Raw genomic sequence first — 72,089 nt, forward strand, 5'->3', positions numbered from 1 at the left:
CTGTGAGTGATTCGTGAATCAAAGTGTCACAGTTAATAACAGCATTAGACTTGGCTCTAAATCATATATCAAAACTTTTTACGAGTAAAGAATCTCGAGAATAGGCCACGTATTTTACATGAAATATTTTTGATGGGTGTGGAATCTGCTTCTCAGAATTTGTAGTACACGCCTCAGCAGAAAATCACTGAAGCTTAGCATGACCTTATGACCCTCACTTACTTTACATGTTATCATTTTACGTATAAACGGGAATTCAAATAACTTCAATTATAGAAATTTCGAAATTTGGCTTTTTTAATGCAACCGTATTAATGTCGAGTCAAATGAGTTAATATGGTTAGAAAAATATATATTTATAAATTTTTCAAATATTATGGAAAAATTGAATCGATCCAAGTCAAAATGGAAAAATGATTTCACATATTTTAAATTTTCACATTTCTAAGATTCATGAAGAATTTGAGTTTTTTTTCTTCAACATTGGATACATGATGTAATGTAAAATATACTAATGAGTAAAAATGACTTACATTCATGGCTTGAGATACGCATACAAGGCACGTGAAGACTCCAAACACAGCTACTACCAAGCAACTTACAGGCATTGAAAACATTTTCGTTGTTCTTGGTACGAAATTAAGTATATCTGAAAGGTTTTAACGATGGAAGAGCAAACACGGCCAGTGCCTGAAACATTAATAATACGATTCTATCCTCCCGGCGTTTTATACCCGAATTTATGCGTCATTTCAAGAGGTGTGAAAGTAATTTCTTCATTGTGGTTGATTTTTCCTGAGAGATACGTTTCTTCATCTATTCGAGACAATGAGCAAAATTCTTAGGAAAATATCGCGAAATTACCTATTGATTAAATTGAATCGATGCGAAAACACGTGGAGATCAAGGTTAGGACAGCTGGCAAAGATTAATTACAGAAACAATTTGCAAAACGAATTAAAAGTTGTTTATTGCTGTATGAGAGGAAACATAATAGCGTTGCAAGATGCAGCTAAAGAAAGCAATGGAACCAAATCAGGGGAATTCAGGATTGTATACAATGATACAATGCATTCAAAGTTCATAATTCGGTTTCATAATGTAAGCAGATGACGTGTAATGAAATACACCGAAGGAAAATGTAAATGTATGCATTCCTGTCACAATCGAAATGTAGCAGTGTAGGCAGGAGAAAAGAAAAACTGACGCAAGTGTTTATTGAAACATTTCTGAAATTATTACGAGATAAGTTATGTACAACGGGGGGGGGGGGGGGGGGCACAAACTCAGGCTTGCCAAGGGGTGTTCAATCGGAACCACGAAAGATGTTCCGGTAGACAAGTGTCAATACGTAAAACACGACAAATACCTAGCATGACCATATTTTCTTCATAAAAATATGGGAAATTGGGATCCGTACGGGACACATATTTCGCAAATGCACCGCTATTCCGCGATTACACGATTTTTTTCGTAATTTTTTTCCACACAGCCAATCACGTTGCTTCAGCGCCTACGATAATTTGCGTAACTCTACGATATCTTCATTTTCGTATCTGATCGCGGAACAGTGGTGCAAACGAGGTAGACATTTCCACCGATGTTCCGCGAGGCATTTCAAATGTGCAGTCGCGCTATTTTCAATGTTATTTTAAAAACGATTCTATTTTTTAAACCAACAAATTTATGCATTGAAAGCGAATTTAAATATTCAAACAGTTAAAAATAGAAAATCCTTGTAAATTTTAGTAAAAAATTTCTCCAATTTATCAATGCATTTTTCGATAGAAAATCGACCAAAAATAAACGGAAAAATTATAGTATAAAAAATATTAAAATTTGAAGGCTCGTCATTTATTGATCATAACCATCCTGATGCTGATTGAAATCATAATTAATTAACTAATTACTCATTCAAACTCGTGAAAATTAGTGATGCGATTTATCCAACTTTCATAAATTCGAAAGATTGTCACTTTATTATTCACATCGTTACTGATGCTAATTACGATTGTGGACACCATATGTAGTTGCCGGAGGTGATAATGACATTTAAATTGAAGTAGCTATTTATCCATAGTTAAATTTTATTTGACTCCACTAAGACTGTTCAATTCTAGATACGGTTAAATATACGGTTTATTAATTAGAAGAAACACACGGCACGTTAACACATATATACGAAATAATAATACACGGACACACAGTCAAAAGACATCTCTACTCTGCAAGAAACCAAAGCCTTCTCTTCCAAAAAGCGGAAGGGAGGCTAAGAAAAGGCGCGCGCACATAACGAGGTGTTGGCAGATTTATGCTATTCGAAACCAACACCTACACACTCTTGCCGACAGCATCGCCACAGTACTCCCCCACGAGTCCGAAGGACGTTAAGCTTGATAAGGTGTTACAAAACGGACTTTCCGTCCGGACCTCGTGACGAAGCCCTGTGGCGAGGCTGGGGCATTACATATAGATGATTTGCGAACATTAGATTCTTTGCATTCGAGAGAATTAAACAAAAATGCAGGTTTTAAACGATCAATAGAAATACACTTAGATTCATTATTGATACGCAAAGTAAAAAATTTATCAGTCCTATTCAAAACTTCATAAGGTCCTTGGTAAGGCTGCTGTAGCGAACGCCTTACAGTGTCAACCCTCACAAAAACGTGTGTGGATCTGGCCAAGTCCTTGTGCACAAAAATGTTTTTTGAGGAATGATTGGACAAAGGCGAAGGACGAAGCTTTGACATAGTCATACGCAAGTTCGTGACATAATCAGATTTTGAGGTGTGCTTACCGGAATCTTTGAAGAAGTCTCCTGGTAACCTCAGAGATGTTCCGTAGACCATGTCCGCCGGCGTAGCACCAAAATCAGGTTTGAAACTTGAGCGTATCCCGAGTAGAATGGTAGGAAGAACGTCAACCCATCTTTCAGTGGCGTGACACATGATGGCAGCTTTCAAGTCCCTGTGGAATCTCTCGATGGCTCCATTGCTTTGTGGGTGGTAAGCGGTAGTACGCACCCTGTCCACGCCCAGCAACTTCGCAAGAGATCGGAAGAGTTCAGATTCAAACTGAGAACCCCTGTCCGTAGTAATGCGTTCTGGAACGCCAAAACGGGAGATCCAATTCGACAGGAAAGCGAATGCCACAGTTTCAGCAGTCTGATCGGGTACAGGAATAGCTTCCGGCCATCTGGTGAATCGGTCACTGCAAGTCACAACGTAGCGATTTCCTTTACTTGGTGGAAGTGGACCCACGATGTCAATATGGACATGCGAGAACCTTGCGGAAGGTAATCCGAATGCACCAATAGGAGAATGTGTGTGACGACCAACTTTGGATCGCTGGCAATGGATGCAAGTTTTGCACCACTCTTTGCAGTCCCTTTCTAAAAATTTCCAGATGAATCGTCTGCGAACCATTTCAGTAGTAGCTTTGGCACCAGGGTGGGAGAGGTTGTGCACTGCATCAAAAATAGCGCGGCGAAACGTTGACGGTACGTAAGGTCTAATTGAACCAGTGGAAACATCACACTGTAGAGTGACTTCAGGAGAACCGAAAGTCATTGGTTTTAACTCGAGACCTGAGTCCATTTCACGAAGTAATCGCAATTCTTCCTCATCCTGAGCGCGAGCCATCTCGGCGAAATCGATACTAGGAGGTATTTCAATTTCCGATATTCTTGAAAATGCATCGGCTACTGCATTTCGATCGCCTGAAATGTGCTTGATACGGGTTGAAAATTGACTAATGAATTCTAGATGACGAATCTGCCTAGGTGAACATTTTTCACTTTTTTGGGAAAATGCATAGACCAATGGTTTGTGGTCTGTGAGAATTTCGAAGTCAGATCCCTCCAGCATATGTCGAAAATATTTAATTGCTGAATATATCGCTAGCAATTCTCGATCGTACGCACTGTATCTGCGTTCAGCTGAAGTTAGCTTACGCGAGAAGAATCCTAATGGCTGAGTTTGATCATTAACTGCTTGATTCAAAACTCCGCCAATCGCGAAATCAGACGCGTCGACAGCTAGAAGGAGATGCGCACTTGAAATAGGATGAGCCAATAGAGCAGCATTGGAAATCATTTCCTTGCATGACTCGAATGCAGATTTTGCTTCCTCAGACCAGACTATTTTTGTTTTATCCCGTTTTTGTTTGCCTTTAACTAGATCATGTAAACATGCTTGCGTAGAGGCAGCGTTTTTCATGAAACGATGATAAAAATTTATTAGTGCCAGAAAACGTCGCAGCTCATCGATTGTGTTGGGCAATGGATAGTCCAAAAGTGCGGTAACACGATCCGGCAACGGGGAAATGCCCTTTTCTGACACAAGATGACCTAAAAACTGAATTTCTTTGAGTCCAAATTGGCATTTGTCAGGATTGAGAACTAAACCGTATTCGCTTAGTCTCTTGAACAACACATCGAGATCTTGTTCATGCGACTTCTCATCAGCTGACGCAACAAGAATGTCGTCTAAGTAAACATAGCAGAAGTCGAGATCCGAGAGGATGCTGTCAACGAATCGTTGAAATGTTTGTGCGGCGTTCCTGAGCCCAAAGGTCATGAAAACATACTCAAAGAGACCGTGCGGTGTAATCACAGCCGTCTTGGGAATATCACTTTCTTTCACAGGAATCTGGTGGTATGCCTTTACAAGATCGAGTTTAGAAAATATTCTTTTTCCAGCCAGACCGAAAGAAAAGTCTTGAATATTGGGAATAGGATAACGATCAGGAGTAGTTACGGCATTCAACCGACGAAAATCACCACATATGCGCCAACCACCTGTCTTTTTTGGGACTAGGTGGATAGGACTAGCCCAAGGGCTTTTGCTAGGACGAATGATGCCTTGCTTCAAAAGCAAGTTAAATTCTTTCTTGACGGCAAAAAGTTTTTCAGGAGAAAGACGTTTAGCCTTTGCGAAGACGGGAGGCCCTGATGTTTCGATGAAGTGGATAATGGCATGTGGTTTGGGTTGAGAATTTAAGACCGAACCAGTGAGATTTGGGAACTTGGTCAAAATTTTATGGTATGTAGTGGCACCAGAAACTGTAGTTAGACCGAGAGAAGGACCAGTGGTAACGACACCAAGAGAGTATAGAGTTGTCAAATTATCAACCAACCGGCGATTCTTGACATCAACAAGTAAACCGAATCTCTCCAAGAAATCGGCACCCAAAATAGGACTTGTGACGTCGGCCACTAAGAAATTGAATGAGAATATTCTCCTCAGTCCGAGATCAAGTTCAAAATGCTTAGTTCCATATGTGTGAATTTTAGTGCCATTAGCCGCATATAACGAAAGGTCGTCAGGCTTGGAAACTTTGGCAAGTGATTTAGGAAAACAGCTCACAGCTGCACCACTGTCAACAAGAAAACGAATTTTCGATTTTCTATCACAAATGAATAAGCGACTTTGAAAGTGGCAATCTCCGGCCGCCGCTGTAACAGGATTGCCCACTAGTTTTCCGAGTGTTGGCAAGGTGAAATGCAACGATGTGCTTTTTCACCATATCGAGCATGATACCAGCACAATTTGCGTCGATCGGAGCGATCTGAAGATTTTTTCCGCTCACGAGTTTTCGAATTGTTTCGCGACCGACCTCTGTATTGGTTTCGAGAACGAGAGAGCTCTTCGACTCGTGTAGCGAGCGATGCAATTTCTTTTTTAAGCTCATGCAACTCTGAAGAAGGCAGAGGAGGTTGAGACACCTGAGAAACGACAGCGTTGAAACTCGAAGCTTCTAATATGCGATCAGCTATCTGAGCTAAAGAGTCAAGAGGATCCCGACAAATCGACAAAATTTGTTGAACACTGACGGGTAATCTTTGCTGCCATAATGTGCTCAAAACATCATCACTGATTGTGTTATTCGACAAGTTTCGCATCTCACAAAGTAGCTGGGACGGTTTTTTGTCGCCTAGCTCGCACTCATGAAAAAGAGATTTCAAGCGAGCAGTTTCAGATTGAGCAAATCGGGAAAGAATACGTTTCTTTAGAGTCTCATATAAATCGTGTGAGGGAGGATTACGTACTAAATCACTCACGTAAGACAAGATTTTTGTGTCGAGAACGGAAATCACCGAATGAAACTTCGTCTTATCCGCGGTAATGCCTGCCGTGATAAACTGGGATTCCACTTGAAGGAACCATAAATCAACGTCGGCTTCCCAAAATGGAGGCGCACGGAATGAAACACGTGAGACTTCGGTTCCCGAAAGGGAAAGTTCAGTCTGACTAGCAGTTGCTTGCGGATTTGCCATAGCGAAAGAATGAAGACGGCAATAGTCCTACGAAAGAGAGAAATATTCACTCACCACGAAACTGAAATTAAAATCCACATTGCAGAGAGGTATTCATGATTCGTTGTAACGAATCCGATAGTCTTGAGTCACCAGTTTGTGGACACCATATGTAGTTGCCGGAGGTGATAATGACATTTAAATTGAAGTAGCTATTTATCCATAGTTAAATTTTATTTGACTCCACTAAGACTGTTCAATTCTAGATACGGTTAAATATACGGTTTATTAATTAGAAGAAACACACGGCACGTTAACACATATATACGAAATAATAATACACGGACACACAGTCAAAAGACATCTCTACTCTGCAAGAAACCAAAGCCTTCTCTTCCAAAAAGCGGAAGGGAGGCTAAGAAAAGGCGCGCGCACATAACGAGGTGTTGGCAGATTTATGCTATTCGAAACCAACACCTACACACTCTTGCCGACAGCATCGCCACACGATCCTAATTGGTTAACTAATTAGTCATTCAAATTCGTTAAAATTAGTAAAATTGTGATTTTTCTCATTTTCATAAATTTGAGAGATTGCCATTTATCAATCACAATGATCCTGATGCTAATTGAAATCATAATCGATTAACTAATTAGTCATTCAAATTCGTGAAAATGATTAGAATTGCGAATTTAGTGGCATGTGTATCACGGGCCATATGTGAGATGAATATTCCTATTTGATAGTCGTAATTATCGCATTATGGTTTATGAGTTGGGAAGAGATAGTTTTAATACTTGATTTCAAAATGAACAATAAAAGTTGATTGAGATTTCGTAGAAAAAAAAAGGGACATCTTCCAAAAAGTCACAGGATGGCCAAAATGACGTGAAAATACGGGATGTTCCGAGAAATACAAGACGTATGGTCATACGTAATATAACAGCATAGTAGCATTAATTGAAAAATAATTTTAAAAGTGCAATAAATTTGTTGAAGGCCACTTTTGTGACAACCGTGGAAATGCTATCGAAAATATAAATCAGCGTTTCTTTCATCTTTTCAGGGCAAGTAAAATGTTTGAAACAATTCAACGGACCACCATTTCACGGCATATTATCAGTAGGGTAACCACGTGTCCCGTATCTTACGGGACATTCTCGTGCTTTCACGTAAATTTGACTGTCCCGACTTCATTTATGCAATTTTAATTTACACGGAAGCAAAAACCGTCGCATAAATGTGAAAGTCGTACAAACGAGGTTCTACTGCATATCGTACCTCCCGAATAGCGGACACTACCCGTTGTTAATTGGACGGACGGAACAGGAAGAAGAAAGCAGAGCACATAAGAGAAAAACTCAACTACTACTCGATGTGAAAATAGATGCGTAAAATTATTATAGTCTTCCGTCAACAAAATACAGGGTGTGCTGTAAGTCCTAATTCGGCCTTCATCTCATCAAATGTTCGTCGTTTGTATGCCGCGCAACTTTGTTTCAACAATATCTTAAAATCGAATAACCGCTGGGGGGCAGTTACGGCAAAACAGCTAAACACTATCAGTCTTTGAAATAAATAAGACAACATGGTCAAAATTGTATGCTCTATCTTTAAATATTTTAAGCACGTTATCTTTGTCAATGACATTAAAACAAAACAAAAACCACTTACCCGCTCGCCGGGAATTTCTGGGTCTAATAAACTCACTCAGGTCTTCTGGAACCTGCACGTTCACCCTTGGCGAAAGTTCAAAGAAGGCATCATCGAACGGTGTTTGATTATATGACTCATCGGATGGCCCGGCACAAGCACCTAGATCGTCCTCCCCACAACTGTCGCAAAACACCTTACAGGCTACTCCCAAATCGGTTAATTTATCCTTGGCTGTGATGGATCATCCACCCATTCACCACATCGCCTGCGAATATATATATTCGGCTAAATCCCCTACGGATTTCCCTATCGTCGAAATACATAAGAATTCGCAAAGAATCTCTCCCCCTGGTCTCATGGTGGAGGTTCCGTGCACGACCGTTCTGTATTCCCGGCGAGAGAGTAATGAAAAATTGCCCGTGCATTTCTTATCACTCATAACCGCGACCTTCGTGACGTCAAAGCCGTCCTAATCGCTTATCGTGTTTCACCACTACGAGAGCTATAGCTGTCACACTGCAACATGTTGCAGTTGCAGTGTCTCAACGTTGTAGTTTCTTTAATCTTATGTATATACCTTTCTTTAAAATAATAATAATAATAATAAAACAGAAGACTAAACACCTAACCGTCGACAGTTACACGGAAAAGGGAAGAGGAATCCATATGACGACGTATTTACGAATTGCTGTGGATGGGAAAAAAGAGAAACTGAACCAACCTTCAATAGACGTGTGTATGTGTGTGTCTTCATCTACCTCACCCCCATCTATTAAATGATAAGTATTAGGAGAAGGGAAGACTATCTCTCACGGGTCAAGGCTAAATTCTGCTGAAACCATGCACCAAGTGAATTTCGCAAGGCCGACATAAACGCAAAGATCCATAAAAATTGTTAAATTATGCATTTAAAAATATCGAAATGTGGAGGGAATAAAAAGAGATATGTTCTAAAAATGTTTTCAATATGTTCCATGAAAATATTCAAAAATATAAGGAAATAAATATATATATCTATATATACAGGCTGATTCAGAAAAGATGGGAAAATCTTTAAGAGGTGATAGTACACACCGATACAAACAATTGTGATCAACCTAACATGAAACGCAAAAGCGGTAGCTCGTTTCGAAACGGCCGCTCCGCAAACGTTAAAGTGGCATTCCTGTTGAAATTTATCGGGAGAAAAGAAATTCAAGCTTGCAACCGTTCTAACAGGTGTAACGTACGGGATAATGGCGCCCTTCAGTAATACTGAAACAAAGAAACACGCATTTTATTTACAGAGATGAAAACGGAAGTACCACAGAGGCGGCATGAATGTACGGTGAGCGTTTTCCTCATAGGTGGTTGCTCAATCCGCAAACATTTGCGCGCTTATTATTACTATGTTGCGCCCTGTAGCACGTTTGCATTTCTTTTAGACCACGCAGTGTTTGATGAAAATCGTTTGTTTTTGTGCGAACTACGACCTCTTGAAGTTTTTCCCCTACTTTTCGTAATGTCCCTGCAGATATGCATTCAGAAATGCCGAAGTTCTTCAAAATATAGAAAAATATGATCAAAAAATGGAAAAAAAAGTCATGCATTAAAAAATGCAAAAACATGACCTAAAAATGAAAAACGAGCACAAAAATATGCACTAAAATTTAAAAAAATTATTTGCTCATAAATGGAAAACAATAATGTGCGTATCGAAAGCACTGAAGTATGCGCTAAGAGAAAACAATAATATGTGCAAGAGAAATGAAGAAAACATGCATTTAAAAGTGCATAAACATGCACTTGGAAATACTTAAAAATATGACCTAAAAAAACAATATTAATCAATAGTTGAAATATTTTCTAGAAGGAAATTTAAGAAACTTGATTAAATTCGAAGAATAAAAAGATGAAAGTGTCATGTTATGAAAAACGTTGGTACAACGCAATTAATAGAAAAAATGCTGATAATATGCTCTCATTCTAAAATTTCAGCGATTTTATCAATTACTTGGTCTCACTCATACAGTCAAAGCAGGTGAAATGTCGGGGGTAAATTTCCGACTAATTTGATCACTTATAAGGTCGCACATACAGTCAGGGCAGGCGAAATATCAGGGGGAAATTTTCCGGGGGGGGGGGGTAAAGTTTCCGTTAACCAGCCAGATGTCGCGTTCCGAGCATTTTGCTGTGACCCGCCGACGATGTTTAGAAAATATCAACAATACATACAATAAACTTATACAATTACATAGAAAAAACTTAGATTCCAAAAAAAGAAATAAATAAATAAACGTTAAAAGTGTAAAAAGTGGTCTGCCCACTGAAATCTGTGCTGTCGTATTCAGAACTGTGAGATACCTTCCAGATTTAATAATAGTGCTGCTTATTTTGATGCATTATACAGTATACAAAAAGTCCGTCGTAACGAATTGGTGGCCGAATTCAGCATACAAAAGTTGAACATAATTACAGAATTTATAGAAATGCTGAAAAAAAAAACCGTTTATGACGGAAATAATTTGTGGAAAAAAAACGATTTCCCAAATTGACGAAAATTTATAATTAATAAAAAATAGTTACGGAATCAGTGGTAACTGCAGAACTACTGATGGAAATAATTTCAGAATTATTGAGAATTGTTAATTGTGTAATTTCTTTTTTGCAGAAAATAATTTCATAATCGATGAAAATTTAAAATTATGGAAAAAGTAATTTCTCAATGTTATCGGGACTAATTTGAGATTTAATAAAAGAAATAAGTGATTGACAAATTAATTAATTAACGAATGGAAGGAAAAAAGAAAACAAGTTCAAATTTAACGGAAGAAATAAATTCACAGTATATAAAAGTCGTAATATTGCGTGATATATTGTAAAAACTGCAATTATTTATTAGAGCAATTTTTGTTCATCGATAACACCATGTATTGATTCTAAACGCATAGATAAATATATATGATATATGATAAAGAAAAGATGTTTTTTTTTGGATTCCAACTGCCAAAATGCGGATTGTGGCGATAGCAGCGATTCGTAAGACGAAAGCTTGGCCGTCTTTTCTCTGATGCCAGAGATGTTTTGAAAAACAAGGCATGTTATGGCGCGACGACTTTTCTTCATGATTATGCTGCTTTCACATATTGGAGTCGACGTTGTTGATGAATCCGAGCAAGTTATATCTAATATAAATGAAATGAATGCGCCGTGATCCTAGGCGTGGGAAAGAATTCAGGAGAGAAGATGTTATAACGAACATGTTATCTTCAAATTAATACTTTGAGGGGACTGCTATCATGACACAGACGATGTTTGAAATGTAGCTTTTTCTCCTTCCCGTGGGAGTGGTACGGGATTATGACTAGAGTGAAAATGAAAAAAGAAGACGACATTCACGTCGGAGTTGGGGAAAGGAAAGCCCTATCATATGCAAAAAACTTACACAAAGTAATTTTGAAGAAATGAGAGAGAGTTTCCAGTTCCCACGGTGCCAGTTTTGATGCCGATCAGTGAAATTTATAAAAATAGCGGAAAGGGTAAAATCGTGTCTCAGAGCAAGGTTGAAAATAAAAACTGAGATGAAAAAAAACAAAAAATTCCTAGGAGCAGGTTTTGTGCCGTTCGCAACGTGAAGCGCGATACGCCGTCCACTCACCAATAAGAAAAGCAGTGTGACTGTTTTCTTACAGAGCGCAATACGGCTCACGACAGCGCTTTGCGTTGGGCGTGACAGGCGGACTGCTCCTGGAGGAGTGAAATGCGTTACGAGGGGCGCGTTTCACCGATCTTCTCTTCATTTTTGTTGTGTTTTTTCCCCTCCCCCTTCAAATCGGAAATGCAGACGACAGAGTAGCTGGTAGATCTATATAGCCACCCTGATCTGATACGCCACGCTAGGAAAACACAAACTAGTAGCGTGATTATGTAACACGTTTCTGCCGACGCGAAATTATATATTCCGGTTCACGCTGCGTAAAATATATTTCTAGGAAAACCCGGCTTTAAAGATGAAATGTCGATTCGGATTTTTATGACCCACATATGAAATGTCGATTCGGATTTTTATGGCACTAAACGTGAAACGTCGATTCGGATTTTTATGACCCAAAGACTAAACGTGAATTCGGATTTTTATGACCGAAAGACTAAACGTCAATTCGAATTTTTATGACATTGAATGGGAAATGTCGATTCGGATTTTTATGACATTGAATGGGAAATGTCGATTCGGATTTTAATGACATTGAATGGGAAATGTCGATTCGGATTTTTTTGACCCAAAGACTAAATGTCGATTCGGATTTTTATGACATTAAACGTGAGACGTCGATTTGGATTTTTATGACATTAATTTATAAATTCTGTAAATATGTTCAACTTTTGGATGCTGAATTTGGTCACACATTTCGTTACGACGGCCCTTTTAATACATCAAAATGCGCAGCATTATTATTAAATCTGGAAGTTATCTCACAGTTCTCTAAATACGGCAGCACAGATTTCGGTGGACAGACCACTTTTTTAACTTTTGTTTTTTGTGAATCTAATAGTATTTTTATGTAAAGTTGCTATTTTCTAAAACTTGTTGGCGGGCCGCAGCAAAAAGCCGGGTTTTCCTAGGAGCAGGTTTCCTGTGCCGCGCGCAACGTGATTCACCCAGCGCGACACGCCGTCCACTCACCAGTAAGAAAAGTAGCATGACTGTTTTCCTACAGAGCGCAATACGGCTCACGACAGCGCTTTACGTCGGCCGTCATTGGCCGACTGCTTCCGGAGAAGTCAAATGCGTCGCGCGCCGCGCGTTTTGCCGATGTATAAAGTTTTATTAATCATCATCAACGCCTTTTTTTTAAAACTAAATTCTGCTTTCAAAAGGCAAAACTTTTATACTTAAATTTCTCGAAAAAAAAAGCAGAAAAGGAATCTGTTTCAAGCTTGAAAGTAGGAAAATAAAAACACCAAAATTGTTTCTGATATTAAGCAGAGATAACGAGGACGTAGAATTTAAATGTAAAAAGAATAAAATTAATGAGCCAAGTTATTAATCGCCTGCAATTTGAAAGAACTTGTCTGAGGCTTGATTTAAATACTGTTGGTGCTGCCATCTAATCTCGAAATTTCAGGCAACTGATGCGATGATGAAAAGAGCGAGAGAGAGAGTTATTTGTTACTTTTTAGCATCAAATTTTTTTATTAGACGAAAATTTCGGTAACAAAATTCGTAGATTTCAGTGGTTGCGGCTCATATGTTGCTCCGGATAATGTCTCTCACAATCACTCGAGATGGTAAAGCATGAATCGTTTAAAGAACAACACAGATTTATTTCACAGAAATGCTGTGGAAATTGGCGAAGAATTTCGAGAAGTTATATCTACAGTGTGATAAACATTGTGTAAAATATAATAGTTATGCAATATAATTTTTATAAACACGAGGGTCCCTAAATTGCTTCTCACGAGATGTTGATTGTACTCCCTGGGGTAGAATGTAAAGTTTATTTTTTGTAGAGGAAATAAATGCTCCCACCACGGAACCCCCGAATGGCAAACTACGTTATATTTGCCACGCCTGGGTTAATAACTCTCAAAGAACAACTATTTACACGAATTCATAAGCAGCGAATTGGCGAAACACGCTAAACAGGGAGTGGCTTTTCTCACATACAAGAGATGTCTTATTGTAAAAACTGGTTATAGTTATGTTTTTGGCATCGCGGATCAAGGGCGTAGCGGGGTGGGGGGGGGTCTGGTCCCTCCCGAAATGTGAGAAAATAACCGAAAAAAGGGAAAAAGATGGCCAAATCTATTGTTCTATCACTTTGGTTCCCCCAGAACAAAATTTCTGGCTACACCATAATCTGCCTACGATATTATATAGCAAAAAGAAAGGTTCTGGGAAATCCTCTCATATTCTTGCGAGACACGCTCCTTTCCATTGTCGTCATGACTTCGCAAATTTATCAGCAAATTTGGCGAGATTCACCGAGAAATGCGTAAATGGCTATTTACAGGCTAAAAATGACATAATAAACGATAGATAATAACTATTTACATACTTTTTGGAACGTTATTTGACTAAAATCCTGCATATGTAATGTACATATAATTGTTTGATAAAATTTTGTCCGATACGGTCTGACTCCTTGACAGGAGCAATGGCTGAAATTGGCTAAATTTGATTTAGCCTGGGCCAGTTTCGTTCGATAGAAAACGACAGGTTTTGCTCGGGATTTTCGTCGTTTTATTTATTTTTGTAGGCCGTTTTTTCGAAAGTATTAATTGCTTAAAACGAACAATGTGTGCACCCGAAGAAATCCTTTCTTGACTGCCATTTGCATCCGCAGCTGCGAAAACGATTTATTCATTGTACGAAAAATTTTTCAAAGACAAACACATTTCTTTATTGATTTGAAATGCCATAAACCGTTCTTGAACAAAAATCTCAAATATGTATTCATAATTGTGAGGAAATGATGATGAAATCTGTTTATGTGAAGACTCGACAGAAAAAGAACAGGTGATGTTCATAGAAAATAAGAAGAGGTAATAGGTATTATTCACCAACATTATAAAATCTGATTAAGCAATTTGCATCATTTGGCAAATAACACACGTAATTCTTTTAAAACTTCTCGATGGCTCCATTGCTTTGTGGGTGGTAAGCGGTAGTACGCACCCTGTCCACGCCCAGCAACTTCGCAAGAGATCGGAAGAGTTCAGATTCAAACTGAGAACCCCTGTCCGTAGTAATGCGTTCTGGAACGCCAAAACGGGAGATCCAATTCGACAGGAAAGCGAATGCCACAGTTTCAGCAGTCTGATCGGGTACAGGAATAGCTTCCGGCCATCTGGTGAATCGGTCACTGCAAGTCACAACGTAGCGATTTCCTTTACTTGGTGGAAGTGGACCCACGATGTCAATATGGACATGCGAGAACCTTGCGGAAGGTAATCCGAATGCACCAATAGGAGAATGTGTGTGACGACCAACTTTGGATCGCTGGCAATGGATGCAAGTTTTGCACCACTCTTTGCAGTCCCTTTCTAAAAATTTCCAGATGAATCGTCTGCGAACCATTTCAGTAGTAGCTTTGGCACCAGGGTGGGAGAGGTTGTGCACTGCATCAAAAATAGCGCGGCGAAACGTTGACGGTACGTAAGGTCTAATTGAACCAGTGGAAACATCACACTGTAGAGTGACTTCAGGAGAACCGAAAGTCATTGGTTTTAACTCGAGACCTGAGTCCATTTCACGAAGTAATCGCAATTCTTCCTCATCCTGAGCGCGAGCCATCTCGGCGAAATCGATACTAGGAGGTATTTCAATTTCCGATATTCTTGAAAATGCATCGGCTACTGCATTTCGATCGCCTGAAATGTGCTTGATACGGGTTGAAAATTGACTAATGAATTCTAGATGACGAATCTGCCTAGGTGAACATTTTTCACTTTTTTGGGAAAATGCATAGACCAATGGTTTGTGGTCTGTGAGAATTTCGAAGTCAGATCCCTCCAGCATATGTCGAAAATATTTAATTGCTGAATATATCGCTAGCAATTCTCGATCGTACGCACTGTATCTGCGTTCAGCTGAAGTTAGCTTACGCGAGAAGAATCCTAATGGCTGAGTTTGATCATTAACTGCTTGATTCAAAACTCCGCCAATCGCGAAATCAGACGCGTCGACAGCTAGAAGGAGATGCGCACTTGAAATAGGATGAGCCAATAGAGCAGCATTGGAAATCATTTCCTTGCATGACTCGAATGCAGATTTTGCTTCCTCAGACCAGACGATTTTTGTTTTATCCCGTTTTTGTTTGCCTTTAACTAGATCATGTAAACATGCTTGCGTAGAGGCAGCGTTTTTCATGAAACGATGATAAAAATTTATTAGTGCCAGAAAACGTCGCAGCTCATCGATTGTGTTGGGCAATGGATAGTCCAAAAGTGCGGTAACACGATCCGGCAACGGGGAAATGCCCTTTTCTGACACAAGATGACCTAAAAACTGAATTTCTTTGAGTCCAAATTGGCATTTGTCAGGATTGAGAACTAAACCGTATTCGCTTAGTCTCTTGAACAACACATCGAGATCTTGTTCATGCGACTTCTCATCAGCTGACGCAACAAGAATGTCGTCTAAGTAAACATAGCAGAAGTCGAGATCCGAGAGGATGCTGTCAACGAATCGTTGAAATGTTTGTGCGGCGTTCCTGAGCCCAAAGGTCATGAAAACATACTCAAAGAGACCGTGCGGTGTAATCACAGCCGTCTTGGGAATATCACTTTCTTTCACAGGAATCTGGTGGTATGCCTTTACAAGATCGAGTTTAGAAAATATTCTTTTTCCAGCCAGACCGAAAGAAAAGTCTTGAATATTGGGAATAGGATAACGATCAGGAGTAGTTACGGCATTCAACCGACGAAAATCACCACATATGCGCCAACCACCTGTCTTTTTTGGGACTAGGTGGATAGGACTAGCCCAAGGGCTTTTGCTAGGACGAATGATGCCTTGCTTCAAAAGCAAGTTAAATTCTTTCTTGACGGCAAAAAGTTTTTCAGGAGAAAGACGTCTAGCCTTTGCGAAGACGGGAGGCCCTGATGTTTCGATGAAGTGGATAATGGCATGTGGTTTGGGTTGAGAATTTAAGACCGAACCAGTGAGATTTGGGAACTTGGTCAAAATTTTATGGTATGTAGTGGCACCAGAAACTGTAGTTAGACCGAGAGAAGGACCAGTGGTAACGACACCAAGAGAGTATAGAGTTGTCAAATTATCAACCAACCGGCGATTCTTGACATCAACAAGTAAACCGAATCTCTCCAAGAAATCGGCACCCAAAATAGGACTTGTGACGTCGGCCACTAAGAAATTGAATGAGAATATTCTCCTCAGTCCGAGATCAAGTTCAAAATGCTTAGTTCCATATGTGTGAATTTTAGTGCCATTAGCCGCATATAACGAAAGGTCGTCAGGCTTGGAAACTTTGGCAAGTGATTTAGGAAAACAGCTCACAGCTGCACCACTGTCAACAAGAAAACGAATTTTCGATTTTCTATCACAAATGAATAAGCGACTTTGAAAGTGGCAATCTCCGGCCGCCGCTGTAACAGGATTGCCCACTAGTTTTCCGAGTGTTGGCAAGGTGAAATGCAACGATGTGCTTTTTCACCATATCGAGCATGATACCAGCACAATTTGCGTCGATCGGAGCGATCTGAAGATTTTTTCCGCTCACGAGTTTTCGAATTGTTTCGCGACCGACCTCTGTATTGGTTTCGAGAACGAGAGAGCTCTTCGACTCGTGTAGCGAGCGATGCAATTTCTTTTTTAAGCTCATGCAACTCTGAAGAAGGCAGAGGAGGTTGAGACACCTGAGAAACGACAGCGTTGAAACTCGAAGCTTCTAATATGCGATCAGCTATCTGAGCTAAAGAGTCAAGAGGATCCCGACAAATCGACAAAATTTGTTGAACACTGACGGGTAATCTTTGCTGCCATAATGTGCTCAAAACATCATCACTGATTGTGTTATTCGACAAGTTTCGCATCTCACAAAGTAGCTGGGACGGTTTTTTGTCGCCTAGCTCGCACTCATGAAAAAGAGATTTCAAGCGAGCAGTTTCAGATTGAGCAAATCGGGAAAGAATACGTTTCTTTAGAGTCTCATATAAATCGTGTGAGGGAGGATTACGTACTAAATCACTCACGTAAGACAAGATTTTTGTGTCGAGAACGGAAATCACCGAATGAAACTTCGTCTTATCCGCGGTAATGCCTGCCGTGATAAACTGGGATTCCACTTGAAGGAACCATAAATCAACGTCGGCTTCCCAAAATGGAGGCGCACGGAATGAAACACGTGAGACTTCGGTTCCCGAAAGGGAAAGTTCAGTCTGACTAGCAGTTGCTTGCGGATTTGCCATAGCGAAAGAATGAAGACGGCAATAGTCCTACGAAAGAGAGAAATATTCACTCACCACGAAACTGAAATTAAAATCCACATTGCAGAGAGGTATTCATGATTCGTTGTAACGAATCCGATAGTCTTGAGTCACCAGTTTGTGGACACCATATGTAGTTGCCGGAGGTGATAATGACATTTAAATTGAAGTAGCTATTTATCCATAGTTAAATTTTATTTGACTCCACTAAGACTGTTCAATTCTAGATACGGTTAAATATACGGTTTATTAATTAGAAGAAACACACGGCACGTTAACACATATATACGAAATAATAATACACGGACACACAGTCAAAAGACATCTCTACTCTGCAAGAAACCAAAGCCTTCTCTTCCAAAAAGCGGAAGGGAGGCTAAGAAAAGGCGCGCGCACATAACGAGGTGTTGGCAGATTTATGCTATTCGAAACCAACACCTACACACTCTTGCCGACAGCATCGCCACACGATCCTAATTGGTTAACTAATTAGTCATTCAAATTCGTTAAAATTAGTAAAATTGTGATTTTTCTCATTTTCATAAATTTGAGAGATTGCCATTTATCAATCACAATGATCCTGATGCTAATTGAAATCATAATCGATTAACTAATTAGTCATTCAAATTCGTGAAAATGATTAGAATTGCGAATTTAGTGGCATGTGTATCACGGGCCATATGTGAGATGAATATTCCTATTTGATAGTCGTAATTATCGCATTATGGTTTATGAGTTGGGAAGAGATAGTTTTAATACTTGATTTCAAAATGAACAATAAAAGTTGATTGAGATTTCGTAGAAAAAAAAAGGGACATCTTCCAAAAAGTCACAGGATGGCCAAAATGACGTGAAAATACGGGATGTTCCGAGAAATACAAGACGTATGGTCATACGTAATATAACAGCATAGTAGCATTAATTGAAAAATAATTTTAAAAGTGCAATAAATTTGTTGAAGGCCACTTTTGTGACAACCGTGGAAATGCTATCGAAAATATAAATCAGCGTTTCTTTCATCTTTTCAGGGCAAGTAAAATGTTTGAAACAATTCAACGGACCACCATTTCACGGCATATTATCAGTAGGGTAACCACGTGTCCCGTATCTTACGGGACATTCTCGTGCTTTCACGTAAATTTGACTGTCCCGACTTCATTTATGCAATTTTAATTTACACGGAAGCAAAAACCGTCGCATAAATGTGAAAGTCGTACAAACGAGGTTCTACTGCATATCGTACCTCCCGAATAGCGGACACTACCCGTTGTTAATTGGACGGACGGAACAGGAAGAAGAAAGCAGAGCACATAAGAGAAAAACTCAACTACTACTCGATGTGAAAATAGATGCGTAAAATTATTATAGTCTTCCGTCAACAAAATACAGGGTGTGCTGTAAGTCCTAATTCGGCCTTCATCTCATCAAATGTTCGTCGTTTGTATGCCGCGCAACTTTGTTTCAACAATATCTTAAAATCGAATAACCGCTGGGGGGCAGTTACGGCAAAACAGCTAAACACTATCAGTCTTTGAAATAAATAAGACAACATGGTCAAAATTGTATGCTCTATCTTTAAATATTTTAAGCACGTTATCTTTGTCAATGACATTAAAACAAAACAAAAACCACTTACCCGCTCGCCGGGAATTTCTGGGTCTAATAAACTCACTCAGGTCTTCTGGAACCTGCACGTTCACCCTTGGCGAAAGTTCAAAGAAGGCATCATCGAACGGTGTTTGATTATATGACTCATCGGATGGCCCGGCACAAGCACCTAGATCGTCCTCCCCACAACTGTCGCAAAACACCTTACAGGCTACTCCCAAATCGGTTAATTTATCCTTGGCTGTGATGGATCATCCACCCATTCACCACATCGCCTGCGAATATATATATTCGGCTAAATCCCCTACGGATTTCCCTATCGTCGAAATACATAAGAATTCGCAAAGAATCTCTCCCCCTGGTCTCATGGTGGAGGTTCCGTGCACGACCGTTCTGTATTCCCGGCGAGAGAGTAATGAAAAATTGCCCGTGCATTTCTTATCACTCATAACCGCGACCTTCGTGACGTCAAAGCCGTCCTAATCGCTTATCGTGTTTCACCACTACGAGAGCTATAGCTGTCACACTGCAACATGTTGCAGTTGCAGTGTCTCAACGTTGTAGTTTCTTTAATCTTATGTATATACCTTTCTTTAAAATAATAATAATAATAATAAAACAGAAGACTAAACACCTAACCGTCGACAGTTACACGGAAAAGGGAAGAGGAATCCATATGACGACGTATTTACGAATTGCTGTGGATGGGAAAAAAGAGAAACTGAACCAACCTTCAATAGACGTGTGTATGTGTGTGTCTTCATCTACCTCACCCCCATCTATTAAATGATAAGTATTAGGAGAAGGGAAGACTATCTCTCACGGGTCAAGGCTAAATTCTGCTGAAACCATGCACCAAGTGAATTTCGCAAGGCCGACATAAACGCAAAGATCCATAAAAATTGTTAAATTATGCATTTAAAAATATCGAAATGTGGAGGGAATAAAAAGAGATATGTTCTAAAAATGTTTTCAATATGTTCCATGAAAATATTCAAAAATATAAGGAAATAAATATATATATCTATATATACAGGCTGATTCAGAAAAGATGGGAAAATCTTTAAGAGGTGATAGTACACACCGATACAAACAATTGTGATCAACCTAACATGAAACGCAAAAGCGGTAGCTCGTTTCGAAACGGCCGCTCCGCAAACGTTAAAGTGGCATTCCTGTTGAAATTTATCGGGAGAAAAGAAATTCAAGCTTGCAACCGTTCTAACAGGTGTAACGTACGGGATAATGGCGCCCTTCAGTAATACTGAAACAAAGAAACACGCATTTTATTTACAGAGATGAAAACGGAAGTACCACAGAGGCGGCATGAATGTACGGTGAGCGTTTTCCTCATAGGTGGTTGCTCAATCCGCAAACATTTGCGCGCTTATTATTACTATGTTGCGCCCTGTAGCACGTTTGCATTTCTTTTAGACCACGCAGTGTTTGATGAAAATCGTTTGTTTTTGTGCGAACTACGACCTCTTGAAGTTTTTCCCCTACTTTTCGTAATGTCCCTGCAGATATGCATTCAGAAATGCCGAAGTTCTTCAAAATATAGAAAAATATGATCAAAAAATGGAAAAAAAAGTCATGCATTAAAAAATGCAAAAACATGACCTAAAAATGAAAAACGAGCACAAAAATATGCACTAAAATTTAAAAAAATTATTTGCTCATAAATGGAAAACAATAATGTGCGTATCGAAAGCACTGAAGTATGCGCTAAGAGAAAACAATAATATGTGCAAGAGAAATGAAGAAAACATGCATTTAAAAGTGCATAAACATGCACTTGGAAATACTTAAAAATATGACCTAAAAAAACAATATTAATCAATAGTTGAAATATTTTCTAGAAGGAAATTTAAGAAACTTGATTAAATTCGAAGAATAAAAAGATGAAAGTGTCATGTTATGAAAAACGTTGGTACAACGCAATTAATAGAAAAAATGCTGATAATATGCTCTCATTCTAAAATTTCAGCGATTTTATCAATTACTTGGTCTCACTCATACAGTCAAAGCAGGTGAAATGTCGGGGGTAAATTTCCGACTAATTTGATCACTTATAAGGTCGCACATACAGTCAGGGCAGGCGAAATATCAGGGGGAAATTTTCCGGGGGGGGGGGGTAAAGTTTCCGTTAACCAGCCAGATGTCGCGTTCCGAGCATTTTGCTGTGACCCGCCGACGATGTTTAGAAAATATCAACAATACATACAATAAACTTATACAATTACATAGAAAAAACTTAGATTCCAAAAAAAGAAATAAATAAATAAACGTTAAAAGTGTAAAAAGTGGTCTGCCCACTGAAATCTGTGCTGTCGTATTCAGAACTGTGAGATACCTTCCAGATTTAATAATAGTGCTGCTTATTTTGATGCATTATACAGTATACAAAAAGTCCGTCGTAACGAATTGGTGGCCGAATTCAGCATACAAAAGTTGAACATAATTACAGAATTTATAGAAATGCTGAAAAAAAAAACCGTTTATGACGGAAATAATTTGTGGAAAAAAAACGATTTCCCAAATTGACGAAAATTTATAATTAATAAAAAATAGTTACGGAATCAGTGGTAACTGCAGAACTACTGATGGAAATAATTTCAGAATTATTGAGAATTGTTAATTGTGTAATTTCTTTTTTGCAGAAAATAATTTCATAATCGATGAAAATTTAAAATTATGGAAAAAGTAATTTCTCAATGTTATCGGGACTAATTTGAGATTTAATAAAAGAAATAAGTGATTGACAAATTAATTAATTAACGAATGGAAGGAAAAAAGAAAACAAGTTCAAATTTAACGGAAGAAATAAATTCACAGTATATAAAAGTCGTAATATTGCGTGATATATTGTAAAAACTGCAATTATTTATTAGAGCAATTTTTGTTCATCGATAACACCATGTATTGATTCTAAACGCATAGATAAATATATATGATATATGATAAAGAAAAGATGTTTTTTTTTGGATTCCAACTGCCAAAATGCGGATTGTGGCGATAGCAGCGATTCGTAAGACGAAAGCTTGGCCGTCTTTTCTCTGATGCCAGAGATGTTTTGAAAAACAAGGCATGTTATGGCGCGACGACTTTTCTTCATGATTATGCTGCTTTCACATATTGGAGTCGACGTTGTTGATGAATCCGAGCAAGTTATATCTAATATAAATGAAATGAATGCGCCGTGATCCTAGGCGTGGGAAAGAATTCAGGAGAGAAGATGTTATAACGAACATGTTATCTTCAAATTAATACTTTGAGGGGACTGCTATCATGACACAGACGATGTTTGAAATGTAGCTTTTTCTCCTTCCCGTGGGAGTGGTACGGGATTATGACTAGAGTGAAAATGAAAAAAGAAGACGACATTCACGTCGGAGTTGGGGAAAGGAAAGCCCTATCATATGCAAAAAACTTACACAAAGTAATTTTGAAGAAATGAGAGAGAGTTTCCAGTTCCCACGGTGCCAGTTTTGATGCCGATCAGTGAAATTTATAAAAATAGCGGAAAGGGTAAAATCGTGTCTCAGAGCAAGGTTGAAAATAAAAACTGAGATGAAAAAAAACAAAAAATTCCTAGGAGCAGGTTTTGTGCCGTTCGCAACGTGAAGCGCGATACGCCGTCCACTCACCAATAAGAAAAGCAGTGTGACTGTTTTCTTACAGAGCGCAATACGGCTCACGACAGCGCTTTGCGTTGGGCGTGACAGGCGGACTGCTCCTGGAGGAGTGAAATGCGTTACGAGGGGCGCGTTTCACCGATCTTCTCTTTATTTTTGTTGTGTTTTTTCCCCTCCCCCTTCAAATCGGAAATGCAGACGACAGAGTAGCTGGTAGATCTATATAGCCACCCTGATCTGATACGCCACGCTAGGAAAACACAAACGAGTATCGTGATTATGTAACACGTTTCTGCCGACGCGAAATTATATATTCCGGTTCACGCTGCGTAAAATATATTTCTAGGAAAACCCGGCTTTAAAGATGAAATGTCGATTCGGATTTTTATGACCCACATATGAAATGTCGATTCGGATTTTTATGGCACTAAACGTGAAACGTCGATTCGGATTTTTATGGCACTAAACGTGAAACGCCGATTCGGATTTTTATGACCCAAAGACTAAACGTGAATTCGGATTTTTATGACCGAAAGACTAAACGTCAATTCGAATTTTTATGACATTGAATGGGAAATGTCGATTCGGATTTTTATGACATTGAATGGGAAATGTCGATTCGGATTTTAATGACATTGAATGGGAAATGTCGATTCGGATTTTTATGACATTGAATATGAAATGTCGATTCGGATTTTTATGACATTGAATGGGAAATGTCGATTCGGATTTTAATGACATTGAATGGGAAATGTCGATTCGGATTTTTATGACATTGAATATGAAATGTCGATTCGGATTTTTATGACATTGAATGGGAAATGTCGATTCGGATTTTTATGACCCAAAGACTAAATGTCGATTCGGATTTTTATGACATTAAACGTGAGACGTCGATTTGGATTTTTATGACATTAATTTATAAATTCTGTAAATATGTTCAACTTTTGGATGCTGAATTTGGTCACACATTTCGTTACGACGGCCCTTTTAATACATCAAAATGCGCAGCATTATTATTAAATCTGGAAGTTATCTCACAGTTCTCTAAATACGGCAGCACAGATTTCGGTGGACAGACCACTTTTTTAACTTTTGTTTTTTGTGAATCTAATAGTATTTTTATGTAAAGTAGCTATTTTCTAAAACTTGTTGGCGGGCCGCAGCAAAAAGCCGGGTTTTCCTAGGAGCAGGTTTCCTGTGCCGCGCGCAACGTGATTCACCCAGCGCGACACGCCGTCCACTCACCAGTAAGAAAAGTAGCATGACTGTTTTCCTACAGAGCGCAATACGGCTCACGACAGCGCTTTACGTCGGCCGTCATTGGCCGACTGCTTCCGGAGAAGTCAAATGCGTCGCGCGCCGCGCGTTTTGCCGATGTATAAAGTTTTATTAATCATCATCAACGCCTTTTTTTTAAAACTAAATTCTGCTTTCAAAAGGCAAAACTTTTATACTTAAATTTCTCGAAAAAAAAAGCAGAAAAGGAATCTGTTTCAAGCTTGAAAGTAGGAAAATAAAAACACCAAAATTGTTTCTGATATTAAGCAGAGATAACGAGGACGTAGAATTTAAATGTAAAAAGAATAAAATTAATGAGCCAAGTTATTAATCGCCTGCAATTTGAAAGAACTTGTCCGAGGCTTGATTTAAATACTGTTGGTGCTGCCATCTAATCTCGAAATTTCAGGCAACTGATGCGATGATGAAAAGAGCGAGAGAGAGAGTTATTTGTTACTTTTTAGCATCAAATTTTTTTATTAGACGAAAATTTCGGTAACAAAATTCGTAGATTTCAGTGGTTGCGGCTCATATGTTGCTCCGGATAATGTCTCTCACAATCACTCGAGATGGTAAAGCATGAATCGTTTAAAGAACAACACAGATTTATTTCACAGAAATGCTGTGGAAATTGGCGAAGAATTTCGAGAAGTTATATCTACAGTGTGATAAACATTGTGTAAAATATAATAGTTATGCAATATAATTTTTATAAACACGAGGTGCCCTAAATTGCTTCTCATGAGATGTTGATTGTACTCCCTGGGGTAGAATGTAAAGTTTATTTCTTTGTAGAGAAAATAAATGCTCCCACCACGGAACCCCGAATGGCAAACTACGTTATATTTGCCACGCCGGGGTTAATAACTCTCAAAGAACAACTATTTACACGAATTCATAAGCAGCGAATTGGCGAAACACGCTAAACAGGGAGTGGCTTTTCTCAGATACAAGAGATGTCTCATTGTGAAAACTCAACGAAACTGCTTATAGTTATGTTTTTGGCATCGCGGATCAAGGGCGTAGCGGGGTGGGAGGGTCTGGTCTTTCCCGAAATGTGAGAAAATAACCGAAAAAAGGGAAAAAGATGGACAAATCTATTGTTCTATCACTTTGGTTCCCCCAGAACAAAATTTCTGGCTACACCATAATCTGCCTACGATATTATATAGCAAAAAGAAAGGTTCTGGGAAATCCTCTCATATTCTTGCGAGAGACACTCCTTTCCATTGTCGTCATGACTTCGCAAATTTATCAGCAAATTTGGCGAGATTCACCGAGAAATGCGTAAATGGCTATTTACAGGCTAAAAATGACATAATAAACGATAGATAATAACTATTTACATACTTTTTGGAACGTTATTTGACTAAAATACTGCATATGTAATGTACATATAATTGTTTGATAAAATTTCGTCCGATACGGTCTGACTCCTTGACAGGAGCAATGGCTGAAATTGGCTAAATTTGATTTAGCCTGGGCCAGTTTCGTTCGATAGAAAACGACAGGTTTTGCTCGGGATTTTCGTCGTTTTATTTATTTTTGTAGGCCGTTTTTTCGAAAGTATTAATTGCTTAAAACGAACAATGTGTGCACCCGAAGAAATCCTTTCTTGACAGCCATTTGCATCCGCAGCTGCAAAAACGATTTATTCATTGTACGAAAAATTTTTCAAAGACAAACACATTTCTTTATTGATTTGAAATGCCATAAACCGTTCTTGAACAAAAATCTCAAATATGTATTGATAATTGTGAGGAAATGATGATGAAATCTGTTTATGTGAAGACTCGATAGAAAAAGAACAGGTGATGTTCATAGAAAATAAGAAGAGGCACTTGATATTATTTACCACCATTATAAAATCTGATTTAGCAATTTGCACTATTTGGCAAATAACACACGTAATTCATTTAAAACTTCTTACGTGGGCGAAATTCACGAAACCGTCTCGTGGAACAACCAAGTATGTACAAATTTCAAACCATAAAAAGAGTGTATGAACGGAGGGCGAATGTAACATTTTTTAGCTCTGGTCAAAAATGCCGATGTCTGATGAAATCGTGAGAAATGAAGAAACTCTACGTCGTGCGATTTTGTTTTCAGTGAATACCGGTTCCGATTTTGTACGTTTTCCGAGAAAAGTGAAACTCTACGGTAAAATCTTCAAGATCCATAGAAACGCAGCACGACTGTAAAAGATTATGCCCCACGAAGATGGGTTGGAAGAGACCTCGACAACGGGATAATTCGGGCGGTTCATTCAGTATGACTCCAACCTTCCCCCCATTGCTGAAGAATTATCATCAAACTCACTCCGATAACAATGAATATTTTTATAAAGTCGATTGCGAGAATTATTACGACAAACACCAATGCTATTCAGAAGAATAGGCTGTTTAATCGTTTAATTGGTAAGTATTGGAAAAGAGCAGAGGAGAAAATTTTTGAGAAGATTATATTCTTGTATTAAGCAAATGAGATACCCTTAATGGTATCACATGACAAAAAATATATATTGCCAATATTTGAAGAAAATGTGGGATGTTGCACTTCAGAGAAAACACTACATTTATGATTTACGTAGATTTTGATAGTATGAAAAAGCCAAGTATGCTCTCTTACTTACTTTTCTATCATTGTTGAAGAATGCACAGAGGGTTTCCTTGGAAGAGGGCCCAGAAGGGGCTTAAATTCAAATTCTTGCACAAGGCACAAGAATGGCTAGCTACGGCCCTGTATGCACATCAATATGTCCCTTACACCCATGCTATATCCCTCCAAAATGCTAGGTCAAATATCGTTCTTGCTTGGCTTGTCAAGCAATAAAGAGATACGTGTACATTTGAGCTATTGGTACACAAAATTAATTAAGGAAATGTAATGAAAGGCCCACAAGAGTAACATCGAATGTTTAAGACTTATTTAGAAATATCATTACGGAAACGAGCTCAAAATATACGCTTTTCCTTGAAAAAATATAAGAAACCTCATGTGTTGCTTTTACTCGTAAAAACAAAACCGCCAGATAAAGGTTTAATTAACACAGAAAACATCAATGCAATACGAAAGTTAATTAACATGGTTTATTAAGAAGATTCTGTTGCTTATTGAATTCGTACAATCGCGTTTCTTATATAATAATGCAACCTGCAGAGATGGTTTCCGACATTCGATAGTCAGTCCATTAAGCGCCCTCAATAGGGCTATTCATGATGCAAGGTTCGCAGGAGGCACTCATGGTGTTTCTGTTGATCCAATCCACATATTCTGCCACATTGGTATACGGTGACTGTGCATGTGCTCCACAACTGTCAGAATCAACGTATGAAGCGATACCTACGAGAAGGTATACCATACCATTGGGGTGTAAATGTATTCCACTTCCTAAATCCCCCTGAAAATAAATGGATTATTATTTTTTCATGTTCTTAATTCATGAGTTACGCGCAAATTCAAAAATTGTACATCAGGAACTGATTTAGATAGACTTAACTGCATAAATAATTACTCAAAATAATTGATTGAATATTCTTTATATTTGCTCGGAACGAAAAGGAAATATTAGGAATGAGAAAAATGTGTCGTTTAAATACTGTTTTCATTGAATGAACGGCCATTTTAGAAACTTTATATAAGAGATCGACGCGATACGAATTACGGTAAAAGCCCGAATACTGGTATAGCCTAGGATTTACCGTTAAGACCTCGGTTTTACCAAGGCGAGTCGGTAAAAGCCCGAAATAAGCTTGTAAAAGTTTTCATTTCAAACTTTTACCAATCCAAGCTCATTTTATATGAATCAATCAACTATCGCGGATTTACTAGCTCCTGCCATTTATTTTTTTAATTCATAATTATGATTACCCGATAATTACTAATTAATAAACAACAGATGAATTAATTATTTACCATTAACTTATTAGTCCCTGAAGCGAATTAATAAATTATTATTCCATTGTTTAATTAATTACGTTACTAATTAATTTACTCCAACATTAAAAGCCTGTTTTTAATGAACCAATGGCGCTTAGTTATCAATGCAATAATCATAATTGTTTAATAAACCTTCAATGAAAACGGGCTTTTACTGTTCGGAGTAAATTAATTTACTTTTGAAAAGTATGAACTTTTATTGAAGAGTTTAATTGAGTTTTTATCAATTTTTATCAATTAATTAATGAAAATTACCAGCATATCTAGCGTCGGGAACTAACATAATGGTTAATTAATATATTAGCTAGTTATCGATTAATTGTAATTGTTACATAATTATCATCATCAACCAATTCTTAACCGTAAGGTACGAAGAAGTTCATCATGATGATCAATTGATTAATCGAAAAAATTATTTTGACTTGACGTTGTAAAAATCCGAAATGAAAACATTTACAAGCGTATTTTGGGCTTTTACCAAGTCTTTGAACTTTTACCGTAACACTTATACAGGGTGCATAGCAGCACGCATCCCAAATTACTAGAGAACTGTTCATCCTGGAGGCATACTTCCAATTAGAAAAAGTATCCAAACAACATGAAGATTCCTGGAATGTATTCCAGTATCTCCCCGAATATCTTAGAATCGCGTGGAGGTGTTTTTCTTAGCCACCAGGGGATACGGGGCGACAACTTTCTGATTGGGTTTTTGAGAACAAGATATGCCCGTGAAAAAAAAAGTTTTTCTTTCCCTAACTGGAAGTATGTATGCCTCGAGGTTCAACGGTTTGCGGAAGGGGAGGGGGGATGTATAGAAAATGCCGGTCCATAATGGTCACATTATATATTACCGAATGAGTTGTGCCAGAAGAATGTGAATATGTGAACTTGGAAAGAATTGTCTACTCGTCTTCTCCGGGAATCGAACTCAGTCCTTTTTCAAATTTACCAAGTTCGCTATCCGTAATCTGTATACATAGCAGGAGACACGACATTTCCTACCTTATTTACGCACCATGGTGTGACGCGCTGAGAGAGTCCCAGTATCCACCCCCCCCCCCCAAACATCAGCAAAAGGGCCTGAAGTGGTTGCAGTCGCGAGAAGAGTAATTTCGATTTTTTTTTCTGAGAAAAATCAAAGCCATCTCATTTCAATGACTGCCTCCACCTGGGGACCATTTGCTGAATTCAAGGGAGGCTACTGCACCTCTTCTTCAGCGCGTCACACCAGAGCACGGAATTAGGGGATGAAATGTCGTGTCTCCTGAGTTGTATACTGATAGCGCACTTGCCTCTGGGCTGGGTTCGATTCTCGACAGAAACCAGTAGACATTTCTTTCCGAGTTTACCTCGGCATAATATCCAAAAAAAATAATAATTTCTTTGAAAGCTGTTTGACATCTATAGTTATATATTCGTCGATAATTATTCAACACTGCTCCGATACTGCAAGCGATGCCGCCTGAAACTGGACATGGATTGGTTAAAAACTTGAAATTCCGGTATGTTGATCGATTCGCGTTGATTGGCATGCTGCATCTCTCGCGGTATCGCACCAATGTGAAGTACCCTGCTTCAACAGTCAAATGATTTAAGTCTTGTGTTGACATACTTACAAAGCAAACACCCTCGCTCGGAACAGCTCCGGCGCAAAATTCTTTCTCTCTGTGGATCGGGTTAAAATTGCCACAAATATCATGTTCAACTAATGGAAGATAAATGCGCTGCAAGTGTCTTGCTATTGACGGATCTGGAAAAAGAATTTGTTGAGCAAACAAATGTCAGAAATAAGTCAAAAATGTCTTGAAAGGAGAAACGATGAATTGATAGAAAATCGATACGAATGATTGTCCAATCGTCTCTCGATATTCACGGGGGTCAAGTTATTAGTCGATAGTCACGGTTTATTTGTCATGGGCATCTTTCTCTCAGCCACCTCGTCGGGCATTTTGCCTGTTGTGGCGTTGTATTTGCATTTGTATAAGTTACGGGAATGACTCCGCGAATTACCCAAACTATGAAATTTAATTTTTGTGGCATCTCGTTTGTATCTGCTGCGTGTGGCAGAAGTAGAAGTGGGGCGTCCAATGATTCTCGGGGATGGTGTCTGAAAGAAAATTTCTCTGTTGGCCTTTTCTTTTTCTATTGATTAGGCTGACCATATTTTCTGGGGAGAAATACGGGAAATTGGGAGGGGCCACGAAAATGTTTCATTTTTATCAATTTTACAACGAATAAAACCCAGGGCCCTACATCCAGTAGCGGGGACACAATACGCAGATTTTTAGAGGGGGGGGGGCCCAGACTGGCTTTATCTCGGGCTTCACTGTTGCAAATTCTCCAACAGAAAAGAATGAGATTCATCCAAGGCCCCCAAAATGAAACCTGTAAACATGGAGCCCCCGACTTGGAAGCTTGTCGGTCATCCCCCGGTGCGAGTGCCATGAAAAATTTTCATTTGTATTCGTTCTACAAACGAATAAAATCCAGGGCCCCCAACCAATTACCAGGGACTCCAATTCGCATGCTTTTAGTGGGGCCCCAGACTGGCTTTATCTCGCTGTTGCAAATTCTACAACAGAAAAGAATGAGATTCATCCAGGGCCCCCAAAGTGAATGGGGCCCACATATGGCCCATTATACACATGCTACTAAATTCACAGTTCTACTAATTTTCCCGAATTTGAATGGCTAATTAGTTAATTAAGATTTTAATTAGCACCAGGATCACTGATCTTGATTAATAAATGATAATTAATAATAATTAATCAATGATTAATAAATGTTAAGATTTAAAAATTTACAGAAATCGGCAAAATTCGCAATTTTGCTAATTTTAATGAATTTGAATGACTAATTAGTTAACTAATTAGGATCGTAATTAGCATCAGAATCGATGTGATTAATAAAGTGACAAACTTTCAAATTTATGAAAATGAGAAAATTCACAATTTTACAAATTTTCATGAAAGTTGCTAAATTTCAGTATTTCTATCATAGTGCTTGGTGAAAGTCCGAAAAGTATTCGTTTACACAAGCGTTGTTCGGGCTTTTACCGTAACAGTATATTATACCTATATAAATTATTAAATTACCGTAAGATATATATATATATATAATAAATAAATAAATATGTAAAACTATCGAAAAACAAACTACATTAGACATGGTTATTCCGATATTGACGTGATGCAGCGCCATCTGTGATTCATTACATTTAAAAAAAGTGTGAATATAATATATATATATATATATATATATATATATATATATATATATATATATATATATATATATATATATATATATATATATATATATATATATATATATATATATATATATATATAAAATATAAATATATATAAATAAACTTTAACGTTGAGACACTGCAACTTGTTGCAGTGTGACAGCTGCGGCCCTCTTTGTGGTGTTGACTTGACTTTATTATTCAGGGTTTTCAGCATCTAAGGTTTTTCCTTGTAGTGAAGATGACTGTTTATGGTGAAACGCGATATGCAATTAGGACGGCTCTGGCGGTGAAGGTTATAAGTGATAAGAAATACGCATGCCATTTTACAATATAATTTTGCCGGAAATACGGGCACAAAATCTCCAATTCTCGCAAATAGCGCAAATTTTTGCCAAAAAATTGCAAATTGTGCGCCAAAAGCTTTGACGGACTCCCGCCAAATACTCCTGTGACCAAAAAGTTGTCAACTGTCACAAAGGAGGAAATAATTGGATGGAACCCCTAGGAGACGTTGGGATATACATATTTTGTACTTAGGAGAAAGCCGCACACAATTCTCTACCAAGAAAATGTTCTCGACCATACGTCCCGCTTTTGAAGAGAGAATTATTTCCTTTGTGTTATTTGACTTCCGGAAAATTTACTGTTTGCCTCTTGTGACTCGAATGACCCGTGGCATATTTGCAAATCACTTGAGTGACCTACCTCTATTGCGTTGATAGCTACTGCAATCGTTCTATGTGTGAGGTCCATTTTCTTAATTATTTTTCCTGGTAATACTTGAATGGTCCCTAATTACAATTACTAAGTCCCTCAAACAGGAAAGACGTGGAATTCGCTCACAACAAGAAATTTTTCCCGTGATTGTGAGCTCTCTTCAAAACGGACTTTCACTGTATGTGTATACTCACCTTACTTAGACTGTTTTTTTTTCAATTAACACTACATATTCACATTAAAAACTTATGGTCTCGGCACAACTTACCCCACACAGCCAAAAAATATTTTTTATAGCATGTAGTGTTTGTTGATAAGGGGATTATTTCAAATTCGAACCATAAAAAAGTTGCCTTGATCACATTCTCGAAGTGATGAAATGAAAATTGTGATGAAGTCAATTGCGAGACATATTACGACATTTTACGTTTTTTACTGCATTACGTAATTTTATTGCTTTGGAAATTTAGACAAACGTGTTTCATACATTATTATGCAGTCCACGGAATGTCTTCCGGCTGTTGTAGATGAACCTCTCCTTTAATAATAGCGGATTTCTGTTGCATCCACTATGCAAGGTGCGCAAGACGCACTCATGGTGTTAGCGTAAATCCAATACGCATATGCGGTCACATTGACATAAATGGATGGTGTATGTGTTCCACACGCTGCATCTCCCCCACGCGAATCGATACCGACCAGAATTAGATTATTGACAGAAGGTACAAATAGGCCACTCCCCGAATCACCCTGAAAATAAATAGAAATTTTTCGTTTCTTTAAACACAGTAAATTGTCTGCGAATTCAAATTTCCGAGCAAAACATTCAGGAACAATTACAAATCGTAATTAATAGACCATGAAGTATTGATGCATTTTGTCGTGTATTTTTTTTTCTATTATGAAAAGTATTTAGGGTTTTTTTTTTGTCATTGCCAGTAACTGATGAATTGCTGATGCATATTCATTACTTATTACTTTCTACTAGAAATGTAGAAATACATAATGAGAATTATAAACGTTCATTGGAAAATGTGGAGCATATTGGCATTGCGGAAGACATTTTTGTATTCGAGATACAATTTTTATCGTTCATTTTTCGGACACAAATCGAGCTAGAACAAAGTTTTAGATTAGCATATCATTGATGCTGATCTATCTATACATGTTACAGTATACGTGCAAAATTTCGCCGAGATCGGTGGAAAATTGTAGATTTGGTTTGAAAATAGCCTCGCGCAAGGCGACTGGGAAATCAATAACATGTAAATTGATAGGCAATTTTATTTTTCTCCACTAACATATCCTCTTTCTTTTCCAGCCAATTTATTAGGCAATGCCGATGTTCCGCAATTTGCAGAATTTGTTTGTTTGTGTAAAAAGATTATTCTTAGTTTTTTTCTGAACGGTTTTTGTGTGACACCTGTTATTTTGATGGTCAGGAGATTTGTGGGTCTAGTTGTTATACTCACTTGGCAATTGCCGTATCCCTCGATCCCTGAGGCGCAAAACTGTGTCCTCCTATCAACCGGTGGATTAAGGGTAGGGGTTACGATCCGTCGCTCGCAATCGTCGTATTCAATCACTGGAATTTGAACGTATTCCAAGTTGTGCAAAACATCTGGAAAGAGAGATTTTTTTTTAAGATAAGAGGAATTTCCACTAATTCTGAACAAAAAGGGAAAAGAAATTATAAATAAATGGTCGAAAAATTACTTGAAATAGAGATTGAGAGAAAAGGAAACCGAACAAAACGCTACATCGGCGTTTCTCAACCTCTCTGAACCCAAAGACGAGTAAAAGGTATGGAACAATTTGACGGACCTGCTGCCTCCCGTATTACGGGACATTCCTGTATATTTTGTTGTTCCGAATTTTTTTTTAGAAATTTTTCCCGTTTTTTCAACGATGCTTTTTGAAATTTTTAATGTTTTCTAACATCGTGAGTAAATAGCGTTTTGACATTTCTTATGATAAATTGAAGGGCTTAGAAACCAAGTAGTGAGTCCAGATTTTGTTGATGTGTACTTGGTCGCATAAAATAACTAAGAATTTTGATACTCACTTAGAAACGAAGTGGTGCAAGTTGAAGAAATACAAGATTCACCGAAAGACTGGTTATTTGTAGAGACGAAGACTACAAGGAAGAAAATTCCCCCACGGGGGTTCGAACCCCGGTCTCTCGCTTGCCGGACGAGTGCTCTACCATCTAAGCTATGGAAGCAGATATATATATACGCTCCAAGGTTGAAGTATTCCATGTTGAAAGGCACCGTACATGGACGGCGTGAACAATCAACTAATAGCTCGTGAATGACAAAGTCCAACCAGATGGACGTATCATTCACGAGCTATTAGTTTATTGTTGACGCCGTCCATGTACGGTGCCTTTCAACATATATATCTATATATATATATATATATGTTGAAAGGCATATATATATATATGCCATACATATATATATATATCCAAGGTTGAAACGTTCTATCTGCTTCCATAGCTTAGACGGTAGAGCACTCGTCCGTCCGGCAAGCGAGAGACCGGGGTTCGATCCCCTGTGGGGGCAGTGATGAATTATCTTCCTTGTAATCTTCATCTCCACAAATAACCAGGCTTTCGATGAATCTTGTATTGACAAGTGGAGAGGACGTTTCTATATGCTGAAGAAATAGCTTACAGATGGCAACGATATAATTTTCCTGACACGGTATGTAATTGCTAGTAATTTCAAATGCAAATTTCTTCGCCTTGAAAAATATTTTCAAATGGACTTCGGGTTTTAGGTAAAGAGTCTCCATATATCAATAGGTTTTTATTTTATTTTAACTATAAAACCCCGTTTCAACATGGATGACGTAGCTGAAATCCCTGACTGCGCACGTTTATGTTCCGCAACAGCGGCTTTAACATTTGCCACATCATTTTCTTGCAATTCCATTTTTAAAACCGTCAGTCGATCTCGCGGGACATTCTGTATTGATGGCTGTCTTATCTAAATGGGGGATATCTTCTCGATTTACCCCCAACATGTTTATCGTATTTCTGTTTAAACGTGTCAGTTGTGTAAAAACAAATACGATAAACATGGTACGATAGATCGAGAAGCTATCCTTACTTAGAACATATTTATGGTTGTCTCATCTATGTGTGGGCAGTGTATTATGTGGGCAGCGGGTAATTCACAAGCTGATATTATTGAAAAATTAATAGAAATCATGAATAAATGTCATACTAATTCCATCCTTATGTACACCGTAACCAATAGCAGTGACCCAAGTTCCGGGCGTCATCGCAAAATTTCCGGATGGTATCATGGCTGTTTTGGCGTAGCTGTTGTAAATAGGGTTCCATCCAAAGTCGACTGGTGGCCAAAACTCGATCAGGGCGATGTCGTTGTATTTCCACCATCTACTATTATATTCCGGATGCATGAAGCAGTTGTTGGATATCCTCGATATCCTCCCTTTTTCGTCCAATACATTTACTTTGTTGATGGTCAAAATGGCGTAGATCCCGGTGTCGAATCTGGTGTTTTGTTTGAAAGAAATTTTCCAATTAGATAACACATTTCTGCTTGGATGAATACATCTGTTATGTATCAGATTTAAAATTTAGTACACGTAATAATACACATAATACACAGCGATCTCTGGGATCGTTTTGCAAAAAGGAAAAAGAGAAGCAAAAAGAAAAATTAAAAAAAAATTAAAGCTTTTAGAAGGAATGGAAACTTTTTCACACGAGGGGGGAAAAATTACTTCTACGAGCCTTGTGGTCTTCAGGTTAACAGTCCGATACAGTACCACCTACACCAATTCAGCTGTCGGATAAGGGCCTAAAGTCTGTTTGATACCCCCAAAAGCATATCATTTCAGTAAAACGTAAAATTTTGATTTTTTTCGGAATGTGTTACTACTTTCATCACTCGCTAACATTAACCACGGAATTTGCATTTTTGCCTTACGCGAATTGAAGTAAACATTGCTTGGATGGCATACAGCTTGTTAATCGAAGTTATAATGTTAATAACGAAGGGCCTGAAAGCACAACACATCGTACCATATAACGATGATGAGAGTTATCGTGAACCAAGAACCGACGTGTGGCTTGTATAGGCCTTTACGCTGAAAAAAAAAAAAAATCGTGCAGTCGTAGAATAGCGTTGCACTTGCAAAAGATTCCACTGGGTCATGAGTTTAGACGGCACTGCTGACCCATTACATCCATGTAAAGCGCTGAATTCATTTCTTTTTCCTGCAGGAATGAATTCCATGTGCATAATGTTACCCCGACAACGCAGCTTCAACAACTTCGATGTTCAACCAGACTGGCTAGGCGGGAATGTCCATTTCTGCGGACAATTCTTAACAATTCTTACCATCCCGAAATTTCTCAAACCCCAATAAAGCACATCCGATCAAGACACACTCATCAATGCATCATGCACATTTTGCATCCTTTGATAAGTTTTCTAGCTCTTTTTTTTTAAACAAATCATTATCACACGTCTTTTTCATGTATGGAATAAACAGTAACTGACATAGTTTTTGTACCATCAAAAGGAAGGATGTGTATGATAAGTTTGTCACACACAGAGTGTCCATGGGAACAGTCCTCAAACGCTTTAGCCAAACTGTGCGCGTCAAATCACACCCGTATAACGGGCTTACTTACAATACTTACTGGAGACAACAATGAGCTGCTGTCAACACGTGTCTGTCCGTGACTAATGTCCCACCGCATCGGCCAGGACTATAGGAGCCATCCGGTGGTGGTGTAAACTGAATGTGAACCTTGTGAAAAGACATTTAAAATAGTAAAACGCACACATTGCGCAGTATATAATGAATTTTTATTATAAAAAAAACACTGAGAAGTAACTTGCGATCGATATTAAACTGAATTTTTAATTGGGTGCATGAAGCGGAAACTCACGGTAAATGGGAACATCCCTTCACTAGCGACAGTACCACCGACGATATTTATGTGAGGCGAACAATCGCATTGCCTACCTGCAACAGAAACAGAATCAATTCATGCATCGAATCAATACGAAAAATTTAATGTTGAACTCAAAATTTATTTACATGCAAAAATATCTAATTTCCATAAAATAAAAGCTACTCATACGTGGATCCTGTGGGTATTTGACCATCCTCGGAAGTGACTGTTCTAGAACGGATGAGCCCCGTGTTGTCTCGTTTGTGTTTTGCGTAGAGCCCCGTGTTGTCTCGTTTGTGTTTTGCGTAGAGCCCCGTGTTGTCTCGTTTGTGTTTTGCGTATTCTATAAAAACAAGAGATTATCACAACATATTCAACATGAACAAACGGCTAACATTTAACTTGAATAGAAATCGTGCGAAGGATATTTCTGTGCATAACAAAATGGGAAATGATTCCTTTTTAAAAGATCGGGGCATCGTATTCGGGACTTGAAATTGAGAGTCCTTCTGGAAGCAACATAAGTGCTATCTCACAGTATTAGCCTGTGAGTGATTCGTGAATCAAAGTGTCACAGTTAATAACAGCATTAGACTTGGCTCTAAATCATATATCAAAACTTTTTACGAGTAAAGAATCTCGAGAATAGGCCACGTATTTTACATGAAATATTTTTGATGGGTGTGGAATCTGCTTCTCAGAATTTGTAGTACAGGCCTCAGCAGAAAATCACTGAAGCTTAGCATGACCTTATGACCCTCACTTACTTTATATGTTATCATTTTACGTATAAACGGGAATTCAAATAACTTCAATTATAGAAATTTCGAAATTTGGCTTTTTTAATGCAACCGTATTAATGTCGAGTCAAATGAGTTAATATGGTTAGAAAAATATATATTTATAAATTTTTCAAATATTATGGAAAAATTGAATCGATCCAAATCAAAATGGAAAAATGATTTAACATATTTTAAATTTTCACATTTCTAAGATTCATGAAGAATTTGAGTTTTTTTTCTTCAACATTGGATACATGATGTAATGTAAAATATACTAATGAGTAAAAATGACTTACATTCATGGCTTGAGATACGCATACAAGGCACGTGAAGACTCCAAACACAGCTACTACCAAGCAACTTACAGGCATTGAAAACATTTTCGTTGTTCTTGGTACGAAATTAAGTATATCTGAAAGGTTTTAACGATGGAAGAGCAAACACGGCCAGTGCCTGAAACATTAATAATACGATTCTATCCTCCCGGCGTTTTATACCCGAATTTATGCGTCATTTCAAGAGGTGTGAAAGTAATTTCTTCATTGTGGTTGATTTTTCCTGAGAGATACGTTTCTTCATCTATTCGATACAATGAGCAAAATTCTTAGGAAAATATCGCGAAATTACCTATTGATTAAATTGAATCGATGCGAAAACACGTGGAGATCAAGGTTAGGACAGCTGGCAAAGATTAATTACAGAAACAACTTGCAAAACGAATTAAAAGTTGTTTATTGCTGTATGAGAGGAAACATAATAGCGTTGCAAGATGCAGCTAAAGAAAGCAATGGAACCAAATCAGGGGAATTCAGGATTGTATACAATGATACAATGCATTCAAAGTTCATAATTCGGTTTCATAATGTAAGCAGATGACGTGTAATGAAATACACCGAAGGAAAATGTAAATGTATGCATTCCTGTCACAATCGAAATGTAACTGTGTAGGCAGGAGAAAAGAAAAACTGACGCAAGTGTTTATTGAAACATTTCTGAAATTATTACGAGATAAGTTATGTTCAACAGGGAGGCACAAACTCAGGCTTGCCAAGGGGTGTTCAATCGGAACCACGAAAGATGTTCCAGTAGAAAAGTGTCAATGCGTAAAACACGACAAATACCTAGCATGACCATATTTTCTTCATAAAAATATGGGAAATTGGGATCCGTACGGGACGCATATTTCGCAAAGGCACCGCGATTACACGATTTTTTTCGTAATTTTTTTCCACACAGCCAATCACGTTGCTTCAGCGTCTACGATAATTTGCGTAACTCTACGATATCTTCATTTTCGTATCTGATCGCGGAACAGTGGTGCAAACGAGGTAGAGACATTCCCACCGATGTTCCGCGAGGCATTTCAAATGTGCAATCACGCTATTTTCAATGTTATTTTAAAAACGATTCTATTTTTTAAACCAACAAATTTATGCATTGAAAGCAAACTTAAATATTCAAGCAGTTAAAGATAGAAAATCCTTGTAAATTTTAGCAAAAAAATTTCTCCAATTTATCAATGCAATTTTCGATAGCAAATCGACTAAAAATAAACCGATAAAAATTATAGAATGAAAAATATATCGTGCATGTGCTAATAATCGCAAACAACTATGAAATATTCAAACATCTATTTAAATATCAGAACTTCAGAAGATTAAAGATGTGCTAAAAGGAATTACATTTTTTAGAACATTTAATACAAGCATAATGCATGGTATTGTGTCTGCATTTTCACTGTCCGTGTCAAGATGTCGAGGACGTGAAAACCATTTGTCCAGTGCTTATACAAATAGGAACGTGAGTAATTTAAATGTCAATATCACAGTTAAGCACTTTGCTGCTACCTCGTGAGTATTTGTTCAATCAATCATACGTGGCCAGTTGAAATATTTTAAAAAGCAATTTCTCTCAGATTCTCCATGATAATGTCGAATATAATAATACGATATCAAAGAGAGAAAAAAAAACGCTATTCACGTCAAACAAGAAAATGTTCGAATCTCTTTCTTTGTGTTTTTCTTCGTTCTCGTGTGTTTTACTTGGTGTTTTTTATTTTTGGTCATATTCTGTGGTGTTTTCTTTTTTTTTTTCTAGCTCATCTTTGGATTTGCGAGATAGGCATCCCACAAGGCATCAAACAAGACCCCCCAGAATAAATATATGGTCATGAGATAGACGACAATCGTGGTTTCGTATAGCTGTAGTGTTACTTTTAAAGACGAACACGTCTGTTCGTGTCCGAACGCTCTCCTCACAACGGCGTACTGGATGTTGTATGCCGCGCAACTTTGTTTCAACAATATCTTAAAATCGAATAACCGCTGGGGGGCAGTTACGGCAAAACAGCCAAACACTATCAGTCTTTGAAATAAATAAGACAACATGGTCAAAAATGTATGCTCTATCTTTAAATATTTTAAGCACGTTATCTTTGTCGATGACATTAAAACAAAACAAAAACCACTTACCCGCTCGCCGGGAATTTCTGGGTCTACTAAACTCACTCAGGTCTTCTGGAACCTGCACGTTCACCCTCGGCGAAAGTTCAAAGAAGGCATCATCGAACGGTGTTTGATTATATGACTCATCGGATGGCCCGGCACAAGCACCTAAATCGTCCTCCCCACAACTGTCGCAAAACACCTTCCAGGCTGCTTCCAAATCGGTTAATTTATCCTTGGCTGTGATGGATCATCCACCCATTCACCACATCGCCTGCGAATATATATATTCGGCTAAATCCCCTACGGATTTCCCTATCGTCGAAATACATAAGAATTCGCAAAGAATCTCTCCCCCTGGTCTCATGGTGGAGGTTCCGTGCACGACCGTTCTGTATTCCCGGCGAGAGAGTAATGAAAAATTGCCCGTGCATTTCTTATCACTCATAACCGCGACCTTCGTGACGTCAAAGCCGTCCTAATCGCTTATCGTGTTTCACCACTACGAGAGCTATAGCTGTCACACTGCAACATGTTGCAGTTGCAGTGTCTCAACGTTGTAGTTTCTTTAATCTTATGTATATACCTTTCTTTAAAATAATAATAATAAAACAGAAGACTAAACACCTAACCGTCGACAGTCACACGGAAAAGGGAAGAGGAATCCATATGACGATGTATTTACGAATTGCTGTGGATGGGAAAAAAGAGAAACTGAACCAACCTTCAATAGACGTGTGTATGTGTGTGTCTTCATCTACCTCACCCCCATCTATTAAATGATAAGTATTAGGAGAAGGGAAGACTATCTCTCACGGGTCAAGGCTAAATTCTGCTGAAACCATGCACCAAGTGAATTTCGCAAGGCCGACATAAACGCAAAGATCCATAAAAATTGTTAAATTATGCATTTAAAAATATCGAAATGTGGAGGGAATAAAAAGAGATATGTTCTAAAAAATGTTTTCAATATGTTCCATGAAAATATTCAAAAATATAAGGAAATAAATATATATCTATATATATACAGGCTGATTCAGAAAAGATGGGAAAATCTTTAAGAGGTGATAGTACACACCGATACAAACAATTGTCATCAACCGAACATGAAACGAAAAAGCGGTAGCTCGTTTCGAAACGGCCGCTCCGCAAACGTTAAAGTGGCATTCCTGTTGAAATTCATCGGGAGAAAAGAAATTCAAGCTTGCAACCGTTCTAACAGGTGTAACGTACGGGATAATGGCGCACTTCAGTAATACTGAAACAAAGAAACACGCATTTTATTTACGGAGATGAAAACGGAAGTACCACAGAGGCGGCATGAATGTACGGTGAGCGTTTTCCTCATAGGTGGTTGCTCAATCCGCAAACATTTGCGCGCTTATTATTACTATGTTGCGCCCTGTAGCACGTTTGCATTTCTTTTAGACCAAGCAGTGTTTGATGAAAATCGTTTGTTTTTGTGCGAACTACGACCCCTTAAAGTTTTTTCCCCTACTTTTCGAATGTCCCTGCAGATATGCATTCAAAAATGCGGAAGTTCTTCAAAATATAGAAAAATATGATCAAAAAATGGAAAAAAAAAGTCATGCATTAAGAAATGCAAAAACATGACCTAAAAATGAAAAACGAGCACAAAAACATGCACTAAAATTAAAAAAAATTATTTGCTCATAAATGGAAAACAATAATGTGCGGATCGAAAGCACTGAAGTATGCGCTAAGAGAAAACAATAATATGTGCAAGAGAAATGAAGAAAACATGAATTTAAAAGTGCATAAACATGCACTTGGAAATACATAAAAATATGACCTAAGAAAACAATATTAATCAATAGTTGAAATATTTTCTAGAAGGAAATTTAAGAAACTTGATTAAATTCGAAGAATAAAAAGGTGAAAGTGTCATGTTATGAAAAACGTTGGTACAACGCAATTAATAGAAAAAATGCTGATAATATGCTCTCATTCTAAAATTTCAGCGATTTTATCAATTACTTGGTCTCACTCATACAGTCAAAGCAGGTGAAATGTCGGGGGTAAATTTCCGACTAATTTGATCACTTATAAGGTCGCACATACGGTCAGGGCAGGCGAAATATCAGGGGAAAATTTTCCGGGGGGGGGGCAATGTTTCCGTTACCCAGCCAGATGTGGCGTTCCGAGCATTTTGCTGTGACCCGCCGACGATGTTTAGAAAATATCAACAATACATACAATAAACTTATACAATTACATAGAAAAAACTTAGATTCCAAAAAAAGAAATAAATAAATAAACGTTAAAAGTCTAAAAAGTGGTCTGCCCACTGAAATCTGTGCTGTCGTATTCAGAACTGTGAGATACCTTCCAGATTTAATAATAGTGCTGCTTATTTTGATGCATTATACAGTATACAAAAAGTCCGTCGTAACGAATTGGTGGCCGAATTCAGCATACAAAAGTTGAACATAATTACAGAATTTATAGAAATGCTGAAAAAAAAAACCGTTTATGACGGAAATAATTTGTGGAAAAAAAACGATTTCCCAAATTGACGAAAATTTATAATTAATAAAAAATAGTTACGGAGTCAGTGGTAACTGCAGAACTACTGATGGAAATAATTTCAGAATTATTGAGAATTGTTAATTGTGTAATTTCTTTTTTGCAGAAAATAATTTCATAATCGATGAAAATTTAAAATTATGGAAAAAGTAATTTCTCAATGTTATCGGGACTAATTTGAGATTTAATAAAAGAAACAAGTGTTTGACAAATTAATTAATTAACGAATGGAAGGAAAAAAGAAAACAAGTTCAAATTTAACGGAAGAAATAAATTCACAGTATATAAAAGTCGTAATATTGCGTCATATATTGCAAAAACTGCAATAATTCATTAGAGCAATTTTTGTTCATCGATAACACCATGTATTGATTCTAAACGCATAGAAAAATATATATGATATATGATAAAGAAAAGATGTTTTTTTTTGGATTCCAACTGCCAAAATGCGGATTGTGGCGATAGCAGCGATTCATAAGACGAAAGCTTGGCCGTCTTTTCTCTGATGCCAGAGATGTTTGGAAAAACAAGGCATGTTATGGCGCGACGACTTTTCTTCATGATTATGCTGCTTTCACATATTGGAGTCGACGTTGTTGATGAATCCGAGCAAGTTATATCTAATATAAATGAAATGAATGCGCCGTGATCCTAGGCGTGGGAAAGAATGTAGGAAGATGTTATAACGAACATGTTATCTTCAAATTAATACTTTGAGGGGACTGCTATCATGACACGGACGATGTTTGAAATGTAGCTTTTTCTCCTTCCCGTGGGAGTGGTACGGGATTATGACTAGAGTGAAAATGAAAAAAGAAGACGACATTCACGTCGGAGTTGGGGAAAGGAAAGCCCTATCATATGCAAAAAACTTACACAAAGTAATTTTGAAGAAATGAGAGAGAGTTTCCAGTTCCCACGGTGCCAGTTTTGATGCCGATCAGTGAAATTTATAAAAATAGCGGAAAGGGTAAAATCGTGTCTCAGAGCAAGGTTGAAAATAAAAACTGAGATGAAAAAAAACAAAAAATTCCTAGGAGCAGGTTTTGTGCCGTTCGCAACGTGAAGCGCGATACGCCGTCCACTCACCAATAAGAAAAGCAGTGTGACTGTTTTCTTACAGAGCGCAATACGGCTCACGACAGCGCTTTGCGTTGGGCGTGACAGGCGGACTGCTCCTGGAGGAGTGAAATGCGTTACGAGGGGCGCGTTTCACCGATCTTCTCTTTATTTTTGTTGTGTTTTTTCCCCTCCCCCTTCAAATCGGAAATGCAGACGACAGAGTAGCTGGTAGATCTATATAGCCACCCTGATCTGATACGCCACGCTAGGAAAACACAAACGAGTATCGTGATTATGTAACACGTTTCTGCCGACGCGAAATTATATATTCCGGTTCACGCTGCGTAAAATATATTTCTAGGAAAACCCGGCTTTAAAGATGAAATGTCGATTCGGATTTTTATGACCCACATATGAAATGTCGATTCGGATTTTTATGGCACTAAACGTGAAACGTCGATTCGGATTTTTATGGCACTAAACGTGAAACGTCGATTCGGATTTTTATGACCCAAAGACTAAACGTGAATTCGGATTTTTATGACCGAAAGACTAAACGTCAATTCGAATTTTTATGACATTGAATGGGAAATGTCGATTCGGATTTTTATGACATTGAATGGGAAATGTCGATTCGGATTTTAATGACATTGAATGGGAAATGTCGATTCGGATTTTTATGACATTGAATATGAAATGTCGATTCGGATTTTTATGACATTGAATGGGAAATGTCGATTCGGATTTTAATGACATTGAATGGGAAATGTCGATTCGGATTTTTATGACATTGAATATGAAATGTCGATTCGGATTTTTATGACATTGAATGGGAAATGTCGATTCGGATTTTTATGACCCAAAGACTAAATGTCGATTCGGATTTTTATGACATTAAACGTGAGACGTCGATTTGGATTTTTATGACATTAATTTATAAATTCTGTAAATATGTTCAACTTTTGGATGCTGAATTTGGTCACACATTTCGTTACGACGGCCCTTTTAATACATCAAAATGCGCAGCATTATTATTAAATCTGGAAGTTATCTCACAGTTCTCTAAATACGGCAGCACAGATTTCGGTGGACAGACCACTTTTTTAACTTTTGTTTTTTGTGAATCTAATAGTATTTTTATGTAAAGTAGCTATTTTCTAAAACTTGTTGGCGGGCCGCAGCAAAAAGCCGGGTTTTCCTAGGAGCAGGTTTCCTGTGCCGCGCGCAACGTGATTCACCCAGCGCGACACGCCGTCCACTCACCAGTAAGAAAAGTAGCATGACTGTTTTCCTACAGAGCGCAATACGGCTCACGACAGCGCTTTACGTCGGCCGTCATTGGCCGACTGCTTCCGGAGAAGTCAAATGCGTCGCGCGCCGCGCGTTTTGCCGATGTATAAAGTTTTATTAATCATCATCAACGCCTTTTTTTTAAAACTAAATTCTGCTTTCAAAAGGCAAAACTTTTATACTTAAATTTCTCGAAAAAAAAAGCAGAAAAGGAATCTGTTTCAAGCTTGAAAGTAGGAAAATAAAAACACCAAAATTGTTTCTGATATTAAGCAGAGATAACGAGGACGTAGAATTTAAATGTAAAAAGAATAAAATTAATGAGCCAAGTTATTAATCGCCTGCAATTTGAAAGAACTTGTCCGAGGCTTGATTTAAATACTGTTGGTGCTGCCATCTAATCTCGAAATTTCAGGCAACTGATGCGATGATGAAAAGAGCGAGAGAGAGAGTTATTTGTTACTTTTTAGCATCAAATTTTTTTATTAGACGAAAATTTCGGTAACAAAATTCGTAGATTTCAGTGGTTGCGGCTCATATGTTGCTCCGGATAATGTCTCTCACAATCACTCGAGATGGTAAAGCATGAATCGTTTAAAGAACAACACAGATTTATTTCACAGAAATGCTGTGGAAATTGGCGAAGAATTTCGAGAAGTTATATCTACAGTGTGATAAACATTGTGTAAAATATAATAGTTATGCAATATAATTTTTATAAACACGAGGTGCCCTAAATTGCTTCTCATGAGATGTTGATTGTACTCCCTGGGGTAGAATGTAAAGTTTATTTCTTTGTAGAGAAAATAAATGCTCCCACCACGGAACCCCGAATGGCAAACTACGTTATATTTGCCACGCCGGGGTTAATAACTCTCAAAGAACAACTATTTACACGAATTCATAAGCAGCGAATTGGCGAAACACGCTAAACAGGGAGTGGCTTTTCTCACATACAAGAGATGTCTCATTGTGAAAACTCAACGAAACTGCTTATAGTTATGTTTTTGGCATCGCGGATCAAGGGCGTAGCGGGGTGGGAGGGTCTGGTCTTTCCCGAAATGTGAGAAAATAACCGAAAAAAGGGAAAAAGATGGACAAATCTATTGTTCTATCACTTTGGTTCCCCCAGAACAAAATTTCTGGCTACACCATAATCTGCCTACGATATTATATAGCAAAAAGAAAGGTTCTGGGAAATCCTCTCATATTCTTGCGAGAGACACTCCTTTCCATTGTCGTCATGACTTCGCAAATTTATCAGCAAATTTGGCGAGATTCACCGAGAAATGCGTAAATGGCTATTTACAGGCTAAAAATGACATAATAAACGATAGATAATAACTATTTACATACTTTTTGGAACGTTATTTGACTAAAATACTGCATATGTAATGTACATATAATTGTTTGATAAAATTTCGTCCGATACGGTCTGACTCCTTGACAGGAGCAATGGCTGAAATTGGCTAAATTTGATTTAGCCTGGGCCAGTTTCGTTCGATAGAAAACGACAGGTTTTGCTCGGGATTTTCGTCGTTTTATTTATTTTTGTAGGCCGTTTTTTCGAAAGTATTAATTGCTTAAAACGAACAATGTGTGCACCCGAAGAAATCCTTTCTTGACAGCCATTTGCATCCGCAGCTGCAAAAACGATTTATTCATTGTACGAAAAATTTTTCAAAGACAAACACATTTCTTTATTGATTTGAAATGCCATAAACCGTTCTTGAACAAAAATCTCAAATATGTATTGATAATTGTGAGGAAATGATGATGAAATCTGTTTATGTGAAGACTCGATAGAAAAAGAACAGGTGATGTTCATAGAAAATAAGAAGAGGCACTTGATATTATTTACCACCATTATAAAATCTGATTTAGCAATTTGCACTATTTGGCAAATAACACACGTAATTCATTTAAAACTTCTTACGTGGGCGAAATTCACGAAACCGTCTCGTGGAACAACCAAGTATGTACAAATTTCAAACCATAAAAAGAGTGTATGAACGGAGGGCGAATGTAACATTTTTTAGCTCTGGTCAAAAATGCCGATGTCTGATGAAATCGTGAGAAATGAAGAAACTCTACGTCGTGCGATTTTGTTTTCAGTGAATACCGGTTCCGATTTTGTACGTTTTCCGAGAAAAGTGAAACTCTACGGTAAAATCTTCAAGATCCATAGAAACGCAGCACGACTGTAAAAGATTATGCCCCACGAAGATGGGTTGGAAGAGACCTCGACAACGGGATAATTCGGGCGGTTCATTCAGTATGACTCCAACCTTCCCCCCATTGCTGAAGAATTATCATCAAACTCACTCCGATAACAATGAATATTTTTATAAAGTCGATTGCGAGAATTATTACGACAAACACCAATGCTATTCAGAAGAATAGGCTGTTTAATCGTTTAATTGGTAAGTATTGGAAAAGAGCAGAGGAGAAAATTTTTGAGAAGATTATATTCTTGTATTAAGCAAATGAGATACCCTTAATGGTATCACATGACAAAAAATATATATTGCCAATATTTGAAGAAAATGTGGGATGTTGCACTTCAGAGAAAACACTACATTTATGATTTACGTAGATTTTGATAGTATGAAAAAGCCAAGTATGCTCTCTTACTTACTTTTCTATCATTGTTGAAGAATGCACAGAGGGTTTCCTTGGAAGAGGGCCCAGAAGGGGCTTAAATTCAAATTCTTGCACAAGGCACAAGAATGGCTAGCTACGGCCCTGTATGCACATCAATATGTCCCTTACACCCATGCTATATCCCTCCAAAATGCTAGGTCAAATATCGTTCTTGCTTGGCTTGTCAAGCAATAAAGAGATACGTGTACATTTGAGCTATTGGTACACAAAATTAATTAAGGAAATGTAATGAAAGGCCCACAAGAGTAACATCGAATGTTTAAGACTTATTTAGAAATATCATTACGGAAACGAGCTCAAAATATACGCTTTTCCTTGAAAAAATATAAGAAACCTCATGTGTTGCTTTTACTCGTAAAAACAAAACCGCCAGATAAAGGTTTAATTAACACAGAAAACATCAATGCAATACGAAAGTTAATTAACATGGTTTATTAAGAAGATTCTGTTGCTTATTGAATTCGTACAATCGCGTTTCTTATATAATAATGCAACCTGCAGAGATGGTTTCCGACATTCGATAGTCAGTCCATTAAGCGCCCTCAATAGGGCTATTCATGATGCAAGGTTCGCAGGAGGCACTCATGGTGTTTCTGTTGATCCAATCCACATATTCTGCCACATTGGTATACGGTGACTGTGCATGTGCTCCACAACTGTCAGAATCAACGTATGAAGCGATACCTACGAGAAGGTATACCATACCATTGGGGTGTAAATGTATTCCACTTCCTAAATCCCCCTGAAAATAAATGGATTATTATTTTTTCATGTTCTTAATTCATGAGTTACGCGCAAATTCAAAAATTGTACATCAGGAACTGATTTAGATAGACTTAACTGCATAAATAATTACTCAAAATAATTGATTGAATATTCTTTATATTTGCTCGGAACGAAAAGGAAATATTAGGAATGAGAAAAATGTGTCGTTTAAATACTGTTTTCATTGAATGAACGGCCATTTTAGAAACTTTATATAAGAGATCGACGCGATACGAATTACGGTAAAAGCCCGAATACTGGTATAGCCTAGGATTTACCGTTAAGACCTCGGTTTTACCAAGGCGAGTCGGTAAAAGCCCGAAATAAGCTTGTAAAAGTTTTCATTTCAAACTTTTACCAATCCAAGCTCGTTTTATATGAATCAATCAACTATCGCGGATTTACTAGCTCCTGCCATTTATTTTTTTAATTCATAATTATGATTACCCGATAATTACTAATTAATAAACAACAGATGAATTAATTATTTACCATTAACTTATTAGTCCCTGAAGCGAATTAATAAATTATTATTCCATTGTTTAATTAATTACGTTACTAATTAATTTACTCCAACATTAAAAGCCTGTTTTTAATGAACCAATGGCGCTTAGTTATCAATGCAATAATCATAATTGTTTAATAAACCTTCAATGAAAACGGGCTTTTACTGTTCGGAGTAAATTAATTTACTTTTGAAAAGTATGAACTTTTATTGAAGAGTTTAATTGAGTTTTTATCAATTTTTATCAATTAATTAATGAAAATTACCAGCATATCTAGCGTCGGGAACTAACATAATGGTTAATTAATATATTAGCTAGTTATCGATTAATTGTAATTGTTACATAATTATCATCATCACAATCAATTAATAACCGTAAGCTACAAAGAAGTTCATCATGATGATCAATTGAGTAATCGAAGAAATTATTTTGATTTGACTTGGTAAAAATCTGAAATGAAAACGTTTACAAGCGTATTTCGGGCTTTTACCAACTCGCGTTGGTAAAAAACCTACGTTTTTCCAGTCTTTGAACTTTTACCGTAACACTTATACAGGGTGCATAGCAGCACGCATCCCAAATTACTGGAGAACTGTTCATCCTGGAGGCATACTTCCAATTAGAAAAAGTATCCAAACAACGTGAAGATTCCTGGAATGAATTCCAGTATCTCCCCGAATATCTTAGAATCGCGTGGAGGTGTTTTTCTTAGCCACTATCGGTCTATAATGGTCACATTATATATTACCGAATGAGTTGTGCCAGAAGAATGTGAATATGTGAACTTGGAAAGAATTGTCTACTCGTCTTCTCCGGGAATCGAACTCAGTCCTTTTGCAAATTTGCCAAGTTCGCTATCCGTAATCAGTATACATAGCAGGAGACACGAAATTTCCTAGCTTATTTACGCACCATGGTGTGACGCGCTGAGAGAGCCCCAGTATCCACCCCCCTCCCCAAACATCAGCAAAAGGGCCTGAAGTGGTTGCAGTCGCGAGAAGAATAATTTTGAATTTTTTTTCTGAGAAAAAATCAAAGCCATCTCATTTTCATGACTGCCTCCACCTGGGGACCATTTGCTGAATTCAAGGGAGGCTACTGCACCTCTACTTCAGCGCGTCACACCAGAGCACGCAAATGGGGGAATGACATGTCGTGTCTCCTGAGTTGTGTACTGATAGCGCACTTGCCTCTGGGCTGGGTTCGATTTTCGACAGAAACCAGTAGACTTTTCTTTCCGAGTTTCCCTCGGCATAATATCCAAAAAATAAATAATAATATTTTTTTTGAAAGCTGTTTGACATCTATAGTTATATATTCGTCGATAATTATTCAACACTGGTCCGATACTGCAAGCGATGCCGCCTGCAACTGGACATGGATTGGTTAAAAACCTGAAATTCCGGTATGTTGATCGATTCGTGTTGATTGGCATGCTGCATCTCTCGCGGTATCGCACCAATGTGAAGTACCCTGCTTCAACAGTCAAATGATTTAAGTCTTGTGTTGACATACTTACAAAGCAAACACCCTCGCTCGGAACAGCTCCGGCGCAAAATTCTTTCTCTCTGTGGATCGGGTTAAAATTGCCACAAATATCATGTTCAACTAATGGAAGATAAATGCGCTGCAAGTGTCTTGCTATTGACGGATCTGGAAAAAGAATTTGTTGAGCAAACAAATGTCAGAAATAAGTCAAAAATGTCTTGAAAGGAGAAACGATGAATTGATAGAAAATCGATACGAATGATTGTCCAATCGTCTCTCGATATTGGAATAGCTTACCCCCGGAGGTAGTAAATTGTAACACAATTGACACGTTTAAAAAGAAATACGATAAACATGTTGGGGTAAATCGAGAAGCTATCCATTCTTAGAATAAGACAACCATAAGTATTCTTTATGGGCATTGTATAATATTTTATCATGTGTATATATTGTTTGTAATTTGTGTTAATTGCATTTTTAATTGGGTTGCTGTATTTTTGAAACATATGACAACCATATTTTTATGGGCATCTTTTTATCAGCCACCTCGTTGGGCATTTTGCCTGTTGTGGCGTTGTATTTGTATTTGTATAAGTTAGAAAAATGATCATTTTTCAAAAATTTCAAGAAAAGTAAGCTTCAAAAATATTTCTATTGGTAATGGGTAAACGTGTTTCCTTTTCTTTGAGTCAAAGCATGGGAACACCTAGTGTACATTGTTTCACTTTTGCATGATCAAAATATAGAGGAAAGTAAATACGTTTTTCCTGTGGTGTTCTCCCAAAGTTGAGTCAACATTTTGTTATTATTTTCTTATGTATGCAATCCTTTTAAATCAATATTTTCCCATGATAGAATAACTCAGATACGAAAAATAATCGCGACTGCATTATTACATCTATGTCCTGGAACTAATGGGTTAAAGCACAATCAGCCACCGGTTCCACTCATAGAGGTGAGCGGATCCCTTCGTCAAACAAAAATTGAATTATGATCTTTTGAAGAAGAACACTGCGGAAAATAATTGAAAACATTAGCTATATATAAAAGATAAAACATTTTGAAAAATCTTCTCCCATTATTTTCAACTAGTTTCGTTTCCTTCCTCAACGTTGGCGCTACGTTGAACTTGAAAAGAATTAATTGAACTAATAAAAATCAATTATCTTTTTTCATCAAATAACGGAAAAAATAAATATAAAATTTACCATTAGTATATTTTTGTTTCCAACCAACTGCGGTGAGCATGGCCCCGGTCTCCATCTGAAAGTGTGGAGTAGGTATCATGGCTGTTCTGACGATGATTCCGTTAGCATAATCGTATCCGAATTTGACAGGTTCTTTAAACTCGATCAAGGCGATGTTGTTCTCGGTTCTTGATTGATCATATTCCGGATGGAGAATGTATTTGGTGGATTTCCTTGTTATCTTCCGGCTTTTGTTCGAAAAATACTTTCCTATGATGCTTGAAACGGTGTGATCTCCAGGAATGAAACTGGCATTTTGTATGGAAAAAAAAAAAAATGTCCAATTAAATATACAGGGTGAAAACTCGAGTCCGTTTCACCTCAAGCAGTGCGTAAACGTTGACTATATGAACGTACTTTTAATTAGAGAAAAATGTATTTGAACGACGTGTCCGTCTTAGTACTTCACTAAGGGTCATATACTGTATGCACCGATATTTATTTACAATAAACCCAGCAGGCGTGGAACTCACTTACGCTGGAAAAGTAATAATAATAATAACATAATAATATGAATAAATAATAAGGTAGAAAGAATAGTCAGAGGAGGGAAAGCACTTCGTATACGGAGACAGGTCGAAATCATCAATAGCGGGAGCAAATCTTGCGTAGGAGGCGCATACAAGTTCTGATGGCGGACTGTTCCATATTAATCACCACACGGCAGTGTACACAAAAGTGTAATGTATTCTGAACGTTGATGTTCTTATTTGGAAGCGATTCCTCCGTGGGTTACATTGTCTGTCTATGATCTCGAAGAAAGGTTCTCCCGATGGTAGATAAACCATATGGTGGACTAGTTTATAGCACACCTCCAGATCTGAAGCGATTCTACGACATTGCAGCCAGTGAAAAACTAGAAATTGAAAGGTCTGACAGTAAGACCAGCCGCTCATGCCAACTATCCGTTTGGTGAAGGACCTCTGTGGCTTTACAAGGAGCTTTATGTCCTTTATTTTGTAAGGGCTCCACACTTCCGAACACATCTCCATAATCGGGTGATCATACTCACGGAAAGCATATGCGCATCACATTTGCGGTATGCCGTACATAACATGTATGAATTATGTTAGTTTTACACACTATGCCATGATAATGATCAGTAAAATCCAGGATGTGCAATACCTAAATTCACGCATGTACAGTACCTGATTGCGGTAAAGTTCCATTACCTAGTTGATAATATTCAAGATCGGTGCGTCTGCCTTAATGCATTGGTCCGCTTTTTGAGATGTTGGAATAAAGAGTTAATAGTTTTATTTTTCATATGTTCCCCCGTCGTGTAATAATATGTTTTGAGCAGATTTTGAAATCGATACAGCGATATCTTTTTATTTTTCGGTTGAAATATCCTTCAATATACTCTGTATTTGAAGCATATTTTCTCTCAATTAACGCATCACATAGTTTAGTTCTTCCCAAAGCGTCTAATAAAATCGGTATTTCGTGTCACCTGATCACCGAAAGTGTTGATGTTTTCGGTATCACTAACTTTTTGTGTGATGCACTGAAGTGTGTTGCGATAAACCTCTTTACAGAGGAAAATATTTGCGTTTAAACTAACAAACTAATTTTTTTGGGGGCGAATAAATACTCAAAAGCTCTTTTTTTTGTGGTTCTAACAACGCCAATTTTGAAAAGTTGCCAGCAGCAGCATAATTTTGATGGCATGTGATGATAATGTTGCCTCTCGCGATTTAACGATAATCCCTCTATTATTATGATATTTTGTTTTTATAAGTTATAATATGAAAAACAAGTTCATCATAAGATCCCACGAATTTGATAACACTGATGAGCACGAAGTATCAGTAAATAATTACAATACAGTTCCAATGACAGAATAAGCAAACAAAACAAAACAAAGAGATAAATTCGTCGAAATTAATTCTGGATATATGGAATAAAGAAGAGAACAAGTTTCCAATCTGAATACAGTTCAGACACGCAGTATACTCTCATATACTGTACATTATGAATGAAGAACATGAAATGCTAGAACGATGCGAGAATGGTTTAGTGACTTCGACAATTGGATGAAAAATCAGCAGGAAGTATACTTATTAATAAAATTGGATGACACTCAGAGCACTTTTTTGTCAAAAATGATCGTTTTGTTGCTCTATTGAGAAAAGATATTTTTTAAACGTTTTTTCAGTAACGGTATTGAAGGGGAAAAAGTATCATGCGGTAGTTTGTTATAAAACTTCGGAATATAAGGTGTGTAAAATGGTTTTTCTTCATTGTTTCGTTTATTAAGGGAGTATTTAGAATGTTATTGTATGTATTTGATGGCCATTAAATTAAGGGGAAGATTGAGTTATTTTTTTAGTAAGTAGGAGAATCGATTTATGAAATTCTAATGCCGCAATGGCGGTATGTTTATTTGCCGGTAGATATTGAATGACGGAGTTGAGCGATTGCCAGTTAGTGATCGAATTATTTTCTTTTGGGACTGAATGATGGGTCGCAACGTACTGACGTAGTCACTGCCCGAAACAGTTAGTCCATATCATAGTTCAGAATAAAAAAGGAAATACTAACACGAAAACTAATACAAACGATTGATGAATACTATTCGGTGATATTAGTTAAGGGACGTAGATAGATATGATTGATTCAAGTATCAGAGAAAGAAGCCTCGTTCTTTTTTTGATCAGTAATTTAGGGCGGGAAGCCATGTCCTGACGAAATATTCATACAATCGGACTCGTTATTATTGTATTTTAATATGTTTATGTCGATATGGCCTACCAATAAGACATTTTAAGATTTCATATTCGTTAGTAAAGAGTCAAGCTCTTAACACATTCTCACTTAAAAAATGTGTGCGATCGTTATAAACAGAGAATATTTAATTTTAGTGATGTTTGGTTAATGCCAATTAATACTAATAATTATTAATAATACCGTCACTTCAGCTTTTAGAATCGCGATGGACGTGATGTTATTGTGATTTAAAGATTCATTTGTGTGCACCAATGTGCCTGTTGAATTATTGTAATTTCTACGGCATGAGAATAAATCAAAACCAGATCTTATACAGATCAGTCTCTGCATCGAAAATCCAAAGTTCAGAGAGAATTATAATATCAATATGATTAACAAAACTGCTTTTAAATGTCATAAAATGGTCCAAATTGGCCCTAACGCTTCTCATATTTAAGTGAAAACCGTTAAAATTTGATATATTACTAATATTGCTGCGTTGTAAATCGTGATCAATGAAAAAAAAAAACATTTCTAGATCATCCAGGGTGCCCATTTTGAGATTTAAATTTTCGTTACTATTAATTGACGTGAGATAAATTATCTAGATCACGGGTTTTCGAACTGGGCACTGCGGCACCTCTGGCAAAGTTTTTTTTCCGAAAATATTCTTTGTTAAACACAGCTCTGGGGAGCCGGCAGAGCTCGCGAATAAGCATTGAATAAGGGAAAGAGCACCGTGGGAAAAAGGTTGGGAATCCCAGATCTATACACGACTGGTCTTGAACAACCCAGGAGTCATCTGTTTTACGCATAAATATCTTACCGTCACGAATCCAACAACATGTGAAGTGGTGTTGTTGCTTATGATGTTTCGAATGATAAAAGACATTTTCCATGCATGCGGTTCAATGTTCATTAAAATAAAATGGCGTGGATCTGCTGTCCATCGACGAGGCTTTCAGTTTCTTAGATTTAGCCAACTTGAGAGAATTGTCACAATTGGATTTAAACAATCGACATAATTATAACGATCTCCCAATATAACGTCCGTTTTCCGTGGTACGAATGACATCTTTATAACGAACGTGAACTGTGTATTAAAATACCAAAATTTTATTTTTCAAACTTTCAGCTAATAAATGTGAAGAATCATAATACTAATGTATACTTACCTTTCAAAACAACTAGCAGCTGTCAACACATGTTTGTCCGTGACTAATGTCCCACCGCATCGGCGATAGCTAATTGGTGTCTCGGACGGCCTCATGAAATCAATGAAGACCTTGTAAGAATGAGAAGCTTGTAATTTAAAGCAAAGTAATATGGAGTGATTAATTTTTATTTCCATCAAGGAAAATCTCAATAGATATTTAAAAGTGACATTATAGCTCAATTCAATATCGACACGATCACTTTCTAAAACTCACCGCTTGAAGTTTTAAGCGACTGTTTTTATCTCTATGTCACATGATGACTCCCACCATCACCTTAAAAATTGCTGTAAATAATATGTGCTCAAACCATGGACTGCGGACCGAATGCGACCTTAAATTTCCTTTTGTAAAAATGGACTCTCTAGAGGCATACTTGTAGATCAATATGTGACGCGCTCTGTAGTTCCACATCATTTAAGTGGCCCGCGGCACATTCACAGTTACTTTAAGTGGCCCGCGGCACATTCACAGTTACTTTAAGTGGCCTGCGACACGTTTTGAAGTCGCATTTCGTAAAGGTTTAGCAACCTTGTCATAAACTATGACTTTCGTTTTTATTAAATATAACGTTGAATCGAATGCAAGAAGAGAAAACTTACGAATGACGAGAACAGTCCTTCACCATAGTCATCTACACGATACATTTGTTCTGGAATAGAACACTGACATAGAAGTCCTGCAACAACAAAACGAAACCGATTCATGCACTGAATCAGAGGCAATGGCGTCTGATAGCGAAAAACAAAAAAAACTTTCGAACTCGAATTTTATTGCCATGGAAAAATTCGATTTCTTTCTAAAGCGAGAGGAAACAAGAAATGCACTCTTACGACGGTCGTTGTTGAGGAGGTCAGTCTTCGAAATGGGCGGTTGTCCAACGAGAACTTCCATTGTGGTTGCATTTGAGACGTTTGATCCTTGCGAAATCTGCATAAATATAAGAATATGATAAGGCGGACCATCAACATGCGTCTAACACTCAACTCGAATAGATCTCGCGCACAACATATCCTATACATACTACCAGGGCCTTAACTAGGATTTTTGCCGCTCTCACAACTTTAAAATTCGATAATTTTGTAAAGGTGTTCTTTGTTCCCTCCTAAAACTGCCGTCCCCTAAATTTTGCCACCCGGGCAGTTGATCCCCGCCTGCTCCCTTCTAGTTACGACCCTGCATGCGACTACATTCAAAAAGTTACGAGACTTATTTTATTTAAGGAAGAATGAACGTAGATATAACGTGTTCACTCGGTGTTTCCTTCGAAGTAACTACCCTGTGAGATTATGCATTTTTGCCAATGTTCCTACAAAGATGTAAATGCGGATTGAGAGCCTTTATTGCAAGCCAAACCATCCAGTGCCTTCGTCGCTGCTCGTTGCATTTCTTCCTGAAGTGCGGGAACTATTGCAGTTTTATTTTGGATTGATGCAGCGTTGATTTTAATAAATGCACTATCGTTGTTATTGCTCCAGCATTAATTTGATTGCAGGGAGGGAAGACTATTTCCCACGTAATTGTAATTTGCGTGTTTCTGAGATTCATAAGGTATCCGAAGATGACGTCATTCCCGCTGTTATTCATACGAAGCACAGCTGGTTGATGCAAAGATGAATTCAGGTAGGATTATTCAACTGCCTGTGTGGGAAATTGAACCTTCATACTGAAGAACCAGACAAGACCCGGACTCTGTCCCTTGAGGGATATAAGCCCTTTACCCGATTGGGTTGTCTTGCTGAAGACGGAGGGTCGGGGCAAGCCACCACGGGATCTTCTCCCATGGGCGCCCGCCCCGATCCTCGAGATCCCACCATAAACCCTATTCTAACCAGCAGCGTCCCGACTTTTCTCTAACCTCCGTTGTTCCTGGAAGTCCCCTTCTCTGTGGAATTCCCCTCCTCGGTGTGCGCCCCCAGCCACACCTCCGGCGGTCCTGCTCCAAAATTCTCCTGGCTGTTTTATTTAAAACATATTGAAGAGAATATATGACAGGACGTATTACATACAGTGTGTACAAGGCAATATGAAAAATGCATGTGCAAGACAATATGTGAAGATCGTGTGCAAAACAAAAATATGAGCGGTGCGGGTACGAAGCAATGTGAGTCGTATCGCTACGGGCATCGAACAGAAAAAATATACAAATATTGTGCACAAACAGATACTATGCAGGCACTGTGCAAAAATGTATCGGCTGTACAGGTTATGTGCCGGTGCGAGTTACAGGCATGTTGCGGGGCACAATAAATCTACAGAACAACTTGCATTATACGAAAACTGAGATATATACGATACGGTTGCAAAACAAAAAATATGAGCGGTGCGGATACAAAGCAATGTGAGTCGTGTGGAAAAATATGTACAAAATTGTGCGCAAAGCAGAGATATATACACGATACGGGCATGTTTTAGTTAACATTTTCTATACAATCGATGATGAAAACATATACAACAATATGTGCGAGACAGGCGTTACATGAATACTGCGGGATATTAGGCAGTATAGTCTGCAAGGAAATAATATTAGCAGGATATTTACTCGCCCAGAAGCGCAAGAGTTGTACGGCTGGTGCACAGCTATGGGATACATCGTGGTGTATACCACCGTAGTGTAACGGCCAGAGGGCTTTTAGTCTTCAGGACGCGATGAGCCGACTTCTGTGGAGGCTGCCCTGCGTCATCTTCTCGCTGGTGATGGCGCATCTTTTGAGAAGAGAATCTACCTACTCTCGCATGCGGGTTGCAGGCTTGACCACTACGATACAAAGACGGGGAACCTCTTTCCTTAGAGCTTGTAACCGCTGAGCGGGACCGTGCATAGCCCGTCAGACTTGACTCAGTGAACGGCTCACAAATACTGACATTGTCACCAGATGGAGACATATAAGAAGATGATGATAGCTGGTTGATGCGAAGATCAATTTAGGAAAGAAAATTCAACTTCCTATCCGAAGAACCGAACCCACGTCTACTTCATGAGTTTCGTTGCCTTTTTGGTGTAGTTGTCGAGCGTGCTTACCCGGCATGTGAGAGGACGTGGGTTCAATTCTCTGCAGAGGAAGTTGAATTTTCATGTCGTGAATTCATCATCTTCGAGCCAGCTGTGGGAAATTTCATATTTATGACGGGGTCTGGGATATTTTTTCAATATTGGATACATGTGGTGACATCGAAAAAAAATTATATACAGTCGAATCCTGTTATAACGAACTCCAAGAGACCGGAGAAATCACTTCGTTATTACGAAATTTCGTTATAAAGGAATTCCAGATTTTCGCATTTTTCCTACGTAAACTTATCTGGAGGATTAGAAAAATGTTTGTTAAAACGAGATTTTCGCTACAACGGTATTCGTTAAAACGGGCTTTGACTGATATATAGTTCATTTAATAAACATTTCAAGAGGGCGTGTAGCTCGCGTCGATAAGATACTCACCTAAAGTACCGAAGGATGTATAGAAGTGTTGCGAGCTCGATACCCGGTTTGTCCTTGTCAGAAACATTCCTGACACAGGGGTACAATATAAACGGCAAAATAACAACAGAAGAATATTACTAACACACCGAGGGGTTAGCGCACCAACCTGTCGGTGAGTATAAAAAAAAAAAACTGCCGTTCGGAATCAGCAATAAATTGTAGGTCCCGGTCTAATTAGCGCTTGTGCACTGAAAATGACTGTGGTGCGCAATAAAAAGATCAAATGATAAAAGTATGACAAAAAAGAACCAAACTTACATTTAGGACGCCAATAAAGCACACCATGACTTGAAATAACGTTTGTAGCTTGAAACGCATCGTTGTCGAAACCATTTTTCTTTAGGTCGAAATCGATGTTAAAAACAGTGAAAATGAATGCTTTCGAAGGATTTCAAGAGAGCAATAACAAGCACGACAACTGCCTGAAGAATGAGTGAACATTAAACACAATATGATCATTATGTTCTCTCCCTCCCCCTATGTCTATATTTCGTCAAAAGAACAGGTGCGATAGTGATTTCTTCATTTTGGGTAATTTTATGCGTAAAATGTATATTTCTTCATATATTTATAGACAATGCACCATTGTCAGACAGGATAGCATCCATTGATAGAATGAATATATCTGGGTGTGAGCATGCGATTGAAATACTCGCGACTGCCGGGCATTATTTATTCCCAGAAACGAAAGAAATTATTGATGATTACATTTTTGATGTCAGAAAATGTAAGAAAAAAACCCATTTCCTCACATGAAAACATACAGCAAAATGAAGGATGAGAAAAAACAAAACGCGAACGGAAAGAGCATTATATAACATCAACATTGAGCACATAAGATCATGTTCCTCCAATTCGGGTGGCTGAAAATGTTACGTAATTCACATTCGTCGCGATTGATCCAGTGCGAGACATATTTACGCACATTTTATAAGTTTGATATTGGTATTCTAAAGGTTCCATAAATTCGTAATTGGAGGACAAAGGGACCGTATAAAAATTTAGTTTTTTTTAATTTTGTAACACACTGCATTTTCACTCTCAAAACTGATACTTTTGAGCATTTTTTTAAATTTAAACTATACCTATACGACAAACGGTGGCTCAGATAAAAGCCGCTTTAGGGCACCCGCTTACAGGACATTCTGTATATATGATACAATAAACTTTTCATTTTGCGCAATGAACTGTATAAGCACCATTATGAATACAATCATCACGTTCGCATGAATTATGTTAATCTCTTAACCGGCGTTCGAGAAATCACTGAACTTCGGTAGAATGCCAATTCTTTCTTTTTTTTAAATAATGTAGGCCAGAGGTCTTCAGCTCTAGTAGCGAGCACTGCTTGTACCCATCATCCAAACTAAGAGCACTCTTAGAACAAGCTTGACATGAAAAATCCGAATGATTTTAATGCTTGAATACAATTTGTACAAGGCGTTTATCAAGACCTTGATTAAGTGCTCGGGAGCACGAAATCGGACACGGGCGTAGAACACTATGGATGCTAAAGAGAGCACCGTGGTGGTCGCGAACAACAGGTTGAAGATACCCGATGTAGGCTTTCATCCGATTTTCAGCTGGTGCTAAGCAAAAGGAATAGGAAAATTTGTTTCATTGAGGAATCAGCTTTACAAAATGTCAGGGCTTGTCATTGCTGGAATGAAATTTAGACGCCATACTGTACAGGTACCGAAGCCAAATAGAACTCGTTCCCAAACATTTTTCCTTTTTAGCTCCTATTTAGCTCCCAAAACATTTAATTTATTTCCTCAGTTAACAATTGAACAATCTTCATGTCCATCTTTTTTCCTTTTTTCAGCAATTTTGGTTGTTAGCTCGAGAAAATTTGAATTATCTATTTGACATTGTAATGTTATCTTCTTTGCATACGCCGTGAAATGCCGACTTTTTTGTCCATCAATTCCATTCCGGTTGCCACCTATTTCTTTCTTAGTATTATACATATGTTATTTTTTTTACTTCGTCTAATAATAATTGATATATTATATCAGTTATTGTTTCTGTGGGCTCGCAAGCTTGCTTAGCCCCCTAGATGTTTTCTGTCTGTGTTTCAACTGTCAATGTAAAATTTTCTTATCATTACCTCTTCGAGTACAAGGTGTTGGCGAGAAATTTAAATGATTTGCATCAGACGTGCACGTGATAAATATAGAAGCCTATATTTATCACCACGTTAAAAAAGGAAGAAAGGGCAACAAAAGAAATAAGGGTGGAAAGAGGAACAGTACGGAGATATATTAGAGAAGAGAGTATTCGGACAGTGCCTTGCTGTCTTCGCCCCTCACCTACGAACTTGTTTTGTAGTTTTCCCTTTAAATTTTTGCGTTCTCTTTCTCACTTCTATTTACAGTAGATAATAGAAGGATTAGTTCTGAGAAACTTCGTCTGTTTGTGGGGGGATAAGGGCGCGGTAGCCCGGTCGATAAGATGCTCGCCTAAAGTACCAAAGGATGTTTAGAGGTATCGCGAGTTCGATTTGTCAGAAAATGTTCCTGACACAGGGGTACAACAAAAAACGGCGACTTGACCGCAGCAAAAAATTGCTACCGCAGGGAGTCCCCCATCGAGGGGTTAGAGCACCAACCTGTCGATGAGTATAATAAAACAAGCCTGCCGTTCGGAATCGGCGATAAATTGTAGGTCCCGGTCTGATTAGCCCTCGCGTGCAGAAAATGACCGTGGTGCGACAAAAATGATCAATTGTGGGGGGATAAAGCCGATGAGAGCCGCCGCCATCGTTTTCAGTTGATTGATCGTTATCTGTTTGGGATATCACGGTGGAGGTGGGAGAACACAGAGGGGGGAAAACACACACACACACACAACTTTTTTGTAGGGTTACAATAAAGCTTCGCGATCAGGAAAAAAAGAGGTTGAAGAAAGAGTCAGCTCGATATTGATTTCATTGTACTGGCGTGTGGACGCAATATTTGGGGGGGGGGGTGTTCAAGTATTACGTCAGCATCGATCGGGGGGGGGGTTTCCGATTTGCTGACTTTTGATGACGGGGGGGGGGGTTTCGATATTGCTTACGTTACCAACCACCCATTATGACGATATGAAATATTCTTAATGACATCTTATTCGGTGCGCCAAAAACGAGAAAAACCTTTCGATAGTTTGTGGGCACTTGAAGTAACATTCCCCCACTATTGATAAGTGCCTTACAGAGCCAATTAGTGATCTCTAAATGTTTCGCGGATCCAAGTGATCTAGAAATGTGTCCGGGCCGCTTAAGTGCTCTGGAACTGTGCCACGCTTCACTTAAATAATGTGAGAATGTGCCGCGGGTAACTTGAATGATTTAGAACCGCACTGGTGGCCACTTAAGTGTTCTAAAACTACGTCACATGTCACTCAAGGGATCTCTAAATGTGTCCCGGGTCATTTAAGTGATCTGAAAATATGCCACGGGAAACTTAAATGTGCTGGAATTGTACCTCGGGACACTTAAGCGATCTGTAAATGTGCCGCTTAGTTCATTTTTACAAAATTAGGTTTGAGGAGGGCAGGCCGCATCAGATATCCCCCAGGGTCATATTTGGTCCGCGGGCCAAGGGCCTTTATGCGATTTACCATCATATGGCTTAGAGGGTGGGTCGCAATGAATTTATTAAAGATAAATTTTGAGTTCATAGTCAGAAATTGATTATAACAACACATAAATGTATTTTGTTCCGAAATTTCACTTGAAAAAATTATTTTTTTTGCACCGAAAAGATAAATTTTTTGATCGTGGAAGGAGTCCCTCGTGCACGTCTCTGATCCCACCGATATGCGTTAGGATTCAGAGCTGATGACGAAATTTTGTGATAAATTTTGTTATTTTGGGTCAATAATGGCTAAAAATTTGCTTACGTAATACTTGAACGACCCCTAACGTCTTTGATCGCAAAGGAGTTAAAAAGGCTTTTATGAAGGCGGGAAATCTCGTCAATGCTGATGAGAGAGTTAATATACTTCCATGAATAAGAATCCTTCTTGTTCGCGTATTTGATTATTCAGATTTATACTGAAGTGATTACACTCATGTCCATAAATTAAGGATAATGCCAGCTCCGCCAAATAAACGTTCAGAAACAAAACAAACGTTACTTATTCATAAAGGTCATTTATTAAACAAAAGATAAAGAACAAAAACGATGGTGTATGTATGATACCATTCATAAAAACTACGATTTTTGCTCCCTGGAGCAATTGTAAAAAATATCTCCTTTACAAAAACTTACTATTACATGGTTGGTATGATGGTTAATACCATGCGACGAAATACAGTCCGTACAACGCCTAGGCATGCTGAGTATCAAATTACTGATCTTGGGGAAGATCACTCCACTCAGCAAGCAATGCTCTCCGAAGTTACGGCACACATGTAGGAGGTGGTTGATGGGCTGCAACTCGTCGGCCAAGCATGTCCCACACATGCTCTATCGGATTCAAGTCAGGTGAGAATGCTGGCCATTCCATACGGGTTATATCCTCAGATTCAAGGCATTCGTTTACGATGTTTGCTCGGTGTGAGGACGGGCGTTGTCATCCATAAACACAAATTCTGCGCCCATGGCACCCCTAAACAAACGTACATGTTGTTCCAGAATGATGTCCCGATAAATTTGGGCTTTCATGGTTCCGGTTTGAACATGCAGATCTGTTCTGGAACCCAGTATAATTCCACCCCAAACGAGCAATGCTGCACCATCGTAACGATGTCGTTGAATGATGTTGTCTTGGTGGTAACGGGTACCTGGCGTTCTCCATATGAAAGTCCGACGTGAATCAGACTGCAAGCTAAACCTGGACTCGTTGGAAAACATCGCACAAGCCCACTGTGACGATGTCCACATTGCATGTTCCCTACTCCAGGCTAATCGCTGCTCCAACTTACGCGTAATTGTTACGCGCAAGACTTCAATGAAGGATATAAAAATGGTAGCTTGACGAATGTGTGACTGGTGGAAACAATAAAATAATAACAACGATTCAAGCGCGAACTTTTAATCAAACTTATAATATCATGAATTCACCTAATAAAAACAATTTTTGGTTTCATCTTTTTTCTACTGATAGCACTACTTAATACTGATTTTGTTCGAAAAAAATTTCATTGATTTCAGGGTGCTTTTGAGGTGCTGATTCCGAATCTCTGACATTGGTTTTATCAGATCGGCTCTAGTTGTTTTGGGATGAAGTGAAAGTTGAATTTTAATGGCAATACCATAAGACCGGTACGGATCTATGAGGAAGGGGGTAGTGATCCCCACAAGCAAAACGCGATAATTCATAAAGTTTTCCGAACTTTTATATGATGATATTGCATTCAATCAATTTGTTGAAAATTACCCGTGTGAACGTTTTTGATTGAATAACTAATTCAAGAAAAATTCGACTAAGAAATGGGAAAAACCTTTACTAAACAAACACTGCGAACAGTTTGTTGTCTCTGTCCAAATATAAGTAAACGATCTCAAACTGGTACCAATGCGCAAAAAGTAGTAAAAGACGAATATTATTCTATTATAATATGTCGATAATGGTACTTTGTGTGTTGAAATTCACCGCGTATAGTGCATTCCTTATTGTGATGCACTGCATATAGTGGTGCGTTACTTATTGTGTATCGCCTATCCTTGTGTATAACATGTATTGCGGTTCATCGAGTATTATGCTGTATTTATGATGGCAGTGAACACATTGCGAATACACTAATCGAAATTAGAGTGGGAAACTGGCAATTGAATGACTATTTTGGTGCACTGTAAATATTAGTCAATTGCTCATGCATTACACATTTCAGTGCACCACGTGCCATATTGCTTATTCTAATGAAGTGCTTATGGTGTCTTGGGGTTCATTGCGTATTGTGGTGCATTGCTTATTGTCGTATGGTGCTTATGGTGGAGGTGTATTTCTCATTGTTCTGTATTGCCGATGGTGGAAAATTACGCATTGTGTTGTTTTGCTTATCGCGATGGTGGTGTATTGCCCAATGTGTGCACTGAATATAGTGGTGCATTGCTTATTTCGGTGTTTTGAATATGGTGGTGCCCTATATGAAATATTTTAATATAAACTGCTGGTAGGCATTATATACATATGCTAATGTGTGTGTTGTTTTCTACTAAAATTCTCTTTTCTCAAAATTATGTATTTTTTTAGATAAAGAACATTTTTTTCGAACATCACTCATTCAAATGTATTCCAACTTTATATGAATTAAAAATTCAAGAAAAAAATAACCAGCAATTAAAACCCTAAATGCTAGGCTTGAATTGTATAAAAATATCCATTATATTACGGGTATAAATATTGAGTGCTTAAGTGAACAGAACAATTTCAAGTATTCTTTAAAGTTATTTTATTTCTGGTATAATAAGACATGGAATGTTACGACTGAGCGCCGATCCCATATTGCACCGCTTTGGGCTATTGTCGACAAAACAAGGTACGCAGGAGGCACTCTTGGTGCTTTTGTAGATCCAATCCGCATATTCTGCCACATTGGCATACACTGATGGTGCATGTGCTCCACAAGTTCTAGATGCATTGAATGGAGCGATACCTGCGAGAACATAACGTACACCATCGGGCTTGAAATGTATCCCACTTCCTAATTCACCCTGAAAATAAATGGACTCTTTTTTTTAATGTTTCTTATTTCATAAATTAGTACAAATTCAAATATTATTTAGCAACTATTTTTGATCGACTTAATTGCATAAATAAATACTCAAAATAATTTGTTGCATAACAATGATTTCCTCGGAATGAAATGAAAATATTAGTAATCTCTCTCTCTCTCTCTCAGAAAAAAATGTGTCTTCAAGTACTGTTTTCATCGTGTGAATGGACATTTTAGATACTTCATATAAGTGATCAAAAGATACGAATTCCTGCACGTCAGAAAGTCTGGTGTATGTATACACAGCAGGTTGGATCGGAATGTGGATAAAAGAATCGTCTTAGGGTGCAAAAGCTGTCTTTTTTTTTTTTTAAGCATACTAGCATAAATGCAAAATTTTTTCAACTTCAATTAATTTCTTCCGGTGCCCCAAGACACTTAAATATTTGCCAAGAATGTGAATGTGTGAACTTTGAAAGAAAAGTCTACTCGTCTCTTCTGGGAAGAACTCTGTCTTTTTGCAAATCTGGCAAGCGCGCTATCTACATACATCAAATGAGACACGACATTTCCTTTCTTGCGTATATAGAAATGTCCTCCCCACTTGTGGATACAAGATTCATTGAAAGACTGGTTATTTGTGGAGATGAAGATTGCAAGGAAGAAAATTCATCACTGCCCAACGGGGACTCGAACCCCGGGCTCTCGCTTGCCGGACGGCATGCTGCATCTTTTGCATTATCGCGACAGTGTGCAGCACCCTGCCTCAATGCTAGATGGTTTATATATTTTTATAGCTTGTTGACATACTCACGTAGCAAACACCATCGGTCTGAGCCGTTACTCCGACACAAAAATCTTTCGTTCTGTGGATCGGGTTCGAATTGCCACAATAATCGTGGTCAACTAATGGATGATTAATGAGCTTCAAGTCTCTTGTGATCGAAGGATCTGAAAAAGAAAATGTTGAGCAAAAAAATATCAAAAGTCTCGAAAGGATAAATGATAAATTGATAGAAAATCTAAACGAATAATACAATCCAATCGTCTCTCGATATTCACGGGGAGTGTCAAGTTCCCGTTATGACTGTGGCTACGAGAAATCCGCGAATTACACAAACCATGAACTTTAATTTTTGTGACATTTGGTTTATATCTGCTTTGTTTGGCAGAAGTAGAAGGGGGTGTCCAATAATTTTCGGTGATTATGTCTCAAAGAACATAATTTCTGTTGTCCGTTTCTTTTTCTGGTGTGATTTTAAATCATCTCAAGATACTGGATTTGTACGCGCGTATCTTAGGATGTACAGTATTCAGAATGATTCGGTGTTCTTGAGGTCTACGGAGAGATCTCGTTGAAAAAAAATCCAATGATCCACGCTTGTTTTTTGTACTCATCGAGAGGTTGGTGCGCTAACCCCTCGATAGGGGGGGGGGGAACTCCCTGCGGTAACAGTTTTTTCTGCGGTCATGTCACCGTTTCTGTTGTACCCCTGTGTCAGGAAAGTTTTCTGACAAGGACGAACCGGGTATCGAATTAGCGACGCCTCTATAAACATCCTTTGATACTTTAGGCGAGTGTCTTATCGACCTGGGCTAGCGCGCCCCGCGGTACTCTACTGTGGTTTCAATAAATTTTCCGATCTTGGCACCAAACCCGCGGTATGTATTCAAAACGAAACTGTTATACGGTATCTCGAGAGGTTCGCAACGCAAATACCAAGGTAGTTTATTAGCTTTGTGTACCAGAATAATAATTTTTTCGAACTTTTTGTGGTTTAAATGATTTTTGTCCTTTTAATTCCAATACAAGGCCACAACAGGCAAAATGCCCAACGAGGTGGCTGAGAAAAAGATGCCCATAAAAAAATATGGATGTCATATATTTCAAAAATATAGCAACCCAATTTAAAAAGTGCGCCTTTCCTGCGCAGGTCGGACTCGAACCTAGTCCGTGCGTCATTCGACCCTCTATATCTCACGCCATACCTTTACCGATCGCGCCATCGAAGCTGTTGCTTATACTCCTTTCATTTGCAAATCATTTAGAATCAGAATCATCATTTTATGAATAATTTTAACCAATTAAGCCCTAAAAATGAATAGACACAACATTTTCTTTCCCAATTTCTATGTGCCTTAAATAATGTTGTTAAAACTGAGTGCTGCCAATTTTTTTTGTAAATATTTAGTCTTTAGAGTGTACTATTTTTTGTGATTTGTAACAATATATTGTTGACTTATTGGATTATTCAAAACAATGGCGGGACTTCAGTTTTACAACTTTTTTCACCGACTGAAAAAATTCTTAAAATTGAAATTTTGTTCAATCATTATTTGATTCAAGAGTCACTTCTCAATGACTAAATAAACTCAAAACAATTATTCCGTTTGCTTTTTTTTGTACATTTTCTCTACCTCTGTAAGCAATGTTGTGTAAGCCGAACTTTGGGAACACCTCCTGCAAATCTACGTACTGCACGTTATGACAAGCAGTGACATGTTTTTGCGTGATATGACTGGTTCGCATTGTTGTATTCTGCTTTTTTACAAAAACGCTGGCAAGTGAAACCCAAGGCACGCTTCCGATTGCGCTTGGGGCAAAAAGCAATCTATTTCTGTTGTTCGGTGGCATGACAATTCTGTAGTAAGCATGATGTCAAACTACCGCGAACCGGAATCCGTGGGAGCAGTGAAGCGATAAGATCTCAAAGACGTGGTACCTAAACCAATCATTGTTCAGAAATACAACAAACGAAATGGGAGGCGTGGACTTGCACGGCAATGCAGTTTCCAATTACCATGTACAAATTTGAGGAAAAAAAAGTTGTGGTGGCCACATTTAATCATAGGAATCGACAGCGCGATTGTAAACGCATGGAAAGATTAGCAAACAGTTCCAAAATACGTCAGACTGATCTCAAGTCGGAAGTAGCTCGAACATATATGAAGTCACCTGTACAAGTCACAGATGACGGCCGAACATCAACCAAAGTTACTCCCGATGTGAGAAAGGGTAGAACATCGAACAACGGTTTGCCAAATGCTGTGATGTGCGATGGAAGAAATCACAAAAACATACGGAAAGGTGGTAGTCATGATAGAAGAAGATGCCGTCTCTGCAAGTCTAAGACGATACATTACTGAGAAAAATGTAAATGAATCCCAGGGGCTCCGCCACTGGACTTATCCCGTTGCCGAGGTCTCTTCCAGCCCAGCTTTCGTGGCAGAGCCTGGAACAAAGTGAGTGCACCTAACAGTCTGAGTGTGTAGCTAGTGTTGTGTGTGATATTTCAGTGCTGTCATCTATACTTCAAATAGTGAGTGAAGTGTAATGATTGAATATTTATAATGTTGTACGTAGGCGCTCCATTGAGCTTGAAAAGAATTAATTTGTACTAAAGAAAAAGCGGTTATCTTTTCATCTCCGTGTAACAAATAAGTAAAATAAAAATATACCATTATTATATTTTTGATCCCAACCAATTGCGGTGAGCACGGCCCCGGTCTCCATCGTAAAATGTCGAAGAGACATCCTGGCTGTTCTGGCAATGATTCCGCGTGTCGTAATGAGTCCAAAGTTGAGGGGTTCTTCAAACTCGATCAGGGCGATGTCGTTCTCGGTTCTTGTTTGATCATAATCCGGATGGAGAATGTATTTGGCGGATGTCCTTGTTATCTCTGGGCTATCGCCCGAAACATTCTTTCCTACGATTCTCGAAATGGTGTGATCTCCAAGCATAAAACTGGCATTTGGTATGAAGAAAAGTACAATTAAAAATCATATACTGGGAGAAACTTGAGTCCGTTTCACTTTAAATAATTTGTAAGCCGTTGGCCATATAAACATACTTACTTTCAACTAGGAAAAAAAGGTATTTAAACTACGTGAACACCCTAGGTATGCCATTTATTTTACTTTGGGCCATACACTGTATTTACGATATTTTTCATGTGTTAACCCTGTTGTCTTTCTGCAATAATTTTTGAGGAAATTTTGGAAATCGCTGCAGGGATATCTTTTGATATTTCGGTCGAAATATCATTCAATATATTGTATTTGCAATACATTTCCAATAAACGCGCCGCATTGTTCAGTTCTTTCGAGGGCGTCTAATAAAATCGGTATTTTGGTATCACGTGATCACCGAAGAGTTGATGATTTCGGTATAGTTAGTTTTTGTGTGTTGCAATAAACCTCCTTACAACGCCGATTTGGAAAAGTTGCCAACAGCAGCATAAGTTTGATGGTTCATGATGATCGTATGTAAATAAATATATACAGGGTATTCTGTTAATGGACCGACAAACTCAGAGGGTTGTTAGTAGACATCAAGAGGAACAAAAATTTTCAATGGAACATGGTGTCGCAAACCACGGTTGCGAGGGTGAAAATCGCGAAAAACGCGTGCAGGTTTCGACGTCACGCTGGAACGACAAAAAGTACAATGTAATAGCAACAAAAAGATTTATTTGATTAATTATTACAAGAGCTGTTGGAAGTGGTGGTCGCTGACGTCATTGCGGAGTCTACAACGGCGTAAAAACGATTTCCCGGACGTACTCGAAGATACCAGAAATGCTTTTATATAGACCAGCGGTTCTCAACCGGTGCTCCGGGAGCCCGGTTGTGCAACTCCCAGGGGCTCCGCGGCAACTCGAGGAAAATAGAATGAATCAGTAAATTTGATAGATAAGTAAATAAGAGAGGACTACAAGGTTCTGTCATAAAAATTATGTACAAAAAAGGGCTCCGCCATAGAAATTATATACGAAAAGGGCTCCGCGAGTCAAAAAAGGTTGAGAACCGCTGATATAGACGATACTCGTGTAGCGAATAGTTGTCTGTTTCAATTTTCGTTCTTCCTCTGGATGCCTACTAACAACCCTCTGAGTTTGTCGGTCCATTAACAGAACACCCTGTATGCCTTTATAAATTATTTATACAAGTGGAAAACTGGAACAAAGACAAAAAAGACGAACAAACAAAGAGTTAATGGAACAATGACGAATTCTTGTTCCAATTTTCTTTGTCTTTGTTCCAATTTTTTTCACTTGTATAATTTCTAGTTAAGTATACAGGGTGATCCAGAAAAGATGGGAAAAACATTAAGAGGTAGGTGATAGTACACACCAATGCAGACAATCGTCGTCAAAGAATGCATGGTCTAACATGAAACGCGCTTGCGCGTTTCGAAACGGCCGCTCCGCAAACGTTAAAACGGCATTCCTGTTGAAATTTATCGGGAGAAAGAGAACACCAGGTTACATGCGAATGTAACCTGGGGAAGAAGAAGAAAAAAATCGTATGTAAATCTGCGTCACAGTGAATAAAAGGTGCGGACGCCAGCCCTATGTAGTTATTCCTGCGTGAAACTGTATTCTAACAGTTGTAACGTACGGGATAATGGAAAAGCAGAATTGCATTCCAGTATGAAAATACTTGACGTATTTCCCCAGGTTACATCTGCATGCATGGCTTTCTCTCTTTCGCCCGATAAATTTCAACAGGAATGCCGTTTTAAAGTTTGCGGAGAGTCCGTTTCGAAACGCGCAAGCGCGTTTGCGTTTCATGTTAGACCACGCATTCTTTTGTGTTTTCTACCCCCCCCCCCCCGAAGTTTGAGTTTCGAATGACCCTGTACATATATATATATGAAAAATCAAAAAGAAAATTAAACATTCGACAGAAAACACAGCATCAAAATTCAAAATTTAAAGTATAGTGTCCAAGTACAGTGTCTATAAGTGTAGTATAGAGTATAGTGTCTAAGGCAGCTGGTATATACCTAACAATGTGCTGAAAAATGTCTATTATATTGCAAAATTAATTTCTGTTTGTTCTACAAAATTGATGATGAGAAAAGATATGGAGTTCGAATGAATCATATGGAAACTGAAAGCAATAGGCCTATAAGAAAATTGCAAAATTTGCAAATTGAAATTAATCAAAACCAAAGTCTGGGGCTCTCATCGGTGGCTGAACACCCTGGCATTGGCCTCAAACAGAACGTTCTGAGAGC

The 72,089-nt window shown here is 38.1% G+C and overlaps 4 protein-coding genes across 4 annotated transcripts in view; all 4 read right to left on the minus strand.

Annotated features, from left to right (window-relative positions):
• The window catches only part of LOC149065939 (chymotrypsin BII-like), a 5,898-nt gene extending 4,945 nt beyond the window's left edge, over window positions 1–953 (minus strand). The window contains exon 1 of the mRNA XM_089253384.1: window positions 534–953. Coding sequence (XP_089109510.1) covers window positions 534–617 — 84 coding nt within the window. The 5' untranslated portion in view covers window positions 618–953. The remainder of the gene's footprint in view (window positions 1–533) is intronic.
• Window positions 954–27,441: 26,488 nt separating this feature from the next.
• Window positions 27,442–38,724, minus strand: LOC149065940 (chymotrypsin BII-like). The gene is made up of 9 exons (XM_089253382.1): window positions 38,300–38,724; window positions 37,411–37,564; window positions 37,216–37,292; window positions 36,964–37,073; window positions 35,513–35,805; window positions 33,752–33,900; window positions 32,767–33,029; window positions 29,926–30,059; window positions 27,442–27,770 (listed from the first exon to the last, which is right to left on the minus strand). Exons 1-7 carry the CDS (start codon window positions 38,381–38,383, stop codon window positions 32,820–32,822), a joined length of 1,077 nt encoding a protein of 358 aa, XP_089109508.1. The 5' UTR covers window positions 38,384–38,724; the 3' UTR covers window positions 27,442–27,770; window positions 29,926–30,059; window positions 32,767–32,819.
• Window positions 38,725–48,423: 9,699 nt separating this feature from the next.
• Window positions 48,424–59,855, minus strand: LOC149065941 (brachyurin-like). The gene is made up of 7 exons (XM_089253361.1): window positions 59,679–59,855; window positions 56,773–56,869; window positions 56,542–56,618; window positions 55,901–56,010; window positions 51,978–52,264; window positions 50,801–50,934; window positions 48,424–48,752 (listed from the first exon to the last, which is right to left on the minus strand). The coding sequence occupies exons 1-7, from the start codon at window positions 59,751–59,753 to the stop codon at window positions 48,543–48,545; spliced, it is 990 nt and encodes a 329-aa protein (XP_089109487.1). The 5' UTR covers window positions 59,754–59,855; the 3' UTR covers window positions 48,424–48,542.
• A 5,930-nt stretch (window positions 59,856–65,785) lies between these two features.
• The window catches only part of LOC149065942 (brachyurin-like), a 10,292-nt gene continuing 3,988 nt past the window's right edge, over window positions 65,786–72,089 (minus strand). The window contains exons 5-7 of the mRNA XM_089253350.1: window positions 69,526–69,812; window positions 66,881–67,017; window positions 65,786–66,064 (exon numbers count right to left, since the gene is read on the minus strand). Coding sequence (XP_089109476.1) covers window positions 65,798–66,064; window positions 66,881–67,017; window positions 69,526–69,812 — 691 coding nt within the window. The 3' untranslated portion in view covers window positions 65,786–65,797. The remainder of the gene's footprint in view (window positions 66,065–66,880; window positions 67,018–69,525; window positions 69,813–72,089) is intronic.

The sequence above is a fragment of the Pholcus phalangioides genome, unplaced genomic scaffold (genome assembly GCF_987345545.1).
Source record: "Pholcus phalangioides strain wild (caught in Gottingen) unplaced genomic scaffold, Ppha-v1.0 ptg000037l_1, whole genome shotgun sequence".
NCBI classification, from domain to species: domain Eukaryota; kingdom Metazoa; phylum Arthropoda; class Arachnida; order Araneae; family Pholcidae; genus Pholcus; species Pholcus phalangioides.

Excerpts from the sequence above, each read along its gene's own strand:
- LOC149065940 (XM_089253382.1), bottom strand. The coding sequence starts at position 38,383 with ATGTTTTCAATGCCTGTAAGTTGCTTGGTAGTAGCTGTGTTTGGAGTC. Across the intron at positions 37,565-38,299 it reads GCGTATCTCAAGCCATGAAT|AATACGCAAAACACAAACGA; the intron begins GTAAGTCATTTT and ends TTGTTTTTATAG. Across the intron at positions 33,901-35,512 it reads TGTACATAAGGATGGAATTA|ATGTTTTGCACAACTTGGAA; the intron begins GTATGACATTTA and ends CTCTCTTTCCAG.
- LOC149065941 (XM_089253361.1), bottom strand. The coding sequence starts at position 59,753 with ATGGTTTCGACAACGATGCGTTTCAAGCTACAAACGTTATTTCAAGTC. Across the intron at positions 56,870-59,678 it reads GCTTTATTGGCGTCCTAAAT|ATTTCGCAAGGATCAAACGT; the intron begins GTAAGTTTGGTT and ends ATATTTATGCAG. Across the intron at positions 56,011-56,541 it reads AAGGACTGTTCTCGTCATTC|GTCTTCATTGATTTCATGAG; the intron begins GTAAGTTTTCTC and ends CATTCTTACAAG.